The 60,701-nt window shown below is 34.9% G+C and overlaps 3 protein-coding genes and 1 long non-coding RNA gene across 9 annotated transcripts; all 4 read right to left on the bottom strand.

Moving 5' to 3' along the window:
• Positions 1-16,811: 16,811 nt before the first annotated feature.
• Positions 16,812-18,590, bottom strand: LOC130591510 (uncharacterized). The gene is made up of 3 exons (XR_008969261.1): positions 18,253-18,590; positions 17,276-17,716; positions 16,812-16,842 (listed from the first exon to the last, which is right to left on the bottom strand). It is a non-coding gene; the product is annotated as an uncharacterized LOC130591510 (long non-coding RNA).
• Positions 18,591-19,353: 763 nt separating this feature from the next.
• Positions 19,354-22,401, bottom strand: LOC130591407 (uncharacterized). Its single transcript, XM_057394721.1, has 3 exons — positions 20,823-22,401; positions 19,427-19,701; positions 19,354-19,368 (listed from the first exon to the last, which is right to left on the bottom strand). Exons 1-3 carry the CDS (start codon positions 22,399-22,401, stop codon positions 19,354-19,356), a joined length of 1,869 nt encoding a protein of 622 aa, XP_057250704.1.
• A 1,757-nt stretch (positions 22,402-24,158) lies between these two features.
• Positions 24,159-37,857, bottom strand: LOC104893721 (uncharacterized). Of its 6 annotated transcripts, XR_008969503.1 has the most exons (11): positions 37,601-37,857; positions 36,807-36,856; positions 36,626-36,727; positions 34,763-34,870; positions 34,608-34,680; positions 31,152-31,479; positions 30,555-30,800; positions 30,055-30,272; positions 24,443-24,554; positions 24,282-24,366; positions 24,159-24,193 (listed from the first exon to the last, which is right to left on the bottom strand). XR_008969503.1 is itself a non-coding variant. In XM_057395110.1 (4 exons), exons 1-4 carry the CDS (start codon positions 32,893-32,895, stop codon positions 30,055-30,057), a joined length of 1,614 nt encoding a protein of 537 aa, XP_057251093.1. In that variant the 5' UTR covers positions 32,896-33,910; the 3' UTR covers positions 30,024-30,054. The 6 variants fall into 6 exon arrangements, 1 of the variants encoding a protein (XP_057251093.1); XR_008969499.1 differs by lacking the exons at positions 34,608-34,680; positions 34,763-34,870; positions 36,626-36,727; positions 36,807-36,856; positions 37,601-37,857 and adding an exon at positions 32,074-33,910; XR_008969502.1 differs by lacking the exons at positions 24,159-24,193; positions 24,282-24,366; positions 24,443-24,554; ... (3 more) ...; positions 36,807-36,856; positions 37,601-37,857 and adding exons at positions 25,053-25,187; positions 25,271-25,557; positions 25,883-26,040; positions 32,074-33,910.
• Positions 28,546-29,814, bottom strand: LOC130589348 (uncharacterized). The gene has a single exon (XM_057394720.1). The coding sequence runs from the start codon at positions 29,812-29,814 to the stop codon at positions 28,546-28,548; it is 1,269 nt and encodes a 422-aa protein (XP_057250703.1).
• Positions 37,858-60,701: the final 22,844 nt, after the last annotated feature.

The following is a 60,701-nucleotide window of genomic DNA, read 5'->3' as shown; positions in this document are numbered from 1 at the left end:
CTAAAATCACATTTACATTCCCGATATTCGACCAACAACTAATGCAAACCTAAAAATCTACACACTAGTTATATAACACCTCATATTATCATGTTCAAAAAGAATTTGGGGTTAAATGACTCTAAAAGTACAAATTGGACGGATAAATGCCGAAATAGGCCTAAAATCACATTTGCGTTCCCGAAATTCGACCAACATAATGCAAACTTAAAAATCTACACACTAGTTATATAATACCTCATATTATCATTTTCAAAAAGAATTTGGGGTTAAATGACTCTAAAAGTACAAATTGGACGGGAAAAGACAGAAATAGGCCTAAAATCACATTTACGTTTCCGAAATTTGACCAACAACTAATGCAACCTAAAAATCTACAAACTAGTTCTATAATACCTCATATTATCATGTTAGAAATGAATTTGGGGTTAAATGACTCCAAAAGTACAAATTGGACGGGAAAAGGCCTAAAATTACATGACAACTTTATCTAGCTCATCAACAAATCAAACAAAAAATAAACATGCAAAGAAATTAAATTAGTTACCTCTTAACACAAGTGACGAGAAATGAAGAGAGAAGAGATAGTTGGAACTTTATTTGCCTTGCTTAGTATCTTTTCCTACAATTAACAAAATCCACCTTGCACATTTTAATCATATAATCAATTACGTAAAGCAAATTTAACTAAAAGAGTCGACCTGGCTTATGCAAATAAGATTACGCATGATCATTCGACATCAATGTGTTGCATCAAAAGAGGATTATGTGACTAAGTGAGTTGTTAACATTTAATCACATAATTACCAAAAGAGTTCCACATTAATCACATAATATGAATTAAGACAATCAAATTAAATCAAAAATAACATCCCCTGCCTACCACCATACACACCCTCCCCACCCCCTGCCTACCACCATACACACCCTCCCCACCCCCTGCCCACCGCTACACACACCCTCCCTACCCTCCCCCACCCCTTTCCCACCCTCCCCATCCCTCCCCCACACCATGCCTACCCTCCCCCACCCCTGCCAATCCCCTGCCCGTTCCTAAGTTTTCACTCTCCTCCAATATCTATCATTCACTACTCCTAAGTCCTAACTATCCTAACTCATGTGATGAAAAAAATACACTATTTGAGAGGTTAATACTTCGAGTTTAGGAAATGAGCAACTACAAACTAGATTAACACCATTAGCTTTGAACCGAACAATTTGCACTAATGTATTTGGAAAAGTAAAAAAAAATGAAAAAGAGGGGAATTACCGGAAGAGGAAGAGAGGAGAGAATGACAGTGGCGCTGCGTCGTCGTGGTGGAGCATGCAACTAGAAACCCCCAAATAGAGGAGGTTAAACACCTTTAGCTTGGAGAAGAAAAAAGAAGAGAAAACCGGTGCGTCGTCGGTGGTGGTGCGACGTCGTCGATTGAGAAGAGAAAATCGATGGTGCGTCGTCGGTGGTTGAATTAGGGCTCCGGTGAGTAAGTGAGTGAGAGTGAGAGGGAGTAAGTACGTGAGTGAGTGAGAGCAAGGGAAATTCGTGTTGTGCGTAGTCTAAAGTTGTGCGTGCATTTTTAGTCAACGAAGGGTTGCATTTAGCCCTTCGCCGCAACCCTTCTAAAGTGAAGGGATGCAGTTTTTGGGCTAAACACAACCCTTCACATTAGTGAAGGGTCGTGAGCATCAAAAACCCGCAACCCTTCGTTTTAAAGGGCTGCAAATGGCCTAAAAATCGCAGCCCTTCGTATCAAATGGGCTGTGATTTCTGGATCACCGCAACCCTTCATACTTAAGGGTCGCATTTTCTAAAAACCGCGACCCTTAAAGCGCAGCCCTTCCAGTTTTTTCCTCTAGTGTTAGCAGTCGTATCCGGCTGATCTCTATCTCAATAACCGTTTTAGGCTGTTCTATGGTTGATCAGCCACATCCGATCGATTAACAGGGAGGAGGGCGGAGATGAGTCCCTCGTATCCAAAAGGGGAGCAATGGTGGAAGAGTCGTCCACCTTCAAAGTCTTACCCACCGAAAGTGGGTAAGACTGATCTTTCGGTGGGTAAGACTGATCTCCCGTCCTCTACAGACAAGAGTTGCCTTATGAGCGGACAACCGCTCACTTTTCTTCTTGTTTGTAAAGCCTTTGGTTTTTTTTTTGGATGGGGGTTGATCCCCAGCTTTAGTTGGCCGCTTCTTGGATGCGACTGGTTTCCCAGCCAACGTCTTGGACGTTAGGGAACTCTTCTGCAACAAACAATGTGCAAGTTAGAAAAACGATCATTAAAAAAACAACAATGTCAAATATATAAACACTAGACCCGCCCTACTTGCTAAAAGAAGCTGACCAAATTGGCCATTACATTTCTAGACGAAGATCATTCTACAAAGAATCCTCGTCCGAAAGCAAGAAGAATATCATATTCTGGACGAAGACCATTCGCAGAAGGAAACCGGCCAAGTAAGACCGCCTTCCTTTTACGAAGGATCCTCGCCGGAGGTAAGAAGAATCTCAAATTCTGGACGGAGACCATTCGTAGAAGGAAAGCGGAAGTATTAAACCCAGTACGATTGCAGACGCTGAACCAAGCCCCGTACACTGTCTTAGGAACCTTAGACATGTAGTGTATGTGGATGAAGGCCGGTAGAGAGAGGGTCAGGCGGCGCAACTCACAGACGGCTATAAACGTAAGGATGTTTTGCAAGACATTCGACACTAGTTGATTATGGTCGATGTTTTAATGCATTAGCACTTGTTTGATGAAATCATGGAGGGGGAATCTCAACCCGATGTCCAGGGCTAGTTTATAAACAACAAAGTGACCCTTAAGAGCATTTAAAATTGTGGCTTGCTCGTATGGAATGACAAACGAATAGCCCGACATGGTAATGACGGAGGATAAGTTGTTGGGTTCAACCCAACTGATATGATTCCGCGACGGGAATCTGCTTAGCTTCGAATAACTTTCACTCAGTTAATCTCCACTAAGGATTCTAATTCACTTTTATGGCTTCACTCACCTTAAACTTGAATTAGGAAAGGATTTGAGATTGGTTTATTAGCTTCACTCACTAACTCACGCAAATCTCGCTTAGTTTTAGGTTTCACTCGCCTAAATCTAAGGCTCTTGTATTTAGATTCACTCTCTAAAAACAATAAAATCTTGGAATTAAGTACGTCCAAAATTAATCATAAACTTACGTTTAATCTTTAAGCAAAAACAACTCTTACTTATTATTATGGCCGAAATAGCCTATATATACTACAAGATCTCCTAAACCTACTAGGACTAGTAAAACTTAAAGATAACAACTAATAAACTTATCTATCTCCATCTTAAGGATAAAGATAAATAATAAACTATAATTATCTATATCACACGCCTATCATTGATAATTAGCAAAATAATAAAACTCCTACTTAGACTCTGATAAGGAATTAGACTCCTAAGTATCATAGGATTCCTTTATCACTTAAACACTTAATTAAATAAAACCCTAATTTACATAGAATTCTAACAGAACTAGAACTCTACATAATTACTACCTCTATTTCATATCATTTTCGAACATGATGCTCCTCATACGCATCATACTCTCCTTCTTGAAAAAACTTGTCCTCAAGTTTTGATGTCCATGGAATCATCCACGCACGATAACCATGATCCATAAGACGAAGTACATGTATGAGAAAAAACAATGGAACCCTTGTAGTTCGTGGATGTGCATGACAATGTACGACCTTTTTATAGCAAAAATCATTAGAATATGCGACAAAATGTTGCACCCAACACTGCTTCATGGCTTTAAACGCACATGTAACATCCAAGATTTGAACTTTGATGGTTGCACACGCCAAAGATTCCATTTTGATACAATTCAAAGAATTTTTTTCTCTCTTTTCTTCCTCCTCAACAACAAGAAGTTGTTGTTTTTCTTCATGGCGTTTTTCTTTATATTGTTGCATCAAATATTTAACCCTTTCACCGGCTTCTTGCATACGTACAAAAGCTTGCTCGAGGCTCAATATTAAATCAAATTCATCCATATGAACCAAACAACAATAACCGACTGAAATTTTTCAGTAAAGTAACCCTAAAATTTCACTCAGAGTTGAGATCTTAAACATAAGTAAAACACCTCGAAATCTCATGAAATTTTTTCACAACATACCCCTACATGTCCTGAACACTCGACCCAAATTTCATCAAAAAATAATAATCCAATCGAATGCAGTTTTTATTTTACTCACAGTATGTAATCTGTCAGAAAAATAGAATTTTGCATCAAATGTTTTCGTTTACTGCGACTTCGTTACTACTCGGAACGGCCTGAAATTTTGACACGATGTAGCCTTGTATGTTAGCTTTCCAGAGCATCAATAAAATACACATTCCGACTTAACACGCGCTGTCACGCGCCACCACAATGAACCTTGCTCTGATACCACTTGATATGATTCCGCGACGGGAATCTGCTTAGCTTCGAATAACCTTCACTCAGTTAATCTCCACTAAGGATTCTAATTCACTTTTATGGCTTCACTCACCTTAAACTTGAATTAGTAAAGGATTTGAGATTGGTTTATTAGCTTCACTCACTAACTCACGCAAATCTCGCTTAGTTTTAGGTTTCACTCGCCTAAATCTAAGGCTCTTGTATTTAGATTCACTCTCTAAAAACAATAAAATCTTGGAATTAAGTACGTCCAAAATTAATCATAAACTTATGTTTAATATTTAAGCAAAAACTACTCTTACTTATTATTATGGCCGAAATAGCCTATATATACTACAAGATCTCCTAAACCTACTAGGACTAGTAAAACTTAAAGATAACAACTAATAAACTTATCTATCTCCATCTTAAGGATAAAGATAAATAACAAACTATAATTATCTATATCACACGCCTATCATAGATAATTAGCAAAATAATAAAACTCCTACTTAGACTCTGATAAGGAATTAGACTCCTAAGTATCATAGGATTCCTTTATCACTTAAACACTTAATTAAATAAAACCCTAATTTACATAGAATTCTAACAGAACTAGAACTCTACATAATTACTACCTCTATTTCATATCATTTTCGAACATGATGCTCCTCATACGCATCACCAACTTTCTCTATCCGCTTACAATTGACAAGAATAAAGTCGGGGTGAGAAATGGGAACTAGGGGTCTACTAATTTTAGACGAGGTGGTAGAAGGCTCGTCCGATTCCTTAGGGGAGCTAGACTCGCCCTCATTATTATCATTCTCATTCATATTTACATCTCTCCTAGACGAGCTAGCCTACCAATTTATTTGTTCAACCGCTTCTTCCCTAACGTTTCCAGAAGAAGAAGGCTCTGCCACTGGCCGAGCTTTTTGAGTTTCATCTTCCCTTACTTCTTCGGATACTCGTCTAGTAGACTCCTCCATTTCATAACGGGAGGTTGGGAGTATGTTTTCTTGTCAAAGACGGGCAATTTGTATGTCGTGCGCCAGATTACCTTGCACAGGTAAAGATTGGGCCGTTTGACTTTTTCGGCCAAATCCATAAAAATGATAGACATGGTCGGCCAGAATATGTAACACTCCCAAAATCCATACACGTTTATGACTACATCGCATCAACTTTGGGAGTGTTACCGCGACGGTGAAACGCAAGGCTTATTTAAAAGAAATGTTAACTTAAATCATTGTCACGAAAACTGAACTGCAGTGGAATGTAACTACAACTCGCGAATCAGCAACGACCCCCTTTTTATTCAAACCACAAACTAATTAAATCATAATAGTATTATAATGCTTAATTAAAACGCTTTAAAGTTTCAAGACTAAGAACTATCCCCCGTATGCTCAACATCATGCATCAACACCAACACACAGTTTGCTACCCATTGTTTCGCATCAATGGTTCATCACAGGTCAACAAACAACACAATAACACACAATCAGCTATGCTGAGTACATAGTAAAGCATTGAGTACATACTTTTTATTTAGTTGGCAGCGAACGACACCGTCATCTTACTAGAATCATACGGGCTACTTAATCCTTAATAGACAACTTGGTCTATTAGATGAAATGCAAATACGATTTCGTCTCGTCCCACATCTATCACCTTAGTATGCATACCCCCAAGATCGTACAGAACCTTCCGCCTACTTGAGTTATCAAAATTTATAAGGACACTACTATCATCAGAGTAGGCCTGCATAGGAGTGTAGAACAAGTCCCACACTCCCCCCATTGTTCATCACTTGTAGGGAGTCGAACGACAAGTTTATTGCCAAAAATTCTTTCTTAGTATTGTCCGTTCATACTACATTAAACATATAATCATGTAACGTTCCTTCTTAGATACAATACTAAAATCTTTACTTCTTGTAACATCCTTGTTACACCATAGATCAAAGAATACAAATCCAATAATCATGCCTATGATACGATATAATTACACATTAGAATGCTACATATCGATTTACAATCATTGCAATCACAATCGTTCCCTATCATGATTCTAGGTTCCGATAGAATAAATCACAACCTAACATGATACTAGTACTTGCAACTGAACTGGTACGCGTACGTACCTTGTAACGAAGAATTTTCGCTACCTAATGAAATGTTCCGCTTATGAAATTGGGACCTAAACGAGTAAGGATGTACTTCAGTGCTACGTCCTTGATACTATTATCATATAACACTTGACTAACTATATCAACTTAGTATTTCAAAGTATAAACAATAACTAATCTCGTTGTTTATTAACTTTCCTTTCTTTCATAACTCTATTGAACTTAGCATCTTTTAAGAGCCAATAACAGTGAGCAAAGCTGATTTTAGTTAACTTAATAACATAATACCTTTACCAACTCCATTTGAATCCTTATGTCCAATACTACTAAAATCAGATTTGAATAACAAGGCAATTGTAACATTCCAACTATAATCAATAATCTAATTCCTTAACTTTACACCTTACTTACTTACAAAACCCTAAATCACATTTACAACTTAAATCAATTAATAATTTACTCTAATTAAAATTTAATTAACTTACAACTTAATATACTAAAAATTAGGTTATACAATATTAGGTACAAAAAAGGAAATCATATAATATACATATTATATATATATATATATATATATATATATATATATATATATATATATATATATATATATATATATATATATATATATATATATATATCGCTGAACTCGCCGGCGATAATCACCGGCAACGGAGCTTCCGGCAACGACTCGCACAACACGTCGCCTAGTCGCGCGACTAGAGCAACCACACACGCTCGCGACCTCCCACAACTCTCGAACCCCCTCCTTGGTTCGCAAACACAACAGCAACCCGCCACGACACTTGCTCGCTCGCTCGCACAACTTTGCTCATTCGCAACAAATCTCGTCGCACACCCTCGGTTTCACGCACTCGCACTACCCTCGAGCACCGCTCGCTCGTCGCACAACACACTCAAAACCTCCTTGGTTCGCAGGTGCGACTTCGCACCCCCAATCCTCGTCGCACGGATCCCTCACACAACACGCACTGCTTCGAACCACGACCCTCGCACTCGCTCGCACACACAACATCATCGCACACACCACAGTGTCACACACAGCCGCACTCGTCGACAGCTCGCATAAGACGCTCGACTTCACACCCTCGCTCGCACAACCTTCTTCGGTTCGCCTCGAACACCGCACGCCACTACTTGCTCGCAAACTTCACTAGTATAAAGATTGCTTATTGCTGCAGTTTTACCCATACGCAGCAATATATCACGTAAAAAGAAAAGAAAAAAATATAAAATAACCATATTGCTGCGGTTTCGACCGAAAACTGCAGCAATATAGTTTGAACGATATAATGCTGCGGTTTCTGACCAAAACCACAGCAATATATTAAAAAATATAAAAAATTATTATTTCAACCTATTGTTGCGGTTCCTACAAAGAACCGCAACAATAGGCTTTTAAAATGAATAATAAAAAAAAATCACCTAGGGTTTTAAACACTCCTCCCTTCTTCTCTCTCTTCAATTTTCACGCCCCTCTTCAGTTTCACTATCTCTCCTCTTTTCCTCTCTCTCTCTTCAGTTTTCACGCCCTTCTTCACCCCGCCTCTTCAGTTTCACTCTATCGCTTCAGTTTTCACGCCCCTCTTCAGATTTCACCCCTCCTCTTCAGTTTTAATCTCTCTCTCTATCCTCCTCTCTTCCCCCTCCTCTCTTCCACGCACCTCTGTGGTTCGTTCGTGAGTGGTTGAGATGCATCGAGAAACGGGTTTCAAGAAACGAGATCCATTTCTCAAGGGTTGAGATGCGAGCCATGAATCAATTTTATCCGGTTCTCAAGGGTTGAGACGCGAGCCATGAATCATTTTTTGATTTTTTTGAATCGTTCTTAACAGCAATGGGTTTCGAGAAACGAGAGTTTTTTTATTTTCGTTCGAGAAACGAGTGGTTTGTTTGTTCGAGAAACGAATCGTTTTTTTCATTTTTTTTTCTTTTTTTAGATCTGTTTGTGATTTTTTGTTTTAGGATTTTTTAGATCTGATTGTAGATTTTTTTTATTTTAGGATTTTTTTTATTTTTTTCGTTTTTATTATAATTTTTGTTATTAGTCATTAGGTTGTAATAGTTGTTTTGTTATTTTTGCTTTTTTATTTTACTTTTTGATCTTTTGTATTATTTCATCAGTGGAAAAAAACTTATATGTCACTTAGTAACAAATGCAGTTTTTATAAAACCGCATCCGAAAATCAACCAAAAAATGGGAGGGAAATTTGGGAAACAAAATCTGATGCGGTTTTTCATGAACCTGATGCGGTTCATGGGACCGCATCCGGAAATTCGCTACTCACTCGTGGCCCGGTATACACTCGTGGAGCCTTACACTCGTGGCCTCATAAATCCTAACCCTTAGGCGCCCCACAAACCCTAATCTCTCCTCTTCTCTCCTCTCCTCACTCAACCTCAATCTCTCCTCCCTCTCAAATCGACGGCGCATCTCTCCTCTCTCTTAAACCCACAGCGCATCTCTTCTCTCTCTCCTCATTAGATCTGCTCTCCCTCCTCCCTCTCAAACCCACAAACACCGTCGAATTCATTGTCCCTCCTCCCTCCTCAACGAATTTGTTTGAGATTTCTTAGCCACGAACGACGAACCGCACATATTCTTCATCATCAACTTCGTTAATCATCATCGACATCGTTCACCATCGACCACAAATCGTTCATTTTCTTCATCATCAGCAAGCCGACCCGCGACCGATGAACCACAAATCGTTTCATCATCATCGCTTTTTTCCAGATCTGGTTTTATATTTTTTCCCTTTTAATTTTCGTATTTTCTTCGAATATTTTGGTCGATTTTTTTTTTCGTATTTTGTTCGATTTTTTTGTTCGATTTTTTATGTTTAATTTTTAGTTTCCGTATTTTATTCGATTTTTTGGTTTTATTTTTGTATAAATTTTCGTTTTATTTGTTTATATTCATCTGAATTTTTTAATTTGTATAATATTTGTATAATCAAAAACATTTTTAGTTTGTATAATTTTTGTATAATTGAATTCATTTTTAGTTTGTATAATGTTTGTTATTAGATCTGAATTTTTGTTAAGTTTAGGTACTACTTTGGACTGTTGTTGTTTGGGTGTTCCTGCTTTTGTTGCTGCAAACTTGCACTACAAAGTAGGTTTTTTTAAAAATTCCTTCAGCCCAAAATCTGATGCGGTCATAGACAAAACCGCATCAGGTAGTGGGAATCTGATGCGGCCATGAACCACATCAGATTATTTTCTTAATCTGTTGCGGGTCCATTTGATGCAGACCAAAATCGCATCTGTAAGCCCGATTTTGAACGCATCAGATGGACTTTTTTCCACTAGTGTTTATGTAACTAGTTTTTTTATTTTTATATATTAATGACATTCAAGTTATTTCATGTTCAGTTTGTGGTGGATAGCTGATGGGTTAGTTGCACGGTTTTAATCTTTTAAATTTAATTGCGAAATCCCAAAAAAAAAAATTTGTTTACCTGTACCAGGACCTATTGATGTGGTTTGGGGCAACAATCGCAGAAATAGGCCAAGCTATTGCTGCGGTTTCTAGCCAAAACCGCAGCAATAAGTTGTACGTTTTTAATAAGAAATAAATATATTGATGCGGTTTTACCAAAAACCGCAGTAATATGTTCAAATATTGCTGCGGTTTTAAACCGCAACAATATATTAATTACCTATTGCTGCCCCTTTAATTGCTGCGCGGCCAAAACCGCCGCAATAGGCCACTTAATGACTGCACCAATAAGCATTTATTCTACTAGTGCTTTCTCGCACGTCTCGCACACCCAACCTCGTTGGAGGCGATGAAGTTCAGAGGAGGGCACGAGAGAGTATGAGAGAGAGGAGAGAGCACTTGAGAGAGGGAGAGGAGAGGAAACGGTTGAAAGAGGTGAAAAATTGAGAGGGACGACTAAGAGGGAGAGAGAGAGGGATTAGTGTTGGAACACAAGGTTAAACTCAAGAAGGGGAGGTTGAATTGAGTGACGAAATCTAATCGATTTTCGCAAAACTTCTTCTATGGCACTGTGCCAGGCACTGTGCGAAATACTCGTAAATATTAAAACGTGGTTCAATCTTTGATTTGAGTTTTTGCGAATATTAAAACGAAAACTATTATGAAATAAATCACTCAAACACCAAATATAACGTGGTTCAATCTCACCTCTGAGATCTACGTCTACACGAACCAAACTCCTTCATTTGAATCCTAAAATACCAACCTCTTGATACAATAAGATTCACCCACTACTAATCCTAGTAGTGCTCCCCAACACTTAACTCTAAGTGTTGCGACTCTCTATAATGTAGAAATTACAGAAAGAAAAGATCCTCAAACGTGTGCTTCTTATTCAAGCAATTTGAGGACAATTACAATCGTAGAATAGTAACTCAAACTGACTCGAACAGTGCTATACTTTGTGCCTTAGGAAATTGTTTTCAGCTCTTAATATCTCTGATTTTTCTCTCTGTAAAATGTGAGTTATTAAAGTGAATTCTAAAACCCTTTTATAGTACATGGCCTGGTCGAAAATCCTTCAAAATATATTTATCTTTTACTCCTTAATTTAAGGGATAAAGCTTTTCTTTTTAGAAAACAAAGTTTATCCTTTTTCATCTTTATCTTTAATTCTAAAAAGAGAAGGTATTGTGTCGGACTCGTCCAACACAACACTCTCATCGGACGAGCAACACGCGCGCGAGTTATTAAAGACCGAAAAAATTAAAAAAAAAAAAACAAAAAAAAACACTTTCATCCCCTTCATCCGCTTCATCCGCCATTGTTCAAAAACAAAAACAACCGAAACATATCGAACAAATCCACTTTCTCCCTGCAATTAAATCTCATTTGAACATTCCATACTCAAATCTGTTCAACCAAGAATGTCAACCGAAGATTCGAATTCACAAATCGGAAGTTCATTACAAATTGATCTAAGCAATGAGAATACTGACACAGATCTCACATTACAAATTGAACTAAACAATGAAAACCGTAACACAAATATCACATCAGAAAAAAAAAGAAAGAAATTACATGAAGAATCAGCTGGAAAAGAAGACAAAGAAACAGGTGTATGTCTAAAATTAATTTTCAATTGCATTTACTCATTTTCAGTTAGAATTTCGATTTATCAGTTAGTATGTATAAAATTAGCATTTACATTGCAACAAAAGTCTATTTTTCACTCATTAACTTTTTTTTTTTCAGTTAGACTTATTTAATACTCAGTTAGACTTGTTTATTATTCAGTTAAACTTATTGTGTTTTCAGTTAATATAGTTTTCAGTTAGACTTATTTAGTTTTCAGTTAGACTTATTTAGTGTTCAGTTAAACTAATTTAGTTTTCAGTTAGACTTATTTAGTTTTCAGTTAGAACTATTTACTCTTCAGTTAGACTTATTAACTCTTCAGTTAGACTTATTAACTCTTCAGTTAGACTTATTAACTCTTCAGTTAGACTTATTTACTCTTCAGTTAGACTTATTTATTCTTCAGTTAGACTTATTTACTCTTCAGTTAGACTGATTCAATTTTCAGTTAGACTTATTTTGTTTTCAGTTAGACTTATTTACTCTTCAGTTAGACTTATTTAGTTTTCAGTTAGACTTATCTAGTTTCAGTTAGCCTTATTTAGTTTCAGTTAGACTTATTTATTTCTCAGTTAGACTTCTTTATTTTTCAGTTAGACTTATTTTCTTTTCAGTTGGTCCTTACTTTATTTCATTTAGTATAATGATTCTTTCATTTGATACTATTACAATCATTTCAGCTACACTTGTTTTTTTCAGTTAGTGCTTTGTTCTTTAAGTTAGTGTCCTTATTTTTTGTCAATGAACTCAACAGCTGAACATGAATATCTCAAGTACATCAATGACGAAAATATCAGTAGCAGTTTAATAGGGAGACATGTTACAGATCACAAAGATGGTTACAACTTGTATCAAGCACACTCAAGAGCATTAGGATTTAGTATTAGGAAACAAACTCTAAGGAGGAGGAGAATTGATAATTCAATATACGAATTCTACTTGGTTTGCTCAAAGGAAGGAGGCTCAAAATCAACAAACAAAATAACAGAACCAAAAGAAAAAGACACACAACAAAAACTGTTCAGATACCAGATGTTGAGCAGCCAACCAAGGAAAGAAAGGAAAGAGTAGTCAATGAAACAAGAACAGCATGCAAAGCCATGGTCAGATTTAAGCAAGAAAAACCTGGTCAAGACTTTGTTGTAGTAGCTCATGAGTTGCAGCACAACCATGAGTTGGTAATACAACAAGAAATACATCATCTGAAATCAGAAAGGAAGATAACTGAACAAAAAGGACAACTAATAAAAACAATGGTTGAATCTGGCATAAAGCCAATGCATGCATACAACTTTTTGTGTCATGAGGCTGGATCAGAAGAAGTAGTGGGCCACACAAAAAGGGACCATCTAAACTATATCACACAGTACAGAACAAGATTGGTTGAAGGAAAGGATATGCAGAGCGTGTTGGACTTACTTCAGCAAAGAGCGGATGATGATCCTGCATTCTTCTACAGGCTGAAATTTGGGGAACATAACAACATTGTCAGCTACTTTTGGCGAGATTCAATGATGTTGGAGGACTTCAAAGCATATGGAGATGTTATGATATTTGACACAACATATAGGACAAACAAATATGGACTGATATGTGCACCATTTGTTGGCATAAATTGCCATTGGAAAACAACAATGTTTGCATGTGCTTTCATAACTAATGAAAAGGAAGAGAGCTTTGAATGGCTACTAACATTCAAGAGAGCAATGTGCCAACAAGAGCCAAAGACAATTTTCACTGATCAAGATAAGGCAATGGGTAATGCAATTGAAAAGGTATTTTTCAGTTAGATTATTTATTTTCAGTTAGAATTATTTAGTTCAGTTAGAGTTATTTTATTCAGTTAGACTTATTTATAATTCAGTTAGACCTATTTAGTTTTCATTTAGACTCATTAATTTTTCAGTTAGCCTTATTTACTTTTAGTTAGACTAATTTACTTCTCAGTTAGACTAATTTACTTTTCAGTTAGACTCATTGAGTTTTCAGTTAGACTTATTTAGTTTTCAGTTAGACTCATTTAGTTGTCATTAGTTATGATTTTAGTTAGATTTTATATTTCAGTTAGACTCTTTATTTTCAGTTAGACTCATTATTTTCAGTTAGACTTATTTAGTTTTCAGTTAGACTCATTATTTATTTCAGTTAACTTTTTCTTTTCGTTAGACTATTTATTTTCAGGTAGACTTATTAATTTTCAGTTAGACTTATTTAGTTGTCAGTTACACTTATTTACTTTTCAGTTAGACAAATTTACTTTTCAGTTAGACTTATTTAGTTTTCAGTTAGACTCATTTAGTTTTCATTTGGGCTTCATATTACTTCTTTTTGTCTAATGAAATTTTCAGTTAGCATTTACACTGTTTTCAGTTAGATTCTTATATTTTCAGTTGGTCTTCATATTATTTCTTTACCTTTTCAATTAGATTCACAAGCATTCAAATGAAAGTGATTTCTAGCATAATATGTACTATCTTAAAACAGGTTTTCCCAAATACAAGACATAGGCTTTGCCTTTGGCATATAGAGAAGAACTTTGTAAGCCACTTCGGATCCCTCAAGACCAATGAAGACTTCAAGAACATGTTCAAGAACTGTTTGATGGGGTGTCAAAATGAATCAGGCTTTGAAGAATTGTGGGCGAAAATGATGGAATTGTATGGACACGAGAAAAAGGAATGGTTCGAGCAAGTATATGATCAGAGACACAAGTGGTGCACCGCATTAAATAGGGATATGTTTTCAGCTGGAATCTTATCATCACAAAGAAGTGAAGTCACAAATAAGGCAATATCATTCAATGCAAAAGCAACAACAAACCTGTTTGAATTCTATCATATATTTGAGCAAACAGTGAAAAGATGGAGAAGCAATGAAACTAGTGACAACTTCCGGAACAGAACTGAACGTCCCAAAGCCGTCAAATCCAAATCAAAGCTTCTGAAACATGCAGCTGATGTATACACACTAGCACTGTATAATGACTTTGAAACAGAGTATGAGTGGGCAATGGCATCATTTTTACGAGCATTTGCAACAGAAAACTCACAGCTGAAGTTGTTTGAAGTCTCACCAGAAGAAGATTTCACCAATTCACATACAGTAGCATACGATGAGGCTACAACAGAATTAGTGTGCTCATGTCAATGCTTCACAGAGACGGGGATGCTTTGCTTTCACATAATAAGGGTCATGCACATGTTCAGCATATTTCAAATACCACAACAATATATCCTTAAGAGATGGACAAGACTTGCAAAGTCAGCAGTATGGGAGAATGTTCAAGGTTAGTGAAATAAATCAATATGACTAACTGACAAATAAAGCAACTAACTGAAAAACTGAAGACTCCAACTGAAACAATTAACTGATCACCTGAAAGATTTAATTAGTGAACTGAAAAAAAAAGGCTCCAGCTGAAACATTAGTATAACTAACTGATCCATTAATGTTACTACCAGAACATTAATTGGGGGTTTTGTTTGTGTGTGGGAGGGGGGATATTAGTGGTGGGGGGTTTTGGGGGGTGTGGGGTTTAACACTTAACTAACTGAAACAATTTATCACCTATCTGAAAAATTTAGTTAGTCAAATGAAATAATTGACTAAGAAACATTTATTAAAGCAGACAAGGACCAAAGCCAAAATGCACTGTTGTGGACACCATGGAGACATGCAATAACCAAGAATTTCTACAACCTAGTGTCAATATGTCAATCAAATGAGGATGCAAGAACATTATGTGACAAGTCGTTGAAGGAATTATACAAATCAGTGAAAGAAGTTTTCAAGACGATCAACAAAAACAACAAGAAATCGAAGAGAAGAACTACGAAGACAAACAGTTGAAAATCCTGAGGTGATAAAGACAAAAGGAAGACCCCAAAGGGAAACAAGAGAGTAAAAGGACATTTTGAGAAGCGTAAAATGAAGACAAGGCATCCGAACGAATATGGAACAAAAACCCCAAATGTACCTCAAGTTGAATAGTGTTCAAATAATATTAGTTTTCAATTGTATTCCAGTCAGTAATTGTATTAAATTTACACTTGTTTATTTCTAAGCTACTCGAAATTCAGTAATATTAGTATTTATTGTCCTTCAGTTAGACTTGTTTATTTTTCAGCTAGTGTTTCCAGTGCTTCAGTTAGACGTGTTTACTTTTCAGCTTATAATAATTGAGTTTCAGTTAGACTTCTTTATTTTTCAGCTAATCTTTATACTGCTTCAGTTAGACTATTATTTTTCAGCTATTTAATTTGCTTCAGTTAGACTTATTTATTTTTCATGTATTAATTGTGCTTCAGTTAGATTATGTATTTTTCAGCTTGTGTTAATCTGCTTCAGTTAGACTTATTATTTCAGCTTGTATTAATCTGCTTCAGTTAGATGTGTATTTTTATAGTGTTAATTTTCTTCAGTAGACTTTTTATTTTCAGCTAGTATTAATTGTGCTTCAGTAGATTCTTTTATTTTTCATAGTGTTTATAGAGCTTCAGTTAGACTTGTTTATTTTTCAGCTAGTCTTTATGTCTTCAGTTAGACTTGTTTTTTTTTCAGCTACTATTTACAGTGCTTCAGTTAGACTTAAAATTTATATTTACAAATATATGTCATACACTTATTATTTGAGTTAGATTTTTCTTTTTCAGTTGGTGATTGTATTTTTCCAATTAATTTTCAAACAACTTCATTTACACAAATGTATTCCATTCAAAGTAAGTGTAAATGTACAATTATAAAGATAAAAAATATAAAATGAGTTGTGTGCTATTTCTACTGTACATTACAAAAATTAATGGTGTGCTATTTCTACTGTACATTATAATAAAAAATAAAAAAAACAACGTTTGGCAACTAAGAATAACGAAATTTCAACAGTTGCTCTATTTCACTTTGTCTCCAAAATTATTATTCAACACATCTTCTACTTCGCCTCATGATCCTCCTTCGCCGTAAAATGTGTGCTTCTTTTCTATTTGTATCTTTGATCGATTAGTGCTAATTTATCTAGAACAGCCTTTTATCCTTCCTTACTTCTGTCTTGCATCAGTGGAGGTTTGTTTGCAGACCAAACATAACAGTCATGCTTCACTTTCTCTCTCAGTTTGTTTAAAGGATGGTCCACAAGACGAAGCACAAGCCTGCACCGCTCAAGGTTTTTGGTGGCTGCCTGAAAAATAATAAAATCAACACTATTAAAAAAAGTTTCAAAAACAGAAATGTAACAATTAAAAAATAAAACTAACTGAAAACAACCAACAACATCAACTAGTCTTTATAGTGCTTCATTGTTTTTCAGGTAGTCCTTATAATGCTTTCAGCTAGTAATGATTGTGTTTCAGTTAGACTTGATTGTTTTTCAGCTAGTATTTCTTGTGTTTCAGTTAGACTTGTTTATTTCTCAGCTAGTCTTCACAGTGCTTCAGTTATACTTAATTATTTCTCAGCTAGTCTTTATAGTGCTTCAGTTAGACATCTTTGTTTTTCAGCTAGTCTTTCAAGTCCTTCACTAACTGGCTATCATACCCTTTTCTATTAAAGCACTTTCAAAAACAGAAATCTAACAAGCAAAATACTTCCTAAAAACAATAAAGTAATCATACCCTTTTCAGGTCAACAAGTGCAAAATGGTTAGTATTTTGACCATCATACAGCTCCATGGTTTTGATTGCATAGACACCACAATCAAAATTGTTGTCCTTGCTTCTCCAAGGGAAATAAAGAGTTGATGTTTGCCAATGGTGGAGATGATTAAAATCACGACATCTCATAGTAACTTGCATAAAAGAATCAAAAGCACGACACTGCATTTGAAGATCAAAAAGTAAACAACAATTAAAAAACAAGTAATAAAATGGAACAAAAAAAAATACAAATGCTCATAAAAAGGTACGTACAAAGTATGTAAGACTGTTAAATTCATCATGCTTATATCTATCAATGTCCTTCATGTCTGTACGATTGTCAATATTTTCAATCCTTTTAGCTTTCTTGTTCAGCACCAAGACAGTATAATGATCATCCTTGTGAACAGGAACAAAAATCTGCAAGATAAACATAAGATGCAAAAGCAATAAGTCTACCTGACAGAGAACAAAAAACTAAATGAAATACTAAAAACACTAGCTGAAACAAAAACATACACTAACTGAAAGATTGAAAACAATGACTGAAATGTAAATTACTCCAACTCATTTATATACACTAACTGAAATAAAAACATACACTAACTGAAAACATAAACTAGGACTAACTGACAAGTAACATACACTAAGTGAAATAGAAAGATACACTAACTGACATAGAAACATACACTAACTGAAACATAAACTAGTACTAACTGACAACTAACATACACTAACTGAAATAGCAAGATACACTAACTGAAACATAAACTAATACTAACTGACAAGTAACATACACTAACTGACAAAAAATATAAACTAAATGAAACATAAACTAATACTACCTGACATGAAACATACACTAACTGACAACAAATATACACTAAATAAAACATAAAATAATACTAAGTGAAATCAAAACAAATAAAAAAATGGTTAACAATAATACAACTAACCAGTTCAGCTTCTCGAATATCATTCCCTGGAAATGATTTCACCCATGAAGAAATAGCTTCCTTACATTTCTTGTAGTATAAATCATCATCTTTTGTAACCAACTTTTTCTTATTTTCTTCTCATTCCTTCAACTTCTGATCATACTGACTAGTGCCCTCCAGCTTTTTCAAAATAATCTCATTTTCAGCAATCTCACTCTCAAACTGAACCTTTTTTACCTTCTCAGCACACATCCAATTGATATAGTTCTACAACAAAAGAAAACAGATAATATGACAAACTGAAAGACAGAAGATGACCAACTGAAAAAATAATATGACCAACTGAAAAACATAATATGACAAACTGAAAAACAGAAGATGACCAACTGAAAAAATAATATGACCAAATTTAGTTTTCAGTTAGACTTATTAAATGTCAGTTAGACTTATTTATTATTCAGTTAGATTTATTTAGTTTTCAGTTAGACTTATTTAGTTTCCAGTTAGACTTATTAAGTTTTCAGTTAGACTTATTTAGTTTTTAAGTTAGATTTATTTAGTTTTCAGTTAGACTCATTTAGTTTTTAGTTGGGCTTCATATTACTTCATTTAGTCTAATGAAATTTTAAGTTAGCATTTCCACTATTTCAGTTAGACTTCTTTATATTTCATTTAGACTTATTTATTATTCAGCTAGACTTATTTAATTTTCAGTTAGACTTATTTAGTTGTCAGTTACACTTATTTACTTTTCATTAGACTAAAAAAATAATATGACCAACTGAAAAACATAATATGACAAACTGAAAAACAGAAGATGACCAACTGAAAAAATAATATGACCAAATGAAAAAACATATAAAACTAAGCAATAACAATAAACACTTACAAAAGGCATAATATTAAACCAGAATCTCCTTGTTGCAGAAGGTGATTCCTCTTCTTGCCTATTGAACATGAAGGCGCATCCGTCAATAACTCCACTTGTGAGCCAATCTTGACGAGGCATGCTAATTAAGTCGAATTTGTACAACTGAACCGCATAGTTGCTATGAGGATTATCAAAATCCACAATGAGATCACTTGTTAGTTCACTTTGCATAATTTGATTTTTTATCTTCACTTCTTCAGAATCTATATCCAATGACATAAATGTAACATCTTCATACTCATTGTAAAATAGATAATCAACCAGCAACCTTTGCTCAGGAGACAGATCACTCAAATACTTATTATATTGTTGCAAACTTCGACACAATATTATGCCATGATTGTTGACAGGAACAACATGCAATCCAGGTGTAGAAGATGAAACAACACCAGCTTCCTTCTCATCCTCTTCTTTTTTAGCATTGTCAGAAGATGAACCAACTCCTTGTGCACAAACCCTGTCAATGAGGTCCTCCAAACCTTCATCGTCATAATCATCACCTGGTTCCTTAACTCTCACAACTTTCTCAGATTTCTCTGAAGTATGGTGTAACACCCCCAAATTACTCACTTTTAAATAAATAATTTAGTAAATAATATTTGAGTAATTTAGGAGTATTATCGCCACGTGACTAACACGCTTTCGGCAACTAACTACTAAATAACCAAAATAACTTGCAGCGGAAGACTTTAACCAAAAATAATAATACTTCTTTATTAATACAAGTAAATATTGTCCCAATATTTAAAATAAATGAAACACTCTAATCTAGGTGAAGATCCCCCTTCCTAGTATGCTCCCATGCACATCCAAAATTCAACTGCAAATCTGCTTACCAAAAAGGTAAACAGGGCAAAGCCAAATAGGAAAAAGGAAATACGCGTCAGTATAAAACTGAGTACGAAATGTACTAGATAAGTTTTACATTTGTTAGTTCGTAATAATTTTTCGTTTAAGGGTCTTCTGTGAACAATAGGACAACCTTTTATGAACAATAGGAAAAAGTGTCTTTCCAAACACTTGAATAATAATTCAAGAACAACCTTTTATGAACAAACTCTTTCCAAACACTTGAATAGTAATTCAAGAATAACCTTTTAAGAATAAACTCTTTCCAAACAACTTGGATTAAAAATAATCTTGAAAAACAATTCCTCTTCTTATCTCCCCTTCTATTTTGCTAAGTGTGCACACCCCCAAGCTAGTCATCCCATCACGGAGCTATATCAAGGGGTAACTATAATTGCCAACAAGTGGACTTTGAATCTCTTGATATTAATCAAGCGGAAATATAACCATATGACTTGTAAGTCATGAATAAACCTCCTTTCCTCATAAACAACTTTTTGAACATTCAAAGTTCATAAAAACCAATCAACTTTTCCTTGTAAAAATAATTTAATTTTCCAAAAAGGATAACAAAACTTCTATATAAAAATGATTGATAAAATCATTCATTCTTTTTTTTTTTTTTTTTTTTTTTTTTGCTAAATCAAAGAAGTATATTGCAAAGCATTCTCAAAAACAACAACCTACAGAGCAACCAAGGGGAGGCAAACCAACTAGGTTGGACCCCCTACCCCAAGGCCCTCAGACAACATTACACACAAACATAACTAGTAAGATCCCTAAGCCATGTTCTATTAGCTAGAGACACTTTTTTTAGGGAGAACACTATAACATCTTTCTATAACATCTTTTTGTACTCTATTCACTGTGTTATTCACAGAAGACACTTTTTGAGACCAATACACTTCATTTCTAATTCTCCATATGTGATAGACCAGTGCTCCCAGAACAGCAGCATATACCTGCTTCTTAAACTTGGCTTCCTTGCACCTGCTAATCCAGTGCATAAACGACTGCACATTCAGATTACTATGATGAATTCCCATCCATGTGATAATCCTCCTGAGAACAGCCTTGCTGTAGCTACATTCAAAAAACAAATGCTCTTGATTTTCCTCCTGTAATCCACAAATCAGACACTGATATGTTGTTGCAATGCCCATAGCATATAGTCTTTTTGTAGTCTGTATTCTGTCCATTTTCATCAACCACAAGAAGAACCTATGCTTTGGTCTTATCATTCTCTCCCATACATATTTATCCCAGTGTATCTTGGTGAAATTGCCTGTCAATATATTATATATTGACTTGACAGAATATTCAGACATATTCTGTAACACCACTACATTGATCTTGCTTTTCATCTCTTCTTTAACATCACATATCTTCTTCCAGTACCAGCTACATCCTTGAGCAGGCTTGTAATCCCACCAATTATCATTCTTCACATATAATTCACTCACCCATTTAATCCAAAGATTATCTTTTTTATTTTCCAGCGCCCAAGCATATCTACCCATAGTTGCCTTGTTCCAGCATTCTAAGTTCCTCACACCTAATCCACCTGCATTTTTAGGAATACACACCTTCTCCCAAGCAACATATCCCCCTCTGCTACTGAAATAGTTCCCAGACCACAGGTATGCTCTACATACCATCTGTATTTCATGTATAACCTTCTTTGGCAATACAAATATCTGAGACCAGTACACTTGAATACTGAGAAAGACTGCATTTACCAACACCAATCTGCCCTGGTATGAGATGTTCCTGCTGCTCCAGCATCTCACTCTTGCTATTATCTTCTCCACCATCATTAGACAGTCCTTCACTCCCAATCTTCTATGGCTGATTGGGACCCCAAGATATTTAAATGGCAGCTTGCCTCTAGTGAAACCTGAAACATTCAGAATTCTCTGAACTTCTTCTTCCTTCATTCCAGCTGTAAATACTTCAGTCTTGTTCTCATTGACCTCCAAGCCTGAGACATTTGAGAAGTGCTTGAATCCTTGTAGCATCAGATACACTGACTTAAAATCACCCTTGCTGCATAGTATGAGATCATCAGCAAAACACAAGTGGTTGAGCTTTACCCCAGAACATCTTGGATGGAATTTAAACTCTGACTTCTCTCCAATCATCTTCATTGTTCTGGACAAATAGTCCATTCCAATGACAAACAATAAAGGTGACATAGGGTCACCTTGTTTGAGCCCCTTTTTCCCAGCAAAATAACCATAGCAGCTACCATTGATTACCAGTGAATACTTGGGAGATTTTACACATTCCATTATCATCTGTATAAACTTGTCAGGAAATTTAAGAGCTCTTAACATATCTTCAATGAAATTCCAATCTACTGAATCATACGCTTTTTTCAAATCCATCTTGATTATACAACTTGGGCTTGTTTTGTTCCTCCCATAACCCCTCACCATATCTTGGCAAATTAGCACATTGTGAGCTATGAACCTTCCTTTTATGAAATCCCCTTGATTTTCAGCAATGATTTCAGGTAATATCATTCATTCATTCTTTTCACTTCTAAGAGTAAATAATAAAATATTGTAACCATTTCAAACCAAATTTCTAAACCAATCCAACCATTAAATCAATAAACAACTTTATCACATAAAATCATATTTCAAAAGATCTAACTACATAACGTACCTTGATCTCACTACTACAAACAATGCTTAGGAAACCGGTTGAAAACGGCCTAGGAAACCAGACTACAACACGTTTCCATCTCACATGTGTCCTAGGTTAAGAGACCGGTTATAATACAGGGTTTCTTTGATTCTTTGAGAGACCAGTTGTTAGGTAAAACCAGTCTCTTAGATAAGTGTAAATATACTATGAAAAGAGGTTAGCATACCAGTTATCATTTATAACCAGTCTCCTTACCTTACCCTTTGAAACCAGTTATTTACCACAACCGGTTTCTTAGGTGTATTACATGTTTTTTTTTAAATTAAAATGTTACAATATACATACATCTGCTCCTGTATTTGCAGTTCCAGGTATATACGCTTTTAAAAAAAACAAATCTATAAATAACCACAATAATAATAATATTATGAAACAAAAATTCCTGCTTGCTTTATTAATAATTTAAAAAATATTTGCTACATTCAATTTGCATACAAAATCAATTTCACTAGTCAAAGCATCCATTTATTCCAATAATTAATGTCTTTAAATTAAAATTTCTATAATCTAATGATATCGACTAAAATTAAAATTCTAACTTAGCAAATAATATGTACAATTGAATCTTGACTATTGTCTTCAATCTCCATCGTCTCGTGTTTGATTGTTTAAATATTTCACCCACGTATCTCTTAGCTCGTCAATCATCTCTTGCGAATAAGTGCTAGGAATCCCAGGAAAGTACTACAAAATAATTACAAAATAATTATAATCAGAACTAGTATATCTATATTTGATCACTTTCATATATACAAACTCGGCAAGAAAAAATCAAAGCAAAAATAATCGAATTTCTAAAGTAATCAAAGTGCAACTGAAGACATATGTTGTATGTTGTATATCTGAGATCCTAAAAATCATTAATTTGGCAATATAGAAATAATTATAGGCATATATATTCCGTATTTGAGATCTGCTACTATATTACTATGACATCACATCATCACATGATAGCTTATTAAGGCTGTTTAGGTCTAACAATTTTTTTAAGGGAGGTCTACCAAATTATTGTCTAGCACCTAAGGAGTCTGATCTATTAAAGTGGGGTTGACAATTAACGTCCTACACCAAAAACAAAAAACAATTCATGTTTCATAGTATTTTGAATGTACTTATCTAACTCTTACCAAAATGGACATGGCATAAAAGTCACGACAAAAACAACTCAGTTTCCACCACAATCTTTACAAAAATCATCATCTCCTTGCATTCTTTACCCGAACAACGAATGAAGTAAAAACAGCAATGGCAAGCAAATAGTAAATACAACAAACATGCATATCACAAAAAAAGACGCTCAAATTGGATATTCAAAAACCATTAACTTGTGAAAACTTGAAAAAATATCCAAAGAAGTTACGAAGTTACCTTATCAGGAATTAATTGTCGTCTACTTGCGATAGTTTCAATCATGTAACGACAAACATAATAGCCACAATCCAGGGAGGCCAGGGCTTGACGAGGACACTGTCATAAAAACGTTCACATAAATCAAGAACATAACTATTCCTATTTAAATGTGTCAATACATGCAATATATTTTTATTATACAAACCTGTATCTTGTTCCACCTTATAGCAGGATTCTTTTTCAATTTCTTGACGTCCTTTCGATGAACCATGCTAAATTTTACAATGCCTCTAAAAAAAATTTACCTAATTAGATGAAGACATTGATATATAATAGGATAATATTAGTAAACTATGACTAACTCACATACTCGTTGATGATCCGTTCGGCAAATTCACGGATATGATCTGCTCCACTAGGATCAAGCCAAAAAACAATTCCGTTCCAAGGGCTTATGGCAACCAACATCCAATGTCTCCTATATGCAACTTATTAGCAAAACAAATACTCATATATGCTAATTTAGTTCACATTGCAATATATTACACATACACACTTACTTTTCATGAAATGGTGCAAAAAATAATTGATTCAAGTTTTTGCCTTCATTGCACCCGAAAACACGACATAAATAGTCAGATCGTTCTTCTTCTATAGTTGGAGTCCATGGAGCTAGATAATTAGGATCACAAAATCCATACACCCCGGAAATGCCATCTTTCTGACATGATTCACTTAATTTCCTAGAATAACAAAATGAGCTCATAGAGACACTTATTGAAATCGACAATTATTTGAAAAATAAGACAATTGAAAGTCGACTAAATACATACTTCATGAGAATCGACATGTGAGCTGCTCCCATCTCTCTTTGGAAGCACCAATCCAGTATGTCTTCATAATCAAGCCTTACCTCTTGCTCATTGTGAAATACGCTATCCGGGATCGATAATATGATGCATCCACGCGTCTTTTTCATCACCATAGCTTCTTTCTTCAAAGTCCTCAGCAAATCAGTGGTCACCTTAGCATGATCCTTATCAGTAATGTCATACTTCTGAGTGGTTGATGTTTGTGAAGCTGGTGATTGTGAGACAACAACCTTTGCTGCCTGCTTTTTATACTTGCAAACAAAAATGATTAATTGAGTTGCAAAAGCTACATTTGTAATAAAGGTATTTGTAGTTGCAATACCTTGACATGAATGATCAGTGTACCTTTGTCTTTGGAAAAATTAAGTGAGCAGGCCAAGAAACAAAGGTACACTTTGCTTGACACACTACACTACACTCCTCATTAGGACATGGCAATGGTGCAGTTGGCACAATATCTTTGGTAATAGAGACTCGACGATAGTCTTGGGATAAAGAGGTGAAATGATTGAAAGTCACTTCCGTTGACCCTGGTATGTGCACTTGTCCAATTGCAACAATTTGAATCTCAAACTCATTCTCAATCGCCAAACAACAATCATGAATACCCTAATCCATAAGAAAAATAACACTTACTCAAGTGTAAACAAGAATTTCCATAACTTGGAATAAAGTAGGAAAGATCAACATCATCAATAAAGATCAAAATGTAACCATTTTATTCAGCTGCCCATTATTTAAGATCAACATCATCAATTAAGTTTCACCGTAATGGTCAAATTTTTTTAGGTGCGTGCTAGATTTACAGTTCATGAAGGTCAGACATCAAGGACTCCAAGTCCAATTCCAACGTTTTGGATATCATCTTAGAAGCACAGAATTTAGGTTCAATGTTTTAGTATGTTTTGGCTACTTCATAATATTACATACTTACCCTTCAGTTCTTTCAAGCCTAAACTGTATTCTTAACACAAGAAGACAGAAACACAGCATTTGGTGGAAGTTGGGTTGTAACCATGTATATGATGCTTGCATCTCTGGCACTTGTCCTATGGCTGTCAGATTATATAGTCGCAGCAGCTCAACTCATAACTGTTAAAGAGTAAAATGTTGCACACAAAAAATAAGATTTTTTGATGTTGGTTAAATCACAGCTTAATTGATCCAGTTCTTTAAACTTATCCCAATTTTATAAATAACAATAAGAGGTTGCAGGACTAGATGGTATATGACGTCTACAATCAAAGAGCAACTGTTTCAGTATTCATGCTATAAAATCTAAGTGCTCACTGACCTGAGCATCCTCAGTTTGGAGAGCAGCTCTTCCCATTGTGTTAAGTAAACCAGACACAAGTAGCTAATTATCATTTTTTTTTTTGACATATTTTCATCATCAAATCCACAAGTGAACAATGCAGTAATAGGACATGAGTTCTATGTGACTGATCCTTACATGTTTCTGCACTAGCTTTATTAGCCTAGTGCTAAGAATCAAAGTATTGAAATGGGGGTGGGACATGAGCTCTTTTGTCCAAATTGTATGCTGGGATATAGGCTCAGAAAAAGAAAAAAAAAAGCAAGCACAGAACTCTATTACCAACTGTCAATGTGCAATTGAAAAAAATCTTGCACAAAAAAAAAGAAAAAGAATGGGGGAAACAAACAAAAAGCAGCAGGCCATCAATAGACACAGATGCACAAATTTTAACAGAAATCTTTCACATAGCCATATATAGGAGGAGTTATAGGGTGTTCATACCTGAGGCAATATATGCTCACTGCCCGAGTGTCATAGTCCATTTCGCGCAAACGAATACTCGTAGGGGAGGGATTGACAGGTTCATTTCCAGAAACAACATTCTCAGGCAAACGAACAACGTAGGGTTCAGGGTCGGGCTGTCGCTCGTGGTTTTGAGGTTGAGATTTTAAAGGGCTTAACATACCTTTAGACCATTGAGAAAACCCATCACCTGTAGTAAGGTTGACTAAAGTAAAACCTAATTCGTCATACTCGACTCCGGCATGTGAATCAACCCAATTGCATCTAAAAACCGGTATCGAAAATCCAATGTATTGCAACTCAATGATCTCCTCAATGACCCCATAGTATGATATTTTACCACGTACAGGATGCTTGTCTTTAGAGCTAGCAAAATGCATTGCCTCAGCTTCAACTGTTACCCCACTATTCAACATAGTACTATTTTCATCCTGATCCCTAGTGTAGAATGTACAACCGTTTATAACATATCCTGAATAAAAAGAGGCATTGAAATTAGGTCCATACGCTAGATTCTTGAGTCGATCAGAAATGGAATTGGATGAATCTCCATGTTGTTCCATAACTTAAGTTTTCAACCAAGTGCTGAATGATTTGTTATGTTCGGTTAGTAATGATTTCTCATTTCCTCTTCGATTGTATTGCCTTAAATAAGCAATGTGCTGCTTAATATACGGTGCAACTTCATCCTCGTTAAAAAGAATATAAGTGTGCGCAATTTGCCACTGCTGATGAGACAAGTCAAGTTGCTTACGACCTAAAGTACCTTTTCCTTCCATTCTTCCACTATGTCGTGATATAGGAAGCCCAATCGTCTTCGCATTTGCTAAAAATTCACTACAATATCCAGCAGCATCTTCATAAAGGACTCGCTCAGCAATACAACCTTCCGGTCTAAAGTGATTTTTGACATATCCCTTATAAGTTTTCATTTGTCTTTCAAAGGGATATTGATTTCTCAAATAAACGGGACCACAAAATCTTACCTCTCTCACCAAATGAACAGTCAAATGAACCATGATATCAAAAAATGATGGAGGGAAGCACATCTCTAATTGGCACAGAATGATGGCAATTGAAGTTTCCAAAGAATTCAAGTCTTTAGGATCTATGACTTTGCTATATATTGCATTAAAGAAAGAACACAATCTGATAATAGCAAATCGGACTTTTTTAGGTAAAATTGAACGAATGGCCACAGGTAGCAAGTGTTGCATCAAAACATGGCAATCATGAGACTTAAGACCCTGAAGCTTCAAATTTCCCATTGAAACAAGACTTCGAATATTAGAAGAATAACCCTCAGGTACTTTTACACCCGCTAAACATTCACAAAATTCTTTTTTCTCTTTTCTCGACAGTGTATAAGCAGCTGGAGGCAAAAATTTTCTATTGTTTCTTTCAACGACGTGGAGCTCTTCTCTTATCCCGAATGCTTTTAAATCTTCTCTAGCACTAACACCATCCTTCGTCTTACCCGAGATATTCAATAGTGTTCCAACTAAGCTATCACACACATTCTTCTCAATATGCATCACATCTAGAGAATGTCTCACAAACAAAAATCTCCAATAGGGCAAACGCCATAACTCCGAACATTTCTTATATCCCTGTTTAGGAAGTTTGGTCCCTCGGTTCTTTCCAAATGTAATCCCGAGATCTTTAACTTTTTCAAACACCTCCATACCAGTTAAGACTCTTGGACGTCCCCGAAGTTCTTGTTCCCCGTCAAAATCCTTTTTCAATTTACGATAAGGATGATCATATGGCAAAAATCGACGATGTACATCAAAGATATCCTTTCCAGATGATGGAAGCTACTTTCCTCTTGTACCATCCTCACATATAGGACAAGGGTGTTTTCCTTTCGTGGTATACCCAGAAAGATTACCATAGGCTGGATAATCTTGAATGGTGCAAAACAACAATGTTCTAAGATTAAACGTCTCATTTCGGTGTGCATCATACACTTCTGAATCCCATAGCATCTTCAAATCATCAATGAGGGGAGCTAAGTACACATCAATGTCATTTCCTGGTTGTTTAGGACCAGAAATCAACAATGAAAGCATCATGTACTTTTTCATACATAACAAAGGAGGTAGGTTGTAGGTAACCAAAATTAGTGACCAAGTACTATAGGTCGAACTAAGCGAGCGAAATGGATTCATACCATCTGTGGATAATGCAAGGCGTAGGTTTCGTTCTTCTTTACCAAACTCAGGGAATTTTCCATCAATAAACCTCCATTGCGGGGAGTCAGCCGGGTGTCTAAGCTTATCATCCTTAATACGACCGTTATGATGCCATGTCAACTTTTCAGCATCTCCAGCATTTGAAAAAAGACGTTTAAATCTTGGTATTATATGAAAGTACCAAAGAACCTTAGCTGGAACTCCTTCCTTCTTCTTATACCGTGAGGCATTGCAAACAGGGCAACTTTGTAATGATTCATGTTCATTTCTATATAATATGCAATCATTAGGGCAAGCATGGATTTTATCATAAGACAAGCTCATTGAGGACAAAATCTTTTTTGCCTCATATGTATTACTCGGAAGTACATTATCGCTAGGAAGGATATCTTTCACTACTTCAAGGAATTCAGTAAAACCTGCATCGCTCAACCCATGACCTGCCTTCAAATTATATAACCTAAGTACACTTGACAATCTTGTATACCTTTCGCACCCTTTATACCAAGGCTTTTCAGAATCAACTAACAATTTCTCAAATGTAGAAGGATTCTCATCAAACTTACCATGAACATCCCGTAACATATCCTCTAACCTATCACCTTCATCAACACTAGGACCTTCATCTTCCTCCACACTTTTTCTAGAAGAACCTTCCATATCCTCCCCATGCCAAATCCAAACAGTATATGTTATATCAAAAGCCGATCTGCTCAAATGATTAAGTATTTCATCTACTCTTTTATGCAAAAAATTATGGCACCTAAAACAAGGACAAGGTAACCTAGTACGACCTCCGGAGTTCTTAATGGCGAAATTGATAAATTCCTTTACTCCTGCCATATATTCTAGATCACCCGGTTTTGACTTTGGTATCCAACTGCGATCCATATCTACACACTAAGAATTTAACATATCTGAATATATCCGGAGAACATTAAGCCGCCAAAATTTTCCTATAAATTGGTATAAAAGCATGCATTCACATCCTAAGTGAGGTTACACTTAAAAGGACAATCTCAAATAAGGGACTATGTGGAGCCTATTCCTAATGAGAAAATCCTAAACAGGTACTAGGTCAATGCAAATGAATATATGCAATCAAACACAAAAGTAGGAAAATTTTCTTACCTAATTAATCCACGTATAGACAAAGCAATTCAAGGTGCTAGCAACAACACAAGTCACACCTAAAATGAACAATAAACACATAAGATAAGTTAAATCGTTAAATGATAAAATTGCATCCAACTCTTTATTTCCTCCTTTCTCTTTATCTCCTTGAAGACCACCATCATCATCAGCATTGCCAGTCTTCTTATCATCTTCCTTTGGTTCTTTCTCATTATCTTCATTCAAAAACAAAAACAATAAAAAAAAATATAAATACACAATAACTGAAAAACACAAAATCAAAAATGAATCAATTCATTGACAAACTGAAAATTTTTCCACCAGATTAAATAAAAACAAATACCAAAATTTCATTTGGTATTTATATGATATTCAGCTAGTATTAATATTATTTCAGTTAGAATATCAGACTTTTCAGTTGGTCTTTTTATTCTTTCAGTTAGCTATTTAACTTTTTCATTTAAGCAAACTGAAACAATACAATAAGAAGAACTTACTTCCACCTTCCTCTCCATCTCCATGAACACCAGCATCCTTATCTCCTCCTTTGTCTTCATCTCCTTGAAGACCAACATCACCATTATCATCAGCATCATCATCCTTTGTCTCATTATAATTCTGGTGATCCTTATCATCACCACCATCATCATCATCATCATCATCATCATCATCATCATCATCATCATCAGCAGCAGCAGCAGCATTCCTCTTCTTCTCATCCTCCTCTCCTTCTTTTTCATCATCTTCATTCAAAACATAAAAAAACAACTAAATACACATGAACTGAAACAATGTTTCCACCAGATGAAAAAAAAAAAACATCAACTGAAAACATCCAGCAATCAAATGAAAACTTAATTGAAGTGAAAAAATTCATTTAGTATTCATCTCATTTTCAGCTGGTGTTCATATTATTTCAGTTAGACTGTCAAAGTTTTCAGTTGGTCTTTTTATTCTTTCAGTTAGAGTCTCAAAGTTAGCTATTTCACTTCTTCATTTAAACATTTCTTTCAGTTAGAGTCTAAAATTTTTATTCCAACCAGATTACAAAACTACAACAACAAAATGAAAACAATATAATGAAAGGAACTTACTTCCTTCTTTCTCTTCAACTCCATGAACACCAGAATCCAAATCAGGAACATCTTTATTTCTTCCAAACTCCAATTCAACAGGCCGCTTCACCAATAGTGAAATTGTAGGATCAACTTTGTTTGCACTGTCTTTCGCTTCCAAATGACGCTTGCATATGTCGTCAATTTGACTCAGAAAATCTGGGTTAAATACTTCACTGTCATCCAGAGAAATACTGTCTTGAGACAGCTTCTCGCCTTCCTCCCGAATATTTTGGGCAATCTCCAAGTTCACTTGACAGAATGCAAGCGCATTCCTCTTCAACTTGTGCATGTTCTTCACATATTCCTTCAATTAAAAGAGCAAAACAAAATAAACAAACAAATCAATATGATGATGACACAGAAACAACATAAACAAAAATATAAGGACCAACTGAAAGAATCCAACAATCAAATGAAAACTTAAATGAAATAAAAATAAACTTATTTAGTTTTCAGTTACACTAATTTAGTTTCCAGATAGACTTATTTAGTTTTCAGTTAGACTTATTTAGTTTTCAGTTAGACTTATGTACTCTTCAGTTAGACTTATGTACTCTTCAGTTAGACTTATTTAGTTTTCAGTTAGACTTATGTACTCTTCAGTTAGACTTCTTTAGTTTTCAGTTAGACTTATTTAGTTTTCAGCTAGACTTATTTACTTCTCAGTTAGACTTATTTACTTTTCAGTTAGACTAATATAATTTTCAGTTAGACTTATTTACTCTTCAGTTAGATAGTTTCAGTTAGACTTCTTTATTTCTAAGTTACACTTCTTTACTTTTCAGTTAGACTTATTTGCTCTTCAGCTAGAACTGACATTATTTCAGTTAGAGGTTAACAGTCTTCACTTAGAGTTCAAGAGTAAAAAAAATAAAAACATAAGATAAATGAAACTCACAGGAACATCAAGAGCATCTATTTCCTCATCAGTCATCAAACTATGAGGAAGATCCATAATAAGCTGCCTAGTTGAAGGTGATGGACCCTCAACCACCTTCATTATAGGAGAACCAGACTTCCTACTAGCAGCACTAACACTAGGAGCTTTAAACTCAACCTTCTGTTTTTCACGCTTCACCGGCAGAATAAAATCCATGTTGATCTCAAACTGCTTCACAACACTACTCAAATCCTTCTCTTCCTGCCAATAAGTGATAAATGGCTTACTGACATTTGAATAATCCAGATTACGACACTTGAAGTTGTGAATAACAGCAAGAGTCAAAGCGCTAACGCATCCCCGAAGCTTGAATGTTACTTTCTTCTGTCCAAGCTCATTCTTCTTCATCATAATAGACTGATGACAGTCCAAAACAGCAGCACAAAGACTTATATATCCACACCAGTCATAACTTGAAATTGTAGATGCATCTTCTAAACTCTTGGCACATTTCAGCACAGGCCCTAAATCAGCTATAGGACATAGAAGCTTGGACAACGAAAAGATAACAAATAACTTCTTCAAATCATCCCCGGATTGATATTTCTTAAACAAATCATCCCAATTTTTTCTACCAATGTATGGCTTCTTGGGGTCAGAAATACCAAGAAACCTATGCCAATCCTTCCTGGCACTTCCAGCCTCTATCTGACTACCTTTCCTTCTAAAGGCGTCATCATCTATAACCTCTACTGGTCTATCTGACACAGGTAAACCCAAAACATCACTAATGGTAAACTTATTAAAAATCAGTTTACCATTCTTTGTTGAAAACATCATTCCAGATGCATTGTAATTCAACAACACCTCCAAATTCAGATTAGGACAAAACTTCTTTATCCTAATATCTAAGAGACTCCCAAACCCAATATCCCTAATCACTAGTAGAATAAATGCTATTTGAAGCGGTTAAAAAGTGTCATATTGCTGCGGATTTGGGCGCGCAGCAATTAAGGGCGCAGCAATAGGTATTAAATATATTGCTGCGGTTTTTAAGAAAAAACCGCAGCAATATACTCTATTTTACTAATATAGAATAAGCATATTGTTGCGGTTTTGACTAGGAACCGCAGCAATATGTCAAGGTGTAGGTCAAAAAAATTTTTTTTTTTTTTTTTGCATTTTACCGTTAAATTCGATAGATAACAAAATTCAAAAAAAATAACAAAAATTCATACAAACTTAACATTGATTCTAACACAAACAAAAAAATAAAGTGACTAACTTATATTACATCTGGAAAAAAACAGATCTGAAATAATTACAAAAAACGAAAAAAACAGATATAAAATAATAAAAAAACGAAAAAAACAGATATAAAATAATAAAAAAACGAAAAAAACAACAAATATGTAACAACAGACCTGAAATAATTACAAAAACGAAAAAAACAGATAAAAATAAAAATAAAAAACAACAAAATACTACAGATCTAAAACAAATATGTAACAATTGAAAATAAAAAAAAATCCTAAAACATAAAGATAGAGGAACGAAAAAATCTACAACATAAAATTACAGATCTAAAAAAAGAACCCTAAAAATAATAAACTGAAAATAAAAAAAAATTATAAAACATAAAATTTACAGATCTAATAACAACTCTTAAAATAACAAACTGAAAATAAAAAAAATTCCTAAAACATAAAATTTACAGATCCAAAAAAACGAAAAAAAAATGAAAAGAACGAAAAAAGGAAAAATAAAAAAACGTGGTTGGAAATTTGTGACTGGATCTGGCCGAAATAACAAACCGCCCGACGAAGGAACAAACCGATGAAGAACGTTGGCCGATGAAGAAACAAACTGATGAGAACGAACGGCCGATGAAGAACAAAACCGATGAAGAACGAACGGCCCGAACAGACGACCAACCAACGAACTAACGACAACCCACGAACGGCGGAACAAAGATAGAGGAACGAATGGCCGATGAAGAACGAACCAACGAACCAACGAACCGCGGAACGAACGAAAAGGACGCAAGAAAAGGAAGAGGAGAGGGTAGGAGTTGGCCGGAAGTTTTCAGGAGAGAGAGGGAGGAATAAGAGAGAGGCAAAACAGAGAAGGAGATTTTCAGGAGAGAGAGAGAGCAGCGAAATGAGGGAGGAATAGGAGTGAGGAGGCGCCTATTTAGGTTGTATTTAGGGTTTTAATTTTTTTTGGTAAGATATATTGTTGCGGTTTCTGACAAAAACCGCAGCAATATATATTAAAATATTATTTTTTAAATATATTGCTACGATTTTTGTCAAAAACCGCAGCAATATATCTGGTCAAATGTCAACTTTTTTTTCAAACTTTTTTCCGTTGAAACAATATTGATGCGGTTTCTGTCGAGAACCGCAGCAATATGGTATTTTATATTTTATCTTTTTTTTTAACGTGATATATTGCTGCGTATGGGTAAAACCGCAGCAATACCATCGCAGCAAATAGCATTTATTCTACTAGTGAATGTCTCTTTTTTGCTCATCACTCAAATTACTAACCACTTCATTTGAATGGGAATAGTCTGACAATACTTGTAGACTAATTGACTTCATTTCTTGCTCAGTGAAATTCCTAACAAAAGTGAACAAAAATAACTTTAAAAAGAAAAAAAACAATCATATAATATAAAAGGAGAATCATGAAAAAAACATACGATCTATCAAATGTGTCTTTCTGTTCATCGGGATTAGATCTTGAAAATGAAAACTTGATTGGTGATAAATCAAATTTGCCTTTCTTCTTAGACAATGATTTATCACATCTGAAAGAAAGAAAGTTTAATCAAACAATAAAACTAACTGAAAACAAAAACAGCATCAACTGAAAGAATACAAAGATCAACTGAAAGAATACAAAGTTCAACTGAAAGAATACCAACATCAACTGAAAGAAGACCACCATCAACTGAAAGAATACAAAGAGCAAATGAAAGAAGACCACCATGAACTGAAAGAATACAAAGGTCATTTGCTTATTTTCCACTTGTTTATTTTTCAGCTACTCGAGATTCAGTTAGTTATATTCAGTTAGACATGCTTGTGTTTCAGCTAGTCATTATTGTGCTTCAGTTAGCCTTGTTAATTTTTCATGTAGTTTATATAGCGCTTCAGTTAGCCTTGTTTATTTTTCAGGTAGTCTATATAGTGCTTAGTTAGACTTGTTTGTGTTTCAGGTAGTCTATATAGTGCTTCAGTTAGACTTGTTTGCATTTCAACTTATATTAATTGTGCTTCAGTTACACTTGTTTATTTTTCAGATAGTCTTTACAGTCCTTCAAAGTAACTTCTTTGTTTTTCAGCTAGTATTTGTTGTGCTTCAGTTAGCCTTGTTTATTTTTCAGCTAATCTATATAGTGCTTCAGTTAGACTTATTTATTTTTCAGCTAGTGTATATAGTGCTTCAGTTAGACTTGTTTGTTTTTCAGGTAGTCTATATAGTGCTTCAGTTAGACTTGTTTGTTTCTCAGCTAGTCTCTACAGTCCTTCAAAGTAACTTCTTTATTGTGCTTCACTTAGACTTGTTTGTTTATCAACTAGTCCTTATTATTTCATTTAGTATAATTATTCTTTCATTTCATTCTATTCCAATTACACTTAAAATTTTCATTGAAAATTTACATTGCTTCAGTTAGACTTGTTTGTTTTATCAGCTAGTCTATATAGTGCTTCAGTTAGACATGTTTGTTTTATCAGCTAGTCTATATAGTGCTTCAGTTAGACATGTTTGTTTTTCAGCTAGTCAATATAGTGCTTCAGATAGACTTGTTCGTTTTTCAGCAAGTATATATAGTGCTTCAGATAAACTTGTTCGTTTTTCAGCTAGTCTATATAGTGCTTCAGATAGACTTGTTTGTTTTTCAGATAGACTTCTCCGTTTTTCAGCTAGTCTATATAGTGCTTCAGATAGACTTGTATGTTTTTCAGATAGTCTAAATAGTGCTTCAGTTAGACTTCTTTATTTTTCAGTTGGTCTTCTTACTATTTTATTTAGTATAATGACTCTTTATTTCATTGTTTTCCAATGAGACTAAAAATATTCAGTTACAATTTACATTGTTTCAGTTACACTACTTCATTTTTCAGTTACACTTCTTCATTTTTCAGTTACACAACTTTATTTTTTAAAAAAAAGTAAAGGAAAACAAATGAAAAACACCAAAAGAAAGGTAGAAATGTCTAAATGAAACAAAAACAACATCAACTGAAAGAATATAAGAAGCAACTGAACAATACTAGAATCAACTGAAACAATACAAGAATCAACTGAAGGAATATAAATATCAACTGAAAAACAACATCAACTGAAAGAATACAAGTAGCAACTGAAAGAATACTATAATCAACTGAAAGAATATAAATATCAATTGAAAAACAACAACAACTGAAAACATATGTGTATAAAACAACAAAAACTGAAACACAAACCCTAACAACATGAAATAAATACACTAATAAATTGAAAACATCCAAAAATAGAAAAATAAATATCTCAACTACACTAAGAACTTGAAATCTACCTTGGATCATAATCACCATCTTTCTCTTTCTTCTTCCCAGCAGTAGACAGTGCCCAAATTTTTCCTGAAGATGCGACACTCTTCACCTTCTTCGACTTCGGGCTACATTACAATTACAACAACAAAAACGCTAAAAATTTGAAAAAAAAAAAATTGCAGCAAAAATCAAACGAAATTATACCTAAAATCATCATCTCTGATCCTCTTCACCATATTTGCGATGCAACAGTACTGAATTACGAACAAAAAAACACGCTAAGTTTCAACAGCAGAGAAGCAGAAAAATTCTAGATATAATCAGTAAATAATATATCGGTTTCTTTGAAAAGAAGAAGAATCAGTTTTAAAACTAGCGAGAATCAAGCAGATATCCAAAAAACAGTTTCAAACTCGAAAAAAGATAATGACCTAATAACCGTTAAATGTTTTTTCTAAAAATAAACAAAACTGCTGATCAACAAAACAAATATGAAAAAAAAACCCGCGAGTTTTTGATGGGCTAAGCCCGTCCGACGGAAGGTATTGGGTCAGACAGTCTGACCCAATACTTTCACTTCTAAAAAAATAAGTTTTCCTTAAATCTATGTTTATCTATATCTTTAATAACCAATAGATTTCTTTTTATCTCATACTATTTTATTATCTCAAATTCTTTTTTTTAGAAACAATTTTCGAAAATCTTATATTTTATAAAAACATTTTTAAAACGATTATTTACTAAAAACACATTTTAATGAAAATTCTTTTATAAAACGTTTTTATTAAAATTTTATCATTTTTAATAAACTTGCTTTTCAAATTTCAATCTCCTTTTATATAGATATACAAAATTAACATAATTATTTATTTTCCTTAACTCCAAGAAAATAATAATTATACTTATATTTCTTTAATTAGCACATAATATATCACCTACTTCAAGTACATTACACTTTGCATAGTATAACTACATTTTGGAAAGTTTGGAATATTAACTTAGACTTCAATCTTGATTCTTCATTTCTTCAAAGTCTTCATTTATTTATTCCTTTCTCAACCATCTGTTACAAACTTTCATATTATAATATATTATATTATTTTTCATCATCAAAACTTAACATCCACACACACAACAAATTCCCCTTTTTGATGATGACAAACACTAATATAATATTATTAAGTAATCACTATTCCCTCTCAAAGTATCCATTCCCCCTTAACATATGCATCTATTATTCTTATTCTTATTCCCCTTATCATCCATTCATACATTTAACCAATAGCATCTATTTTCCAATATCACCACATGCTCATATATTATATTCAATCCTTTTATCATAACATGAAATATCTTACTCACACAAGTAGAATATTATATATTGCTTTTCCCCCTTTTAGCATCTTCAAAAAGCACTAAAAGACAAAAACCATCCACATAGTCATAAGTCATAACATTCCAAAATAAAACCAGTAGCTCAACCAATCCAGCTAGTGATACTGGTGATACATTCATCACCAATTCACAATCAACATATTATCCAAAAAAAAAAACAACCATAAAGTATCACAAAAACACCTTTTAAAATCGACAAGTTTAGCAAAAACTACAAGACTAGCCAAATTCACAAAGTACAACCAAGATCAAGGGGGGTTGGTTTGAGAAGTAGAGAGATAGTAGACATTAGCTGTCTGTGCTGCTGCGCCGCAAGCCTATCACGTGCTCGCCCACGTGCCAGTAACTGCTGGAGTTGTTTCTTTACTTGGCCAACCTCTTTTTGCATTTTCAGACAACCCACACAAGCTTCCTTAGGCTGAAACCCCAAAAAAGTCTTTCTTCAATAATTCCCCTCCCATAACACACAACTCCATTCTACTTAACATACCATCTCCCATGATATCTCTACAAGTCACTCCTTTTGAGGAAGGAGTCAATACATCATAGGCCCTAAAAATTCTGGTGAGCCACAAGCCGTACGGGTAATAAGGGGGAGAGGGTAACAGATGCTTCATATGCGGAAGCATGAGATGGGGTAAGCTAATAGGGTGTCCTTGGTTTAACAGCCACATCACAACCTGTTCCATGATTAAACAATCACCTCTGTTTTCAATCCTAGGAAGAATAGTTTTGGTTATTAAGCTTCGAAGCAGCTTATGCTTAGCCGAAAGTAAAGGGGCAGGGAAGATTTGTGCGTGAGGCAGTGGTTGATCAGAGAGGGTTTGGGAGATTCTTACACTGTCCACGACATGAACAAATGACGAAACTTGTGATGTGTAATCACTAAAACCAGCATAAAGAACACCAAGGATTTGGGCTAGATCCTCCACAAAGACAGTCAATTCAATTTCATTTACAGTAGCCCTAAGAGTCAAATCCACAGAAATTTCACAAGAAGTGTAAAACTGCCTACTTTCTTCTTCATAAAGGGTGTCATTATAATTAACTCAATTTGCCCAACCTTGAGTAGTAAGAGAGTCCGAAAGAAATGCAAAATTCGGATCGTGATATCCAAGAATCCGGAAAAATTCGACCGGAGAGAATATCTATACCAGAAGTTGAAACTCGCAGCCTTTTAGAAGAGACCGGAAGGGATTGAGTGTTACCAGTAACGCCGGAAGCATGCCATTTACGAGGAGGCAGTGAGGCGGTTGTTGTGGCAGCAGAATTTGACGGCAGTGAAGAGGCGCGAGGAGGTGCAGTAGAGGAGGGAAAAACCGGAACTTGGCGAAGTGGGGTTTGCTTGACCGTTTTCTTTACCGCTTTCTTGATCGTTTTCTTGACCGGTATTTTTTGTTGAGGATGTGATTTTTTGAGAGGGGTTTTGCTTTTGGAGGCTGTAGGGCCAGAGGGTGGTAGTGATGGAGGAGTAGGTGCGCAGGGAGGAGAAGGTGGTGGAGGCGCTGGAGTAGGTGTAGGGTTACGAGGAGGAGATGACGGTGGAGAGGGCGGATCTGGGGAAGAGGAAGTGGCAGGGGTGGTGGCAGATTTCTTGGTGGGCTGCCGGGTGGTCTTTCTCTTTACCATTGTTAGGGTTTGCAAGGTAGGGAGAAGGTGAGAGAGAAAATGAAAGGGGGTTTTCTGATTTTGAATCTCAAAAGGTGGGGAAATGAGATGGGTGAGATGGGTTTGGGTAGAGGAAGAGGCGCGAATGTGTGGTCGAGCTGGGTAGTATTTGGGATGGGCGTGCGTTTGGCCTGAGTAAGGTTTGGGATGGGTGAAGGTTAATACTATGAAACATGGCAGCCTAGCATATTTAAAAAAATAATTTTGAAAACTTTTTGAAACCAATGTTCTGTATTTTATTCAAAGCAACATCACTGTTATTTTTTAAGAAAAACAAGTATGACACATTTATGATTCTTTTATTGAATTTTATGAAGCATCTTAGGTGTAAATTGTCAGGACAACATCAATAGCCTTTTCAGGAGTCTTGGCTTATAATAGAAATAATTTCTGACTTAGTTTAAGTAGAATCTTTCGAACTCATTTGAACATGGGAAAGTAGGTCAATAAAACATATAAGTTAACTAAGTACCAGAAATCAATCCCAATGCTACTCTAAGTTTTTCAAATCGTTCACGAGCAAGTGGTTTAGTGAAAATATCGGCTATTTGGTGTTCAATACAAATAAATTCAAGGGCAATGTTACCTTTTTCGACATGATCACGTAAAAAATGATATCTTATTTCTATATGCTTAGTACGTGAATGTTGAATAGGATTTTTTGAGATGTTTATTACGCTTGTATTATCACACATAATATGCACATTATCAATCATAACTCCGAAATCTCAAAGTTATTGTCTTACCCATAATACTTGTGCACAACATGAGGCAGCTGTAACATATTCAGCTTCTACAGTGGAGAGAGCCACAAAATGTTGTTTCTTGGAGGCCCATGATATCAAACATGGACCTAAAAAAGTGGTTGTTCTAGAGGCACTCTTCCTATCTACCAAAAATCCTGCATAATCTATATCAGAAAAAACAATCAAGTCAAAATTTCCTTCTTTAGGATACCATAGATACAAGTTATTAGTGCCTCTTAAATATCTAAGTATTCGTTTAACGGCTTTGAAGTGTGATTCTTTTGGACAAGACTGAAATCTGGTATAGAGGCATACACTGTGCAGAATATCTGGCCGACTTGAAGTTAAGTAGAGAAGAGAGCCTATCATACCTCTGTAGATTGTTTCATCTACTTTCTTATCATTTTTGTCCAGATCTAACTTAATTGCAGTAGGTATATGTGTAGGATAAGTTTTTGAGTCCTCCATACCATACTTTTTCAATAGCTCCTTCACATATTTCTGTTGATGTATCATTATTCCATTCTCAAGTTGTTTGATTTGTAGACCTAGGAAGAAGCTTCATTCCCCCATCCTAGACATTTCAAATTCACTTTTCATTAGTTCAGTAAAATAAAGACATAGTAATTCTGTAGTTGCCCCAAAGATAACATCAGCATAAATTTGGACAACCAATAATTCTTCCCCCTTACTTTTCAGAAATAGTGTTCTATCTACTGAACCTCGTTTAAAACCATTTTCCATTAAAAATATAGATAAGCGTTCATACCAAGATCTAGGAGCTTGCTTTAAACCATAAAGTGCTTTCTCAAGTTTGAAAACATGGTTAGGAAATTTTTGATCAATGAAGCCAGGAGGTTGCTCAACATACACTATTTCTTTCAAGTAACCATTTAAGAAGGCAGTTTTGACATCCATCTGAAATAATTTAATATTTTTAAAAGTCGCAAAGGATATCAAAATTCTAATAGCTTTTAAAAGAGCCACAGGAGCAAATGTTTCATCATAGTCAATTCCCTCTTGCTGGTTGAATCCTTGACATACAAGTCTAGCTTGATTTCGAACAATCATCCCACTATCATCCAATTTGTTTCGAAAAACCCATTTTGTTCTAATAACTGATTGAGTAGTGGGACGAGGTTCTAAGTGCCAAACTTCGTTTCTCTTAAACTGATTCAATTCATCTTGCATGGCAAGAATCCAATCAGGGTCAGTTAATGCAATTTTATAGTTTGTAGGTTCAATTTCAGATATAAAAGCATTAAAAACACAAAAATTATGAAGAGATGAACGAGTTTGAACTCCCTTTATGATGTCCGTGAGTATTAAGTCAGTAGGATGTGAGCCTTGATGTTTCCTTTTCCTTGGAGTGAAGGTTGCGTTCGATGGCACAGTGCCATGCTCTGAGCAGTCACTTGTATTTTCGATTATTGGATTGCCTTCATCTTGTGTTGGTTCTTCTATGGTTTGACCTTCGGAAATTTCAGTTACTTCTTCTGTATTTTGTTCACGCTCGTCACAATTATTGTTTTGTTCCTTGGACTGTGCCATGCACTGTGCGCCAGAAGCTGTTTCAGTTTGTTTTTCAACATTTTGGTTGTCTAGTGACTCTCTATATAGTCCAATAGAGAAGTCTTCATCATTGTCTACCTGCACATCTTGAGATTTTTTACCAGTTTCATCAAATATGATATGAACACTCTCCTCCATACGCATTGTTCTTTTATTGTATACTTTATATGCTTTCTATGAGGAGAGTATCCAATAACACTGCTTCATCACTCTTGGATCAAACTTACCCAAATTATCCTTGCCATTGTTGTGAACATAACAAGTACATCCAAAACATCTTAAGTGAGAATATTTGGTTTCCTACCTTTAACAGTTCATATGGAGTTTTATTCAAGATGGATCGTACTTTAGTTCTATATATATTAGCATGCAGTACTTACTGCCTCGGCCCAAAAATTCTAGGTAAGCCACTATATAATAGCATGGTTCGAGACATGTCTTCTAAAGTACGATTCATCCTTTCTACAACTCCATTCTGTTGTGGTGTCTTGGTGCAGAAAAGTTATGATCAATTCCATTGTCATTGCAAATTTCTCAAAATCTGTATTTTCAAACTCAGTGCCATGATCAGTTCGAACAGATGAGAGTTTACAGTTTGTTTGATTTTGAACTTTTCGAATGTGAATGAGAAATACATCAAAAGTTTCATCTTTACAACCAAGTAATAAGGTCCAAACAGATTTAGAAAATCATCAACAAGTATTAATACATATTTGCTACCACCTCTACTCCTTACACGCATTGGACCACAAAGATCCATATGAATTAATTCCAAGGGTTTAGAGGTGCTAACAAATGTTTTTGACTTAAAAGTGATCGAACATGTTTGCATCTAGCACATGCATTACAAATTGCTTCTCCAATCAAAGTTTATAGATGGTAGCCATCAACTAAATCCATTTTTCTAATTTGTTAAGCAGTCTAGCACTAACATGTCCAAGTCTTTTATGCCAAAGTAGAGGGTTATCTTGTAGGCACTCATGCAGAAATTATCGTTAGGTAAGGTGTTTGAAAGTTATGTAAACATTATTTAACTCTTACCTTCCAAAATTAATTCCTAGTTCCTTGTTAATGATTTGCACATATTTGCTTGAAATTCAACAATATTACCTTATCACACAATTGTGATATACTTAACAATTGTGTTTCATCCATTTACCACTTACATTCTCGATGGAGTGTGTTAGGATTTACCGACGTTTCCTATTCCAATTATTTCTCCCTTTTTGTTGTCGCCAAATGTAACACACCCTCCTTGTGGGCTACTGGTGAGAGGAATTGAGATTTATCACCAGTCATGTGTCTTGAGCAACCACTGTCGAGGTACCATAGGTTCTTCCTCTCACGTTTACCTGCAAAGAATCACTTGTTAGTTTTAGGAACCCAGATTTGCTTGGGTCCCTTTTTCTTTTGTTGAGCATCTAGTATGTCTTTCCTAACCCATATTTGAGTAACATGTTTTTCCTTTATGTTACAGTCATCAATTAAGTGACCATTATTTCCACAAAAGTTGCAAATTAGATATTCAGACGATCCACGTATTTTCTTTTTCGAAAGTCTATTTCGAAGGTTATGGCACCATGCTGTACACTGTGTTGCTGACCACTATATCCTAACCCAGTTCTGTTCACATTGTTTGTGGCGCTTTTTAAGTGATTTAGAGCATTCATTCCATTAGTCCACTTTTCATGCATCTTTCGAGCAATGGATAGTTGTGATTCCGAGAATTCGACTGAGATATTTAAATCACTACTTTTTCTAGAAATTTCTAGATCTCTTTTAACTTTGTCAAGTTCTTCACTTATCTTAGCATCACTAGGCAGCATTAGTGGAACAATTCTAGATTTCTGTCTTGAATTCTTAAGTTCAACTAACTCATGATTTAATGTTTCAATTCGTTTTTCAAGACACGATTTTTCAGCTTCGAAGACAGTGGATGGCACTGTGCCATTTACGATGTTATCAGCAAGAGATTTTTCGTGTTTTAGTGTGTTTGTCTCGATGTCTTTCTCATTAATCTTTTTCATCAGTGTTTATTTTCTTTCAATAAGTCCTTATATTCCAGCTCTAGTCCAGTCTTTTGTTTGGTCAAGTTTTTTTATTTCCTTTTTCATGATATCAAAATTATCATTCATGTTTTGACAATCATCAATCACGTTTCCAAGCAAGGTGACAAGTTGATTTTTGGAAAGAAGCTGAATTGAGGGTTTTAAGGATGTTAGGCTTACCTCATTGTCTTCTACTTCTTTGAGATAGTTCGAACTTTTAGTCATCAAGCATAAATGTGAGTCGTCTTGGCACAGTGCCCTTTTCAGTGTTGTCTGTACAGCATTCAGAACTGCAGCAATCATAGCTTTCTTGAATTCTTTCTTTGAATACTTTCTTTTTTCCTTGGGCTTTTCATCATCCCATAGTGGACATTCTTTAATCCTATGATCGAACTCACCACACTTGAAACAACTAGAGTTAGTAGCACTTTTCTTAGGGTTAGAACTAGTGCCCTTACCTTTGAAGTTTCCACTTCTTCTGAAGTTGTTGTTCCTGTTCTTTTTTAGAAAAATCTGAAATTTTCTAGTGAGAAATGCTACCTCATCATCACTATCACTATCATCAGTTTCTACTTCAGTTTTCAAGGCCAAACCTTTATTCTTTGGTTTGTTAGTTTTAGAATCTAAAACAAGTTCATGAGTTATTAATGACCCAATAAGTTGTTCTAATGAGAGTTTAGTTAGGTTTTTAGCCTCTTGAATAGTAGTGATTTTAGGAAGCCATCGATTTGTTAATCTCCTTAACACTTTTCTTACTAGATCTCCAGAAGAATAGGTTTTTCCTAGAGAACGTAGTTTATAAGTAATTAGTGTGAATCTAGTGAACATCTCTTTAATAGATTCGTCCTTATTCATTATGAACAGTTCATATTGTTGGACGAGCAAATCTATCCTAGATTTTTACCTCATTCGTACCTTCATGGGCCAACTTCAGTGTGTCCCATATTTCCTTAGCAGTAGTACATGCCGAAATTCTTGAATATTCATCAGGTCCAATTCTATTTTGGAGAATACTCATAGCTTTGAAATTTTTTTCGGCTTTTGCATAGTCGACCAAATTGTAGTCATCTTCATCCTTGTCGGCCATCTTTCCTTCAGCATCTTTGACTTGGAAAAGAATAGGTCCTGTTCTTATGATTCTCTAACACTCATAATCTGAACCTTGAATGTAGATCCTCATCCTTGTCTTCTACCATCCGTAATCCTTTCCATTGAAAGTAGGACACTTGAAGTGCCTATCGCGAGAGTCATCTTGCATATTCATGATTTCTATTCTCTAGAGATTAGTCTAACGAGAATAGCCTGCTCTAATACCACTTGTTGGAACACAAGGTGACACTAAAGAAGGGGGGTTGAATTGAGTGACGAAATCTAATCGATATTCGCAAAACTTCTTCTATGGCACTGTGTCAGGCACTGTGCCAGGAACTGTGCGAAATACTCATAAATCTTTGATTTGAATTTTTGCGAAAATTAAAACGAAAACTATTATGAAATAAATCACTCAAACACCAAATATGATGTGGTTCAATCTCACCTCTGAAATCTACGTCCACACGAACCAAACTCCTTTATTTGAATCCTAAAATACCAACCTCTTGATACAATAAGACTCCCACACTACTAACCCTCACTAGGGGAAAAAACAGAAAGGGCTGCGCAGGAAGGGCTGCGCTTTTCGTAAAAGCGCAGCCCTACTAGTGAAGGGCTGCGCTTTTTTAAAAAAGCACAGCCCCACATAGCAGAAGGGCTGCGCTTTTTCTTAAAAGCGCAGCCCTTCCCCTATTTAGGGTTGCGCTTTTAGGAAAAGCGCAGCCCTTTTGTAGGTAAGAAGGGCTGCACTTTTTTAAAAAGCCCAGCCCTACTAAGTGAAGGGCTGCGCTTTTTAAAAAGCGCAGCCCTTCTGCTATGTAGGGCTGCGTTTTTTTAAAAAAGCGCAGCCCTTCCTGAAAAAATTTGAAATTTCGAAATCGCGGGCTTTGAAATATTGAGCGGGGATTCAGATATATTATCCCTCATTCCTCTCATCTCTCACGTCCCTCATTATTTTTTCCTCCTTTCTCTCATCCTCTCTTCTCTCTCATCCTCTCTTCTCTTCAAAAACTCCCATAAACATTTGCGACAAAAACCTTGAAATGATTTGCACTAAACATGCCGACGGAGTCCGATTGCCTATTGTATACCTTTTCGGAAGCGGAACGGCCAACGAGTCAAACTCACCGCTATGCTGTGATGTTTAGGCTTTTTAAGCCATCGAGTTCGTTTAAGCCTCCAAATAGCCATTTTAAGTTTTTCCGAAATTTTTTTTCCCTTAAATTATGTATTAGGGTTTTGTTTTATGTATTTAAACATTATTAGGTTAATGTTTGGAGTGTTCTTGTATTTTCAGATCTATAATGTTCTTATATACTTCTCTTTGTTTATTTTTGATTAATGTTCTTTATACTTCTCTTTGTTTATTTTATTAATGTTCTTGTATACTTCTCTTTGTTTTGATTAATGTTCTTGTATACTTCTCTTTGTTTGATTAATGTTCTTGTATTTTCATCTTTGTTTTGATTAATGTTCTTGTATTTTCAGATATAATTTCTTGTATTAGTTTTTGTTCGTTTTTTTCATTTTCGTTTCATTCTTTTTTTTTTTTGTTTTGGGTTTAGTATTTTCATTTTCGTTTCGTTTCTCTTCTCTTTTGTTTAATTTCAGAAAATGTGAGATTATGAGTAAAAAAATGTCAAAAAAAAAATTTTTTTTTTTTTTTTTGGTAGGAAGGGCTGCGCTAGTTAGGAAAAAGCGCAGCCCTTCTAGCTCAGAAGGGCTGCGCTTTTTCCTAATAGCGCAGCCCTTCTAGCTAGAAGGGCTGCGCTTTTTCCTAACTAGCGCAACCCTTCTAGCTTAAGGGCTGCGCTTTTCTAGCGCAACCCTACTTAAAAAGTGAAGGGTTGCTACTGAAAGGGCTGCTGTCAAAAAGCACAGCCCTACAGGCCTTTTTCAGCGCAGTCCTTCTTCATTTTTCCACTAGTGCCTAGTAGTGCTCCCCAACACATAACTCTAAGTGTTGCGACTCTCTATAGTGTAGAAATTATATAAACAAAAGATCCTCAAACGTGTGTGTTGAACCCTAGTTTTGATGATGATAAAAAAACAAAGATGCAAACTAAGTAGTGAACTAATGAGTTATTTAAGTGTATGGTGTTTAAGGTATCAATGAAAGGAACTGGGAGAATATGAAGTCAAGGAAGAAGTCCAGAGAGGATTTCAAAGGCTAAGTAAAGAAGTTTCTATAAGTTGATACTGGAGCAAGCATTGGATCAAGAAGAATAGAAGCTAGGCGTTTTTATTTCTAGTTCCAATGTAAAGGAACAAAGTAAGAATGGTAAGGAACAGTGGCAGCTTTATTTGAGAATGAGAGTTTGTTCCTTTGTAAGGAACAAACTAAGTGGCACTACATGAATATGTTAAAGGAACTAAGTTAATAAAAGGAACTAGACTTAGGCGTGCAAATACATAACGGTAAAATGAGCAATTGAGTAAGTCATGCCTAAATTATAGGAAATTAGTGTTATCTAGTTTCAAATGATAAAATCTGTTTTAAAAAGAAAAAGATTTTATTTTTCGGAAAAATCAAGAAAATAAATATCCGGTTTTTATAAAGAATTTGTTTAAAAGATATTATTTTCTTAAAGATTAAAAATTCAGTTTTAAAGATAAAAATTGTTTTTATAAAACTGATTTTCGGATAAAGCTCAAGGAACTCCTATTACTTAGGAGTAATGGCTAAAGTATATCCACGTTCATTTATAGTTCATGGGATCATGGGACATGGTGTGAAACGTGTTCCTTAGGGGAAGGAACATCATGGGTTAATGGACTAAACATGTACTCTAGTTTTAATCCCACGTTCTTCATGATTAACACTATAAATATTGAAGTCTAGATAAGTTCCAAATTGTGTCTGACTAAGTAATTAAGTGAGTTTAACTAATTAAGTGTCAGTGCCTTCATTCTCTCATAATAGCCATTTGTTCCTTGCTTTCTTACTCTAATTCCACTAAGCTTATTTCGATCAATTGTATTTTGGTTTTTTGGGTAAGGGAACTTTGAGTGATGTTCTGTAAGAGAGAGGCTTTGAGTGAAGCTTGTATGTGTGAGAAAACTTCGAGTGAAGTTGAGAGGAACTGTTGTTAAGGGAACAGTGGCTCAGGAACTTGAGTTTAGGAACTCAAGGTGTGGCTCGAGTTAGAATTAGGTTGTAACAAAGTTGTTTGGCCTAATTAGTGAAAGTGTTGAGTTTAAAATCCCTAGTGGTCGAGGTTGTTTCTTCTTGTTGGGCCCAAGAAGTTTTTCCTCGTAAAAATCCCTTGTGTTCCTCTAGCTTGTTTATTCGTTTAAGTTTTAATTTCCGCAAAAAGTTACGTTTATTTCTACACCTACAATTCACCCCTCCTCTTCTTGTGTTCCTAGGGAAATAACAATTGGTATCAGAGCTAGAACTCACGAAAGATAGGAAACCCTATTGAGAAAAAGATCCAAGGAACAATGAATACCACCGAGAAACTTGAAGAAGGTTACTCCACTCAAAGGCCTCCTATGTTCAATGGGAAGTACTACAACTATTGGAAGAACCGCATGGAGATATTCATCAAAGCTGAAAACTATCAGGTTTGGAGAGTCATTGAAGTTGGTGATTTCGAATTCACAACTACAAAAAATGAGGTAACTCTAAAACCCCTCTATGATTATGACAAATCTGATTTTGAAAAAATGGAAGTAAATGCCATGGCTATTAAACTGTTGCATTGTGGACTTGGAGCCCATGAGCATAATAGGATCATGGGATGCAAATCCGCAAAGCAAATATGGAATTTACTAGAAGTAACCCACGAAGGAACTAATGAAGTTAAAAGATCGAAAATTGATTTACTTATGAATCAATATGAACTGTTCTGCATGAAATCTACGGAAAGCATCGGATACATGTTTACTCGTTTTACTAACATTATTAATGAGTTGGCTTCTCTTGGAAAATTTATTTCATCTAAGGAACAGGTTCGAAAGGTTCTTAGGAGTCTTCCTAAGGACAGATGTGTAACACCCTGATAATTCTCTCTTTCTAGAAAATACTTTTATAACGAATCTAGAGAATTACCCAGGCATTATCGCCCGTGTGAAAACGTTTTGGCTTACTCAGAATTTTGCAGCAGAAAACAATTACTAAAATAAAATCAACTTTATTAAACTTATGAAATAAATGACAATTGTTTCGAAACTAAAGACACCAACTAAAACCTCAAACTTAAGTAAAGATGTCCCTACGAAAACAACTTAACTATACTAAGTATAAAGCCTCTCCATTCCAAATTCCCAATGCAATGCATCTGCAAACCTGTAATGTCAATGCAAACCGACTCTGCTCACCAGAAGGATCATCACAGGATCAATAGGCAAAGCCATGATCACACACACAAACAGCACGTAATCAGCAAAGCTGAGTACTACATATCAGGCATAAATAATCCTAACATGATACTACAACATAAATAATAATAAGTATATAACAAACTGCAGATGACTCTTACTGAACTAGACTCTAAACTTTTATTTCTTCTTTAAATGGAATAGTTATGGGACGAGTTGTCTATACTGAAGTAGGAGATATGGGACTACCACATATTCCAATTGACCTGCGATATCGAGGAACCTTTGAGCTAAAAAGGAAAGGTGATCAATCCAATCCTAGGAAAATACATATCACGGCGGACTATGTATCCCAACCCTTAGTGTCCAACTCTAGACGTGCACCAGTCTAAAGTCTATAACCTATCTCGTTTCACTTTACGTTTCATTCATTTTTATACTTGTGTTGACACCAACCAAGCACATAATCACAACTAACAATCACATAACATCACAAACTCCTTTTTAATCTTAGAATAAACAAGTGTTCACAACTTATCATTCAAGACTCTCTTAACTTCTTTTATTCTTTACTAACTTGCCTGTTGAACCTAGCCAACAGTAAACTGTACCTTTATATAAGTATAACTCATAATTACCAAATAAGATCCACGGTTCTTATAAGATAAATAAATAATCTCAAAGAATCTATGTAACACATGATTCCAACCTACTTACATTAATTCACTCACGAATTAATACCAAAACTAAACTTATCTGCTTGCATCAAACTTCCATACAAACAGTCATACTCATACATATTCTTATTTACATGTAGCACACAGGCAAGTAACATGTAAAGCAATTTCAGTAAATCATAATATGAACAACAAGGTCCTATACATGATACTACAAAATAAAAATATCCCTAAAGCATGTTTCTAACCATATAGCACGTAGACTATGTACGTACCTTGTTAAACGAATCGGTAGGCCACTTTTACGCTCTAAAAGTCTCCTACTATGAATTCTCCGCCTAGAAAATAAAATAATAAAATAATAAAATAAATACTTTGAATTAAAAATTTACAGCAACTTTAAAAACGACCCAAACCCCTTAAAACGTGTTTTAAAATCGTTTTTACGTATCAAACTTTCGTTATTTTTAATCCCTAGTATAGTACAACTATTCTAGTGATTAAAAATCATTTAAAACTCGTAAAATACTTATTTTCTGAAATTACAGCACTTATAATATTTAATAACTCTCTTTAAAACATATAAACATGTTTAAAATCATAAATTAAAACAATCTCATAGTGTATAACATACAACTATGGTTTTCTAGTAATTAAAACCCTAAAAATCCATACTTTGATGATTAAAACTTCAATCTAAAAATAATAACAAATTTGAAAATTTATTCTTTCAATATATAATATATATGAAATCAATATATAAGAAAACGAGGAAAAGAATCAAAAGAAAAAGGAAGAAAAAGAGTGAAATACCGAAATCCGAGTGAAATATGGCAGCAGAATTGGAAACTTGCAGAGGCCATAACTAATAGAATAAGAATCGGAATTGAGTGATTCTTAGCCTAAATTCAATAACTTTTCGAGATCTACAATTTCTATAAGGAAGTTTTGGCTAAAAATTAACGGAACTATGAGAAATCTGGCCAATCAGATTCGGGTGAGAAAAAAAAACGAGTGAAGAGAACAAAAGAAAAGTCACGTGGAAGAGGAGAGAGAAATAGAGTGTAGGGTAAAATTTTGGGTTTTTAGGATATTTAAATAGAGGCTTTTCCTTTTGGGCTTAGGAAAAGAGATTTCAATAAATAAAACTTTGATGACTAATAAGATGGCTCATTAGGACTTTAGTCATCAAATAATCCTTTCCCTTTTTATTACTTTTGGGCTTTCGATTCCAATAAGCTTCTTTTCAAATATGCTTTTAATAATTAAAACTCTTATTAAAACATGCTTAATTAAAACATTACAATTTTTATTAAGCTACAAAAAATATTTTTAGTTGACTTTTAAAATAGTCAACCCTTTTTAAAATCAAATCATTTTCCAAACTCATTTGGATTTAAATATAACTACAAAATACTTTAATATATTTATGAAAATCTTTAAAATTGTGGGGGATTACAGTCTACCCCCCTTAAAAGAAGTTTCGTCCCGAAACTTAACACAAAACCCTCGTACTTTCGAAAGTTGAACTCATCATTTCGAAAACTTTTGGAGAAAAGGTAGTGCCTCTCGTGCACTTTCCCATTTTTAAAACACTTGTGTTACTTATGAACACTTTTCTTATGCGGAGACTCTACTTCTTTTGCACTAACATGTGCAAATTGCCCAACATAGGCATACATATGCATGAAAATCTCATAAAAATAGACAAAAGCGCGAAATTTATCGCATTCTACCCCCCTTAAAGAAAACGAGTTACGCCCTCGTAACTCACCTCAAGGAATAGGTCTGGATACTTTTTCTTCATATCCTCTTCGGCTTCCCACGTTGCCTCTTCTGACTCGTGGTTAGACCAAAGAACTTTGACAATATGAACATCCTTGTTACGCGTACTACGCACTTTCCTGTCGAGAATCTTGACAGGTCTTTCCTCATATGTGAGGCTACTATCTATCTGAACTCTTTCAGGCTCTAACACATGGCGCTCATCAGGGATATAGGCTTAAGTTGGGATATATGAATACATCATGCATCTTTTCAAACTCCATTGGCAATGCCAATCTATAAGCTACTTTCCCAATGCGCTCCAAAATCTCATATGGGCCTACATATTTAGCACTAGCTTGCCCTTTTTCCCAAATCTCATAACGCCTTTGGTGGGTGATACTTTCAAAGATACTTTATCACCTACACAAACTCATCTTCGCGCGTTTTAATCTGCATAACTTTTCTGCCTATCTTCGCAGCTTGAATTCGAGCCTGAATCAATTGACATTCTTGACGGTCTCCTCAATAAATTCAGTCCCCAAACTATTTTCACTAATCATTCCAGCAGCAAATGGGACTTCTACATTTCCGTCCATATAATGCCTCAAAATGGTGCCATCTTTATACTCGCATGGTAACTATTGTTGTAAGAAAACTCAATCAAATCTAATTGGTCCTCCCAACTTCCTTGAAAATCAATGCACAAGCTCTCAACATTCCTCCATAGTTGATTAGTCCTCTCAGTCTGACCATCGGTCGCAGGGTGAAAGGCGGTACTCATTTTAATGTTGTCCCAAGGTTTAATTGGACCTTTTTCCAAAACTTAGATAGAAATCTAGAGTCACGATCCGAGATAATGTCCTTTGGAACTCCATGCAATCTCACTACATGCTTGATATAGGTCTAGCGAGTTGCTTCTTTTCCATGTCTCCTTAATAGGTATGAACACGCGGACTTGGTCAGTCTATCCACAATAACCCAAATGGTATCATTTCCACTCCTCGACTTGGGTAAGGCAGTCACAAAGTCCATAGAAATAGAATCCCACTTCCATCCAGGAACCTCTAACGATTGAACTTTCCCCATGGGTCTCTTATGGTCTATCTTCACTTTCTGACAGGTTAGCACTTAGACACATACTCAGCTACCTCTCGCTTCATGTTCGGCCACCAATAGATCACCTTAAGGTCTTTATACAACTTGTCACCCCCAGGGTGCACAGAATACGGAGTATTATGCCCTTCGTCCATAAGACGTCTCTTAAGGTCATTGCACTTCTGTGGTACACACCACCTCCCTTTAAACCTTAGACTCCCATCATCATGAATCTTGAAGTCTACTTCCTTACCTTGCTTCATTTTCTCCTTATCTTTCTAGTGCTCATCCCAACTTGACCCTCAATAATCTCATCGAAAACTGACACTCCCAAAGAAAGATTACTAAGTCTAGCCTCACTTTCCCCAGGATTTAAAATTTCTAGGTTCAACCTTTGCATATCTCTACACAACTCCTCAGGGACTATCAAAGCACTCAAGCTATGACTCGATTTCCTACTCAAGGCGTCAGCACACACATTGGCTTTCCCTCATGATATGGATATCTAGATCATAATCCTTAATCAACTCTAGCCATCTTCTTTGCCTCATATTCAAGTCTTTTTGGGTAAATATGTACTTCAATCTTATGGTCTGTAAATATCTTGCAAGTTGCTCCATAAAGATAATGTCTCCAAATCTTCAAAGCAAACACTATGGCAGCTAACTCTAGATCATGGGTAGGGTAATTAGCCTCATAAGGTTTCAATTGACGCGACGCATAAGCTATTACCTTACCATTCTGTTGCAACACACAACCCAAACCATTTTTGAAGCATCACTATAGACCTCAAATCCCTCATTCCATCAGGTAGGGTTAAACAGGTGCAGTGGTTAAACGATCCTTCAAGATCTGAAAAGCTTCCTCACACTTCTCATTCCACTCAAACTTGGACTCCTTTTTCATCAAATTAGTCATAGGTCTTGCTATCTTCGAGAAATTCTCACAAATCTCCTATAATAGCCAGCTAAACCCAAGAAACTCCTAATGTCAGACACACTCTTTGGAGTTGGCCACTCACTCACAGCTTGAATCTTAGCAGGATCTACTGAGACTCCTTCCTTAGACACAAAATGACCCAAGAATGCTACTTTCTCCAAACGAAATCACATTAGAGAACTTGGCATATAGTTGGTTCTTTCTCAAGGTTTCCAAGATAGTCCTCAAATGTTCATCATGCTCGGTTTCATTCCTCGAATATATCAAAATGTCATCAATGAAAACCACTACGAACTTATCCAAAAACTCATGAAAGATCTATTCATCAAGTCCATAAATATAGCAGGAGCATTGGTTAACCCAAATGGCATTACAGTGAACTCGTAGTGACCATAACGCGTTCTAAAGGCAGTCTTAGGTACATCCTTATCAGCTACCCTCAATTGTGATATCCTGAACGTAAGTCAATCTTCGAGAACACACTCGCTCCATTCAATTGGTCGAATAGGTCATCTATTCTAGGCAAAGGGTACTTGTTTTTTTATGGTAACATTATTCAACTCCCTATAGTCTATACATAATCACATACTCCCATCCTTTTTTCTTCACGAACAAAACGGGAGCTCCCCAAGGCGATGCACTAGGTCTGATATAACCCTTATCCAAAAGTTCTTGCAATTGTGTCTTTAACTCACTCATCTCAGGAGGTGCCATTCTATAAGGTGCCTTAGATATAGGTGCAGTTCCAGGAACTAAGTCTATGGTAAACTCAACAGCTCTTGCAGGCGGCATACCTGAAATTTCACTCGGAAATACGTCCATAAACTCATTCACTATTGGAACATCCTCAAGTTTCAACTCTACTTCTTTACTCATATCTTGCACGCTACAGAAAAACAACTCACACCCCTTTCTCATCAACTTCTGCACTTGCATAGCAGAGATCACTCCAAAGTTCTTAGGTTTCCTAAATCGTCTATATGAGGTCAATTTTCCCGAAGGGTTTCTCAACACTACATTCTGGACTTCACATTCGATCTTGGCCTTGTAATGACTCAACCAGTTCATCCCAAGAATCACATCTAATCTCCTAAGTTAAACTCATTAAATCGATGGAAAGACACTTCCTCCTATCTTCAAAGGCAGGTTCTTAAACAACTTGGTATACCTTATGATTTCTCCAATAGGTATGCTAATAGACAAGTCAATCACTTCAAAATCTACTAAACCCAATTGAATTTCCTCAATCAAACTTTGCTCAAATCACTGAGCCTTTAACTCCTCAATGGCTACTACTTCAAGTGCAAATCTAGACAATGCTATGAACTTGCTATAATACTTAGAGATAGTCATACTTCTCATCCTAAGGTTTATAAACTTCTGGGCTTTTAGTTTCCTCATAAAAGCAGGGTAAAACTTTTCTCTTAAAGCAACAATAAAGGATTCCCAAATAAACTCTTTCATAATACTGAGTCTAGTCTCATTCTCTTTCTACTATAAGTCAGTCTCAGCTTTCAGATACAATATAACTTGACCTACTTTCACATTCTCAGGATAGTTCACAGCCCCAAAAATCTTTTAAAACGCCCTAATCCGACTCTCTAAGAGGATAGGGTCAGCTTACCCCTTAAGGTATGGCGGTTTAATCTTAGCTAGTCTCTCAAACATGTCCCAGCAGAATCGGGATTCTCAGGTCTCTTTTGAGTCAATTTCTTTGCCAATAGGCGAATAGCAGAAGCTAAGGCATCATATTGTTTGAACGCTCTACTTGCAACTGAAATCTAACGTAACTCTATTTGGGTTCCAGCATAACTTACATGTCCTCTAATAAGGCAATATTGATTTGATCATTAAAGATCGCATCAACAAACAATTTCACTAAGTTCCAACATGAAGTGTTCTCTAATAATCACATAATCGTTCATGTAAAATATATTCACATCAACGTGCAAGTAGAAACAAGCAAGCAAGAATATAATCACATGATAAAAGATAATAAAAAAAATATATATATTCCCATCACGTGCCCAGAATAAATTCTTACTCACTCATATAAAGAAATAATAACTTCTATTCCTCAATCGATAATAAGAATATTTTCCCAATCCAAAATAACCAACTTATTCCTCAAAAATAAAGAATACTCAATAAGGAAATTTAAACCATTATAGCTTGACTACTTTCCGACAACTAATCTTAAAACATAAATAAATACTCTTATGGAGTTACAACATCATTCTCATCCTTATTTCCTTTATATAGAGTAAACATTTCGTCTTCAAAGTCTCCACAGTCTTCACTATAATAATATTAATAACAATAATAATCTGAATTCCTAGATCTATAGATCTTCAAATCTTTTGGTTGATGTCCATTTCATCCATCCTAAACACTCACATCGCTCAGATAAGGTCTCCAAATAATATTGTAGATGTCCTTTCAGGTTTGCACTCTAGTACAATCAAACTCTTGAATTACTTCATATATCACTAACAGGGATGCCTACTTTTAACACATAATGCATAATGCTCTCTAAGCTAGTGTAACTATAACTTCCATGCTCATGACATCGAACATTCTCATCATCACTCAATATAATTGGGTTATGATAGCTTCCTACTCTATTAACTTGCCTGACAATCTATTAACTTGTCTGGCAGACATGGTTAGGCTCTAAAAACTAACATAATGGTTTAGCACTCTCTCTAACGTGTTCCCACAAATAATAAGAGGTAAACAAAACAAAGGCATGTAAATATACACTTTGCAGGCAAAAATTATAAACAGTTAGCAGAGAAGAAAAAATATTTATGCATCAATAGCAGGGAAGTATAATAATAATGCACTTATTTAGGAAGAATAAAAATGATGCAATTAACCTTCTAGTGCAGACATATAATGTTTCTATCTTATATGCCCTTCTTATACTACCCATTCTCACAATGCAATACTATAAACCTTAAAGGCATGAAAAATAATGCACACTTTTGTAAATAGTATTACTCCAGTGCCTGGAAATGACTTTTCGAAATAAAAAAAAAAATTCGGACCACCTAGTCACTCGAAAAAAAAATGTTCACTCGAAAAAAAAAAAAAAAATTTTTTTTTTTCGGACTCAACACGTTTTCGAAAACTTTTTTTTTTTTTCAGACTCCTCAAATTTTCGAAAAAAAATTTCGAACTCACAGAAATTTTTCGAAAACAAACATTTTCGTACCTCTAATTTTTCCAAAAACTTTCGGTGTTTCTAAAAAAATTTCTGAAATAAAACGTAGGAGCAATACTAAGGTTTCCTCCAAATAGCCAATAAGCTAGGTAACTTAAAAAGCTAAAGTCACTTACTAAGCTAGTTAGTTAGGCGCCTATAAGTCTTAAACTAACCTAAAGCTCCCAGATACCACTTTGTAACACCCCGATAATTCTCTCTTTCTAGAAAATACTTTTATAACGAATCTAGAGAATTACCCAGGCATTATCGCCCGTGTGAAAACGTTTTGGCTTACTCAGAATTTTGCAGCGGAAAACAATTACTAAAATAAAATCAACTTTATTAAACTTATGAAATAAATGACAATTGTTTCGAAACTAAAGCACACCAACTAAAAACCTCAAACTTAAGTAAAGATGTCCCTACGAAAACAACTTCAACTATACTAAGTATAAGCCTCTCCATTCCAAATTCCCAATGCAATGCATCTGCAAACCTGTAATGTCAATGCAATACTGACTCTGCTCACCAGAAGGATCATCACAGGATCAATAGGCAAAGCCATGATCACACACACAAACACGCACGTAATCAGCAAAGCTGAGTACTACATATCAGGCATAAATAATCCTACACATGATACTACAACATAAATAATAATAAGCATATAACAAACTGCAGATGACTCTTACTGAACTAGACTCTAAACTTTTATTTCTTCTTTTAAATGGAATAGTTATGGGACGAGTTGTCTATACTGAAGTAGGAGATATGGGAGCTACCACATATTCCAATTGACCTGCGATATCGAGGAACCTTTGAGCTAAAAAGGAAAGGTGATCAATCCAATCCTAGGAAAATACATATCACGACGGACTATGTATCCCAACCCTTAGTGTCCAACTCTAGACGTGCACCAGTCTAAAGTCTATAACCTATCTCGTTTCACTTTACGTTTCATTCATTTTTATACTTGTGTTGACACCAACCAAGCACATAACACTCACAACTAACAATCACATAAACATCACAAACTCCTTTTTAATCTTAGAATAAACAAGTGTTCACAACTTATCATTCAAGACTCTCTTATATATTCTTTTATTCTTTACTAACTTGCCTGTTGAACCTAGCCAACAGTAAACTGTACCTTTATATAGGTATAACTCATAATTACCAAATAAGATCCACGGTTCTTATAAGATAAATAAATAATCTCAAAGAATCTATGTAACACATGATTCCAACCTACTTACATTAATTCACTCACGAATTAATACCAAAAACTAAACTTATCTGCTTGCATCAAACTTCCATACAAACAGTCATACTCATACATATTCTTAATTTACATGTAGCACACAGGCAAGTAACATGTAAAGCGATTTCAGTAAATCATATATATGAACAACAAGGTCCTATACATGATACTACAAAATAAAAATATCCCTAAAGCATGTTTCTAACCATATAGCACGTAGACTATGTACGTACCTTGTGTAAACGAATCGGTAGGCCACTTTTACGCTCTAAAAGTCTCCTACTATGAATTCTCCGCCTAGAAAATAAAAATAAAAAATAATAAAATAAATACTTTGAATTAAAAATTTACAGCAACTTTAAAAACGACCCAAACCCCTTAAAACGTGTTTTAAAATCGTTTTTACGTATCAAACTTTCGTTATTTTTAATCCCTAGTATAGTACAACTATTCTAGTGATTAAAAATCATTTAAAACTCGTAAAATACTTATTTTCTGAAATTACAGCACTTATAATATTTTAATAACTCTCTTTAAAACATATAAACATGTTTAAAATCATAAATTAAAACAATCTCATAGTGTATAACATACAACTATGGTTTTCTAGTAATTAAAACTCTAAAAATCCATACTTTGATGATTAAAACTTCAATCTAAAAATAATAACAAATTTGAAAATTTATTCTTTCAATATATAATATATATGAAATCAATATATAAGAAAACGAGGAAAAGAATCAAAAGAAAAAGGAAGAAAAAGAGTGAAATACCGAAATCCCGAGTGAAATATGGCAGCAGAATTGTGAAACTTGCAGAGGCCATAACTAATAGAATAAGAATCGGAATTGAGTGATTCTTAAGCCTAAATTCAATAACTTTTCGAGATCTACAATTTCTAATAAGGAAGTTTTGGCTAAAAAGAAACGGAACTATGAGAAATATGGCCAATCAGATTCGGGTGAGAAAAAAAAAACGAGTGAAGAGACGAAAAAGAAAAGTCACGTGGAAGAGGAGAGAGAAATAGAGTGTAGGGTAAAATTTTGGGTTTTTAGGATATTTAAATAGAGGCTTTTCCTTTTGGGCTTAGGAAAAGAGATTTCAATAAATAAAACTTTGATGACTAATAAGATGGGCTCATTAGGACTTTAGTCATCAAATAATCCTTTCCCTTTTTATTACTTTTGGGCTTTCGATTCCATTAAGCTTTCTTTTCAAATATGCTTTTAATAATTAAAACTCTTATTAAAACATGCTTAATTAAAACATTACAATTTTTATTAAGCTACAAAAAATATTTTTAGTTGACTTTTAAAATAGTCAACCCTTTTTAAAACTCAAATCGTTTTCCAAACTCATTTGGATTTAAATATAACTACACAAATACTTTAATATATTTATGAAAATTCTTTAAAATTGTGGGGGATTACAAATGGATGGCTAAAGTCACTGCTCTTCAAGAAACAAAAGACTTCACTAAGTTCAACTTAGAACAGCTGGCAGGGTCACTTATGACTCATGAGCTTCACCTTGATACTGAATATGGTGAAAGCACCAAATCAAAATCAATTGCTCTCAAAGCAGATGATGAAGATGATTCAGACTAAGAAGAAGAAGAAGCAGCCCTCATGGTTCGAAAATTTCGAAAGATGTACAGGAACATGAAGAATGGAAACTTCAAAGGTAAAACTAAGAAATTTTCTAACAAAGCTGCTTGTCATAAATGTGGTAGTACAGATCACTTCATCAAGGAATGTCCTCTTTGGGAAAATGACAAAACCAAAGAAAGGAACAAGGAACGCTTTGCTGAAAGGAACAAAGAATCAAAAGCACCTTTCTCTAAGGCAAATGTGCGCAAAGCTATGATAGCTGTTTGGGGAGATTCAGAGACGGAATAAGAAGAGGAACAACCAACTGAAGAAACAGCAAACCTTTGCCTCATGGCAAACACTGACGAAAAAGAAGATGAAGAAAAAGTTGAGGTAAGTCAACATGGACTTAAGTCAGACCTAGATGGTAAAACTAGGCCTGAAATATATGATCTTCTTTATGATGCTATTCTTGAATGTAGAGATGAACGTGAAAAACGTGAACAAACGGAACAAGCCTTAAAAGTCTGCAAGGAACACATAGAATGACTTATGAAAATGAGAACAGATGTTGAAACAAGATTCTTTTGATTTATTTGATAAAAACCTGAAAATCAAAGAATATTATGAAAGTTTGAAAAATGAAAATTATCTAATTAATTTAGAGATTTCACACTTGAAGGAATTTGTCCCTGTTCTGAGTTCCTTTGATATAAGAT

Source organism: Beta vulgaris, chromosome 5 (genome assembly GCF_026745355.1).
Source record: "Beta vulgaris subsp. vulgaris cultivar EL10 chromosome 5, EL10.2, whole genome shotgun sequence".
NCBI classification, from domain to species: Eukaryota; Viridiplantae; Streptophyta; class Magnoliopsida; order Caryophyllales; family Amaranthaceae; genus Beta; species Beta vulgaris.
This window is presented reverse-complemented; position numbering and strand designations above follow the sequence as displayed.

What these genes read in the sequence shown, in the direction of transcription:
- LOC130591407 (XM_057394721.1), bottom strand. Translation starts at nt 22,401, where the DNA reads ATGGATTTGAAAAAAGCGTATGATTCAGTAGATTGGAATTTCATTGAA. An exon ending in TAGTGTTCTCCCTAAAAAAA is followed by an intron (nt 19,702 to 20,822) that starts GTGTCTCTAGCT and finishes ACCATACTTCAG; the next exon opens with AGAAATCTGAGAAAGTTGTG.
- LOC130589348 (XM_057394720.1), bottom strand. Translation starts at nt 29,814, where the DNA reads ATGGATCGCAGTTGGATACCAAAGTCAAAACCGGGTGATCTAGAATAT.
- LOC104893721 (XM_057395110.1), bottom strand. Translation starts at nt 32,895, where the DNA reads ATGATGTTTTCAACAAAGAATGGTAAACTGATTTTTAATAAGTTTACC. An exon ending in TAGATGCTCTTGATGTTCCT is followed by an intron (nt 31,480 to 32,073) that starts GTGAGTTTCATT and finishes TTTTAATTGAAG; the next exon opens with GAATATGTGAAGAACATGCA. An exon ending in AGATGGAGAGGAAGGTGGAA is followed by an intron (nt 30,273 to 30,554) that starts GTAAGTTCTTCT and finishes TTTTGAATGAAG; the next exon opens with ATAATGAGAAAGAACCAAAG.